The sequence below is a fragment of the Monodelphis domestica genome, chromosome 2 (assembly GCF_027887165.1).
Source record: "Monodelphis domestica isolate mMonDom1 chromosome 2, mMonDom1.pri, whole genome shotgun sequence".
In the NCBI taxonomy this organism is placed as follows: Eukaryota; Metazoa; Chordata; class Mammalia; order Didelphimorphia; family Didelphidae; genus Monodelphis; species Monodelphis domestica.
The window spans coordinates 250,045,744-250,117,832 of record NC_077228.1 but is presented as its reverse complement, the minus strand read 5'-3'; the positions used below and the strand labels follow the sequence as shown (position 1 = coordinate 250,117,832).

The 72,089-nt window shown below is 37.2% G+C and overlaps 2 protein-coding genes and 1 pseudogene across 2 annotated transcripts; all 3 read left to right on the top strand.

Moving 5' to 3' along the window:
* Positions 1 to 507: 507 nt before the first annotated feature.
* Positions 508 to 4,127, top strand: LOC100618974 (survival of motor neuron-related-splicing factor 30-like; annotated as a pseudogene).
* A 17,230-nt stretch (positions 4,128 to 21,357) lies between these two features.
* Positions 21,358 to 23,109, top strand: LOC107651115 (endogenous retrovirus group K member 6 Env polyprotein-like). The gene has a single exon (XM_016429586.1). The coding sequence runs from the start codon at positions 21,358 to 21,360 to the stop codon at positions 23,107 to 23,109; it is 1,752 nt and encodes a 583-aa protein (XP_016285072.1).
* Positions 23,110 to 35,288: 12,179 nt separating this feature from the next.
* On the top strand, positions 35,289 to 71,879 carry LOC100021433 (zinc finger protein with KRAB and SCAN domains 8). The gene is made up of 6 exons (XM_001373560.5): positions 35,289 to 35,482; positions 44,660 to 45,170; positions 49,690 to 49,825; positions 60,427 to 60,500; positions 60,812 to 60,938; positions 63,951 to 71,879. The coding sequence occupies exons 2-6, from the start codon at positions 44,751 to 44,753 to the stop codon at positions 64,904 to 64,906; spliced, it is 1,713 nt and encodes a 570-aa protein (XP_001373597.1). The 5' UTR covers positions 35,289 to 35,482; positions 44,660 to 44,750; the 3' UTR covers positions 64,907 to 71,879.
* The last annotated feature ends 210 nt before the right edge of the window (positions 71,880 to 72,089 follow it).

Here is a 72,089-nt window from a genome sequence, read left to right as displayed (position 1 = left end):
GATCATGAAAACATAATCAATTTAAATGCTTAGGGGAATATGGGAAAAAAAAGAAAACCAAATAGATAAAAAAAACTACCCTTTTCCTTCAGGAAAATGCATTCTAATAGGTGAGAAAACATGTAAACATATATATTTGATATATGTTTTATTTATTTGATATATGTTTTATTTATTTGATATATGTTTTATTTATTTGATATATATATACATATATACACATATATGTATAAGAGAGTAGATGGAATGTCATCTAAGGGAAGGCACTAGCAGCTGGGGTGTGTGTATGTGTACTGGAAAGGCTTCCTGTAGAAAGTGATATTTCAGGAAGGCAGGTTATCCAAGGAATTTCAAGTAGGCTAGTATAGTTGGAACTTAAGTGTGTGTGGACGGGATTAAAGTGTAATAAGTCTGCTCCCTCCCCACTGACCAATAGCCTCCTCCTCTCAGCTCCAGGTTCAGTCTGTACCATCACCTTCACTGAAGAAGAGAGTGTGTAGCTGCTAATGTGTTCATCAGCTGGCCTCTGCCTCACCTTTTGCTGCTGCTGCCGCCACCTCAGCTCCAGCCCTGACCCCTGGCCTGGCCTTATATAAGATATCTGAAGATCTAGCAAAGGAGCTGGCTAACTACAAGGCTCATTTTCAACAAGTTGAGGCAGCACTTTCTGGAAATAGAGAAAATGAAGATTTACTAAAAAGATTTGCAGGGAGTTAGATCTTTCAGTGCAACCTTTGGAAACCCTTGCAAGTTCAGACAGTTTTGCATCTGCTCAGCCGACTCACTCCTGGATAGTAGGAAACAAATGTATGGCAGTCTGAAGTGAAGATGGACAGTGCTAATGAAGCAGAAATTGAAAAGGTAGATGAAGAAAACGGAACTGCTGCCATCACATTTGCTGGTTATGGTAATGCTGAAGTTACACCATTATTCAATTCGAAGCCGAGGGAAGAAGGAAGGAAGGCAAAAGAAGACAGTGGAAAAAGCTCATGTCAAAAAAAGAAATGATTGCCCAGCAATGAGAATATAAAAAGAAGAAAACATTGAAAAAAGCGCAAGAGAATAAAATAACTTTAACAGGAAAGCAAGGATCAGAAGGTGAAATGGCAATAGTTCAACAATAGAGCCTATTCTAAAAACAAAAAAGACCAGGTGAAAAGGAGTATTTTTGCCTCATCTGAGTATAACTCGCAAAGTTGAAGTAGGAACTTGTGGAATTGCTGATAAAACACAGTATCAAGAGACCTGTAAATATAATGTCAGGCAGTTGATGCCTCAGTAATCAGAGAAACTGGTGGATTTCATCTCTGTAGGACTTTACATTTACCTTTTTATCCTTATATTTTTCTAAAAGTAAATTATTTGTTAGGTAGTAAAGAAGAGACTCGTCATCATCTGACTTCAAACAATAAAATGATACTTGAAGAAATTGCATTTGATAACTGCTTTTCAGTTGACTTTCTTCATTACTACAATTTCCCCCATAATTTATCCTGTAATGCAACTTTTGGAGACAGTGTAATATTTAAAATAGTGGAAGATATAAATTATGATAGATATAAGAGTGAGTGAGTAAATTGTGACCACAGAAAATATGTTTTCACTACAGTGTCTTGTTTAAATCAAATATAAGGTGGTCGCCAGGGAAATATTCCCAATTATGAATATACCTAAGTCAAATGGGTTTTATAGAGAATTCAATTAATAATACATTGAAGAATTAAAGAAAGAGAGAAAGAGAGAAAAAGGAAATAATGAGAAAGGGACAAGCCGGCCCTGGCCAACCCAGGCCTAAGCCTTAAGAGAAAAGATCAGTCAGTCCTTAATCACTCACCACAAGATCTGTCCAAGCAAGGAATCTAGTGACAGAGTCTCCCCAGAGGGAGTTCCAGCCAGAGTCAGCCTCCCTTGAAAGAACTCCTTAGAGATTGTCCTCCAGGGCCGGTATATCTCCAGCGAGCTCTCTTCTTAAGAGATCCTTTTTCTTATATAGGGGGTTTTCTCCTATGTCACCTCCCCTAAGTTCTTCCATCTACCAATCACAGTAGACGTTTTCCAAAGGACAGCCCATTCTGAATTCACAGCTGAATCGACTAATCCCTTTAGTGGGTTTGAACCAGAAAAAACTTCTGAATAAGTTTTCACCTCTTTGATCCTTGTAAATTCACAAGTTGCCTGGCCTTTTATAGATACTTAGCACCCTATTGTATTAATTCTAAAAATAGGCATGGCTTAAAGAACTTTTTGCCTCATTATAAGTATGGGTTTAAGTACTTTCATTGTTTAGCAAGGAGTTCTCTCCCCTAAAGCAGTCCTAAGTAAGGGTGGAGTAGAGGTCCTCCCATTTCTGATCCAAGTAGAGTTCTCACATTTTAGATGGGGAATGTTCCCAGTAGGGAATTGTTCCAATGGAGAATTCCCAAATGGGGAAATTTTTTAACATTCACAAGTCTGAGAAATTTCAAGATTCACAACAGACACTGCCTAAATACAGCACTTAGATGAAGTGTTTATCTTCCAGATGTCAGACTTTGCCACTTACCTAAGAATTATGTCCTTTCCAAGTCATAACTTTCAAGATGCTTTGAATTTGCTCCATATTCCAGCAGTCTTTGGAGCTTCATGGTAAATCACCATCCTGCTGAGCAGATTTCCAACTTGTTCCAACTTCAGTTTATACTGAAATTGTTGTCATCAAATAATGCCTAGATACAGGTCTATTTGTGTATGGTAAAGTTTGTTGTGAAGTTTTTCTCCCCAATAACTTCTTTTTTATTGAAAAATGTCATTTAATTATTTAATTCATTCATTCATTCAATTATTTAATTAATTAATTTAGAATACTTTTCCATGGTTACATGATTCATGTTCTTTCCCTCCTCTCCTCCCTCCCCCCAGCCAATGAGCAATTCCACTGGGTTTTACATGTGTCATTGATCAAGACCTATTTCCATATTATTAATATTTGCATTAGGGTGATCATTTAGAGTCTACATCTCCAATCATATCCCCATCGACCCATGTGATCAAGCAGTTGTTTTTCTTCTGTGTTTCTACTTTCACAGTTCTTTCTCTGGATGTGTATAGCATTCTTTCTCATAAATTCCTCAGAATTGTCCTGGATTGTTGCATTGCTGCTAGTAGAGAAGTACATTTGTGCCATAATGTATCAATCTCTGTGTATAATGTTCTCCTGGTTCTGTTCCTTTCACTCTGCATCAATTCCTGGAAGTTGTTCCAGTTCACATGGAATTCCTCCAGTTCATTATTCCTTTCAGCACAATAGTATTCCATCACTAACATATACCACAATTTGTTCAGCCATTCCCCAATTGAAGGGCATCCCCTCATTTTCCAGTTTTTTGCCACCACAAAGAGTGCAGCTATAAATATTTTTGTACAAGTCTTTTTCCTTATTATATCTTTCCCCAATAACTTTTTGAGTCTCTAGCCTTTTTCTGGAATGACTTGAATACTTTTACACTTTTTATTGAGACTTTATTTTATGTGAGAAACCACATTGAAGGCCAGCTACCTTTTATAAGTTTTGTACCTGTTTGTTTTTCTCCTCCATTGACTTTTGTTTCTGGTAGTGGTGCCACCTTTGAATGTGTAATGTTTTTATAAGAAAAAAAAAGCAAATGTATAGATAGCACTGTATATAATGTAGATATTTTTGTAAAGACTAAGGCTAGATTAATGAACAAGAGTACTCTGAATGTTTTCACCATTAAATTCTACCATGTTTCTTGTGCAAAAAATAATAATAATAAAATAAAGTGTAATAAGTCTGAAAACATAGTAATGGACCCGTTCTGAAGAACTTTAAATGCTAGATAGATAAATTTATATTGGATTCTAGAGGAAATAGAGAGTTACTAGAGCTTATTGAACAGATTACTGATGTGGTCAATCCAATTCAATAGACATTTGTTAAGTCCTTACTATGTGCCAGCCACAGTAGTAAGCATAGGGTATATAATAAAAAAAGACATTGCCTGCTTTCAAGGAGCTTACAATTTAATGGGAGAGGGAAGTAGACAAGGAAAGTAGAGGTAGGGTGAGGAAAGACACAAAGAGGTGCCTGTTGCAGGTGCATCTTGTTCCATTTAATTGAAAATAGGAAGAGCAACAGATGCAAAATCATATATATATATATATATATATATATATATATGTGTGTGTGTGTGTGTGTATATATATATATATGTATATATATATATATATATAAATACACACATACATACTATAGGGTAAGATAGGATTCTAAACCTAAATGGGTATGGTTGCTATTCCCTCTCTGAGCCAGTTATGATGAGAGAATTTCTTTGGAGGTCGAGCCTTATTCAACATCAGAGAATCCACAATGTAGAAAAACCCATTTCCAAAAAGAATAATAAGTGAATTATTAATTGTTAATCTGGAGTTATTCATCATCTGAGAAACCACATATGTGAATATTTGTTGTTATTGTTGTGAACACAGTCTGAGGATAATTAATCATTTTGAAATGATTCACTCCAAGAAATAAGATCATAATCTATGAAATCAACAAGTTTTCACAGGGTAAGCATGGGCTTAAAGGAATCATTACAATGTACAGGAGTAAACATTTATTCTTTACCCCAAGAAAATTATATAGAGTAAAAATATAAATTAACCCAAGGAGGACTTAGATGAATATAGTAGGATAATAAAAATCTAGAAATGGGTAGAGGTCTAACCTTGCTTTTCACATGACAGTCTCATGTTAGTGCCAGTCAGAGATAGAACACAAGGCTGAACTTCTCTGTATTAATATCTAGAGTGGTGTACTAATTACTTGGGACCAAAGTAAAATAAATGTATTGGCTTATACAATAAATCTTACAACTTTTGTATTTAAAAATTAATATGCATTGTGTTCTCATTTTGCTCAATCACTTTTTACATAATTTGACATTTGAATTTATAAAATTTAGATACACATTTTTAATTGTTCATCATAAAACTGTACTTTTTATCACACTGGGTTTTTAAGTATACCTTTGATGACCAATGCATTTTTCCAAGTCTAACCTAGGCTTTTTTTCTTTTAAATCTTTACCTTCTAAGTATTGATTCTTAGAAACAATGTTAAGTATGAGTTTCAAAGCAGAAGAGCAATAAGGGCTAGGCAACAGGGCAAAGTGACTTGCCTGAGATAACATAGTTAGGAAGTGTCTGAGGTCAGATTTAAACTCAGGACTTCCCAACTCCAGGCCTGACTCTCAATCCACTGAGCCACCTACTTTTCCCTATCCCATAGATTTTTCAATAGGATTTAAATCAGAAGGGTTCCCAGTCCATTGAAGCATGTTTATTTCCATCTCTTGGATAAATTTCTTAGCCTTTAATTGAGATTGGATGTAATGATATACAAGGTTATGTTGTAGTATGCAATTCAGGAATTCTGCCACTGTTGAGGAATTTTGCTTTACAGTATATCAATATATTTTTTAGAGTTCATTATTCCTTCAATGAAGGCAAGATCCACTTGGAAGTAAAAACATTCCCCATTTTTAGATGTGTATGTATCCAAGATCTTCCAAGATCTGGACATCTTTATCAGCCTATAAAGCATATACTTCTGACAATGGTTTTGGTATAGCCTCAGATAAAAAAGTGGATTTTATCAGTATAAATAATCTTTTTCCAATCTTTGTCATTTCAGTCTTTGTAGTGTCTTATGACATGAAGTATTTCTTCATAGCAATGATTAGCAACTTAAAGAAATTGGTCTCTTTGTTTCAGCAAGCCTGTAGATCAAGGCCTTTCAATCTTTTTTGGGTGTGAAACTTACCAACTCCTCAGAATAATGATTTTTAAAGGCATAAAATAAGGTAGATGAGCTCACAAAGGAAACCAAGTATATTGAAATAGTTAAAAAAATCTTTAAAGCAAAAGTAAATCCTAGAACTTTTTGTTAAAGAAATCACTTAATACTTCTAGTTGTCAGATGCCTCTCAAGTAGTATTAGGAAGATTATCAAGGAGTATATTTAAGGAGGACAGGAGGCTATATTACAGTATTAGTTTGTTGATCTTTTCATTTTCAGTACCACTTTGTGTTTTACTATGACTGATCCTGGTTCATCTTGGGCTTGAATGATTCTTTTAATCACTTCATTTCTACTACAACAACTCCTGCCATATTTTTAATGGTGAAACAAGTTCTTTAAGAGCTACAACTTTTGCATGTTTCCTTGGAGCAATATGCACTCTTAAGTGCATGGAGTTAAAAGACAGAAAGCAAAGAAATGTGTATTACACAAAATCTGACTCATTTAATTGAATTAACAAAAAGTAGAGAAACCAGTTTTGTCTCTTATGATCTAGTCAGATGTTCTTAGCCTACTGTTAGAAGTACACACCATTTTAATTGCTATCACAAAAGAAACCATATCAAAATTTTGTTTGTCCTATATAATTCACACATTATGTTCTTTGCTGTTGTAGCATCCCAAGCATATTCACATCTATGAAATATAAATGACTGTATGGCTACTGTGTCTCCAAGCATAAGGTTATACCAATGAGGCTTGTGAATATAACCTTGAACTGGCCATGCGGCCCTTGGCTAAGACAAACTCATTAACATGCTCGGACTCAGTTCCCCAGAAAAGTGAGGTTTGCAATCTACATGCCCAAAGGTGTTCCCTCTACCTTGCCACCCAATCTTAATTGTCTATACTTTGTGATGTGGCTACTACGTGCTTGGGAGTACCGCCCAAGCAGGACAGGAATAAATTCAGAGGCAAACCCATGAACTTCCTCTTGGCCTTTCTCCCTTCCATGGAGCTCCACTGGGCTCCTCAATGACTATATCTCTCTCTCCTCTTGACCTTCTCCTTCCCCGAGGCTGTAACCATCTTGGCCTGCATTTCCTACCTTAATCTCCTCCTCCACCTCGTGTTCCTTTGTACTCATTACTCTCCTATCAAAGGGAGTATCATAGGGTTTGCCTGCCCTATTCAAACACTGACTTGTCCGTGTCTTTCATTTCCACCCTGGTTCTCGGTTCCTACCTCTCCTCGGGTCCCATCACAAAGGTGAGCCCCTTCCCTTGTGGGACCCTGCTGGTCAGGGAAGTCCATTAAGGAAAACCCCACAGCTGTTTTCACAGTCCTTTACAAATAATATTCTAAAATATCCCTGGGAAGTAAGTGATATTATTATCCTTATATTATAGAAGAGGAAACTGAGGGAGCCAGATGTTGAATGACTTGCCCAGGGTCACACAACTAATAAACATCTGAAGTCAAGTCTTCCTGCTTTTACATCTAGCTCTGTATTCACTGTGCCAAAGTAATTTCTGGTTAGGGGAAAGGGAGAGGCCAGTGGACAGATGTGTGGCAGAGATAATGTTGGGGAAAAAGACCCCTATCCCCTTATACTTGATTGGATTTTAGTGATAGGTTTAAGATAATCAGCATTGTGCTTCTAAAGAGATTAGTATAAATGCCATTATGCTCTTAATACAATCAGTAAAATTTATAATTTTTTCCAAGGATTTTTAACTAAAAGCATAAAAACTGCTTCTAAAGGGATATCTACCCCGCCCCCCTAAGTTTGTACTTCCTTTTATCATAAGATGTGACTATCTGAATCTCATGTCCCAATATGGAACAAACATCACGCACCCTTTCCTGTTTGGAAATAGGCATCTCTTCCCCCAGATCAGATGAGAGAGAGGAACAGTCAATTGACTTGATTAAATCATTAGTCAAAAGACTAATATGGGCTTTCTGAAATGAACTAACCAATCAGCTTTGTAATTGGGTAACTGTTTCTAAATAAGGTCTATATGCTGTTAATGTTTTGTGATCTTGTACAAAAGTATTCATTTTGTTATAAAAACCAGGTTTCAGCTTCTGGGCTTTGTCTCTTGCCAGGGTCCGATAATGTAATACATGCAAGAGAACGCTTTTATTGGAAGACCTGGCCCTCTTCCAATAAAATCTAACTTTCTACCTTGACTTGGAGAAATTTGGCTTTTTGACTTTATTTACCTAAACTATCTATATGGAGTCTGTGGGTTTCTATTTCACAACAAAACAAAACAGGAAGAAGCTCCTAAAAACATAAGTGGGACATGACAGAACAGGAGGAAGTGGATTGTTATAGGACTCAGATAAAAACTAAACCATCAATAAATATAAATAAGTTCGTTATATGTGCCAGGTACTATGCTTGGTGCTCTGAATACAAAGTAAAAGATGAATCCCTGTTCTAGAGGAATTTAACATTCTGCCAAGGGAGACAATGTAGGCAAAAAACTATAATATATACCAGCTGTGTCCAACTGTAGTTTGTACTAGATTTCTGTCAGTAAGCTGCTAATTAGCAAGCCAAAGGCAATAGCCTCGAACAATTTGGCTTTATTTCCATTGAAAATGTAAGAAGAGAAAATTAATAAATACTTGGTTAGAAACCTATAAAAGGTTAAAAAAAAAAAAAGCATGGCCATCAGGCCTGTAGTGATTTGCAAGAACAACTGTGGATTAGCTATAGTGAGAGTAAGGAAAAAAACCATTGCTCATAGTCAATGAGATGATGATAATATATGTCAGTGAGAAGGCTCAAGTGTTTAACCTCTGAAGGAGAATGAATTATCCTTTACAATGTAACTCAATATAAGTGAGATGATAAGACAGTATCTAGCTCCCCTCAGTTACTTTAAGCCACCAGTCTCAGAGTACTCAGTATCTCTTAGTTTACAAAAAGAATTGACAGATGTGATTGCTGAGCTGCTTTTGTGTAAGTTTTAAATGATTCTGGAGAATTGAGAGATATTAAAAAAATTTTTTTAAACTGTAGTTCAGTGAACATGTATTCTTGTTAAAAAAATTTACAACATATTAAAGGAATGTTTAGTAAGCTCCACTTAGGTCCATTAATTAGGTCCACCATTTGGAGGCAGAAATATTGATAAATCTTACTATTTTGAAAGACATTAGGGGCCTGGTAACAGACTGGTTTGAAGATTAGCTAAAGTCGGAGAGGCTTATTGGTTGGTTTCAGGGTGATGAATCTTTTTAATTCTAACTTGACTCTTCCAGAAAAATAGCCCGCAGGAATGATAGGGAGATAGGAAAAAGGATCTTTATTACATGTGGACCCAGGGGGAATCTCTCCTTATACTGGGTGTCAGGCATTGGTGGTATAAGTATTATATAGCATGAGGTACATAACATCACTCATTTTCCTGGTTTGGCATGAACAATAACACACCTGGCTGTCTGGGACAGGGAGCCAGTGGGGAAAGGGGAAGGCTGCCTGAAACTTCTATCTCTGTTCTTGGCTGACTGAAGCCAGGGAGTGAGTAACAGTCAGACCTTGGGCTGCACCTGGAGATCTGGGGTGATGATCAGACCTTGAAGGGAGACAGCTAAATCTCATATCAGTCTGGAATAACAGTCAGACCTTGAGCTGTATCAGGCAGTCTGGGGGTGGCAGTCAAACTTTTGGCAAAGGAAAGAGACTAAATTTCTTCATCATAAACTTTTAAGATTGCAGACTGGGTCACTGGAGGAAGTATCATATTGGTAAAATCACAGATCTTTGAAATTTTGATGGATTGATTGATCTTAAGCACTTAAAAGATAGTAAAGATCACAAGAGCTAGCAAGGATTTATCAAGAATAGGATATTCAAGACTAAACTAATTTACTTTTTTTGGTCAGGATTATGAGATTGGCAAATAAAGGGAATGCTATAGACATAGTATACTTAGAATTCAGGAAAACATTTGTCAATTTTCCATGCTATACTTATGGACAAGAAAATATATGGTCTAAACTAAAGGTACTTTAGTAAGTAGATTTGGGACTGGTTGAATGGCTGGACCTGAAGAATAATCATTAGTAGGGAGATGTCAACATAGAGACAGGTCTATAGTAGACACTTCCCAAGATATGGAAATATTTACCCTAGATAAAATAATATTGAGTTGAGGTATTTTGAAATTTTGAAAGACTGTCATGTAAAAGAAGGATAAGATGTATTTTGTTTGGACTTAGAGGACAAAAATAGGAGCAATGGTTGAAAGTTTCAGGGAGACAAATTTTGGGTTGATAGATGAAAAAACTTCCTAAGAATTAGAATTATTCAAAAGTAAAATGAATTGCCTCAAGAGGTAATGGCTTTTGCCTTACTAGAAGTCTTCAAACAAATGCTTGGGCAAATTGTAGGGGAAATTCTTGGTTAGGTATAGATTGGACTAGATCACTTTTGTGTTTTCTTAAAATCTGTAAATTCTGTAGGAGGCTTGATTTCATACTGATAAGAAAAAAAGATAATTTCAGAGAAGGTATAAGGAGAAGGAACATGATAGGTTTTTGTTGCTGTCCTGTGCAAGTTCTACTTTGAGCCATACTTACCCTTTCTTCTATCTCTTCTCAGTATCTATACTCTTCCTAGGTTAGGTTCACCAATGTACTAATAAATATATGCTCATATCATTCAAAAAGATGAAGCTAACCCTATACCTTTCATTTCTCTAGCCTATTATTTGGCCATATTTGGCCACCTACACTGGAGATCAAATTCAAGGAAGTAGTACTTTCCCTGTTATTTTCTATTTCTCCTATATGTAGCTTGCTTTGTAGATATTTGTTTGCAAGTTGTCTCCTCTATTAGATTATAAGCTCCTTTAGAGCAGAGACAATCTTTTCCCTCTTTTTGTATTCCCAGCACTTAGCATGGTACCTGGCACCTATATCAGGTGCTTAATAAATGTTTATTAACTAATAGAATGATTTAAATAGGAGGAGATAACAGAGACCAATCTCCTCATGCCATTTTCATAATCTGACTTAGTTTGTACTCTTGGGAAATTTCACCTGTCACAAGATATTTGTATTCACTACTTTCATGTAGTGGACACTAAAGGTTTCTTTTCTCTTGGAGGACACTATTTAAAAGAGCCATAAAGAATTTTTGTAGTGTCATTCAGGTAGTACAATGAGTTCCAGGGCTGGAGTTGAGAAGACCTGGGTTCAAATCTGTCCTCATATACTACCTAGCTATGTGTCCCTGTTCAAGTTACATAACCCTGTTTTCCTAGCCCTTGCCATTCTTCTATCTTAGAATTGATACTAAGACAGAAAGTATGGGTTTTCAAAAATGTTTACGTGCGTGGTTAATATAGAAACATGGTTGGTATGATATCACATATACACGTAACTGATTTATTACTTGCTGTTTCAATGGTGAGGAGAGAGAATTCAGAATTGGGAATTTTAAAAAGAAAGCTAATTTTTAAAAAAAGAATTAGGGATCTACATCAAATCTATTTGGAAGTATTCTACTTCATTATAGAAGACCTAGATTATTCCCAATGAAGGAGAAATTACTATGGGGTTGAATTCTTATAGCTTTTATAGCTGCTATTCACTTTACATTTAATCACTTACTGTCTAATGACATTGTATTTAATTCATATAGTGCTGGAAGGGAAGCCTGTTCCCTCACTTTATAGATGAAGAAATTAAGCCTCAAAGAAATTCACAAAAGATGTAAGCAACAAAGTTAGGATTTGAACTCATGTCTCTGACTACAAATCTAGTATTCCTTCCACTACATCATTCCATCTTATATTGTAAATTAGCTGCTTTTTTTCTTATCTTTGATGGAACTGTGATAATTTTGTGAGAACTCTCCACCTCTTTGGTGAAAATCTGAGAGAGCTGATTAAGTTCTAAGCATTCTCTGAGAAACAGAGTGCTTCCCAGATCTTACTTTTTTTCCACTATGAAATACTGCTGCTATCTTTTACTTGCTTAAATTTTCACATATTTACATCATGATTTTCACTCATCTTCAGATGAGTGAGAGCCAACTGTCTTGATTAGGAACTAAGTACAAACTTCTCTACACTACAGTATCTAGCTGTGACCTATACTAGCCATGCTTTACCTTCATATAACATTTAGCTATTCACCCGAGAAATTTGTTATCAGCATTGTAGATGTTGTCAATACAAATATAATCTTCTTCCCCCTTTCTTCTTCTTGCTCTGGGTAATAAAATAAATAAGAAATTTGTTTCTGGAAAAGGTGTCAACTGACCCCTATGAATTAACTTACCATGTCTCTGATACCCCTAATGCTCTTTTGCTGATTTCTCCCCTCTTTGCTTCCCCAATATGTTTTCTGTTCTCTATTAGAATATAAGCTCCTTAAGGGTAGAAATTGTTTTACTTTTTGTATTTATATCTTCAAAGCTTAGTGTGGCATCTAGAACATAGCATTTAAGAAGTTTTTTTCATTCATTTATCAAATGAGAAAATACTTGTAAAGGGCTTAGCATGATACCTGGCATATAATAGGTGCAGTATGAATGCTTGTACCTTTTCCTCTGCTTTTCTTATTTCAATTAGATTATAAATTTATTTTTTATATGTATATATTTATGAATTTTAATATATAATAACAAATTTCCACTCAAATTTCCCTTAGTTATATGACTGAACTCTTCTTCCATCTTTCTTCCCACCACCTCCTCCCCTCTGCCTGGCCCCCTCCCCTCCTGGCATTATATATGTATTATCATGCATAACATATTTCAATATTGTTCATTTTTATAAGTGAATATAGATTGTAATTTTTTTTAAACTCTTACCTTCCGTTTTGGAGTCAATACTGTGTATTGGCCAGATTTGAACCTAGGACCCCCCATCTCTAGGCCTGGCTCTCAATCCACTGAGCTACCCAGCTGCCCCCAGATTGTAAATTTCATAAAGGAGTGACTATTTTGTTTAGTTGCTATATCCATTGTAGGAGTTAAAAAAAGAAGTATGTTGAATCACTGACATTCAAAAGCTACAATTCTTATTTCCTTAATCAGAGACATTATAGTACCATATATGTAACAACTTACAAGTTAGTTTGTAATTAAATGCTAAATTGTGTGGCAGAGATAGCAAATGCTTTAAGAGTTCTGAAAATTTTGTGATCAGTGATAGATCTGTGCATATTTATCAACTGTGTTATTTTCCCATATTATTGTCAGATAAGAACCTGTATGTGTAACTTGTATCTGGGAAACCTATATAACCTGTTCCCTAATGCCTAACCTGTGCAGTATTCCATTAGGGAACTCTCTCCCAGCTGGTAGATTCTTTATTTCTCTCTTTTATTAATAAATCATGGTTCCAATAATCAATATTCTAGGTGTTTGAACTCATTTGTGAAGTATCCCACTTCAGTTGGAGGCCCCAGCAAGATCTTGATCCCTGGGACCAGGAGGTAAGGACTTTGGAGAGGGCTGCTGTAAGAGTGTGTGTGTGTGTGTGCTTGTTTGGGGAAGAGTTCTCTAGGCCTGCAGCTGGGGTTCAGCTTTTGCTACGCCGGGGCCTGTGAAGGAGACTTGAACCCTTATCCCCTTTGGGGGTGTTTCTGAGTGCGGACTTGGAGATTATGCATTTCCCAAATCCCAAGATGGATTGAGTCAGAAATCTGAGGAAGTGAATGGTGTCCTCTTGGAAGCCTGCCCCTGGTTCTGGTATTTGAGATGTTGACCAAAATTTAGGCTGATTTTGGAAAAATCTGTCCTGTTCTGTTCTGTTCTGTTCTGCTCTGGTAAGTTAGCTCTGTTTCTCTAGAATTCTGTTTTGTTTTGCCCCATGGCCTGTTTTACTCTAGGAGTCTGCCTGCTTGAAGGTTTGATCTTCAAGTTCTGTTTGGACCCCTAGCTACTCTAGGAGTCTGCCTGCTTGAAGGTTTGGTCCTGAAGTTCTGTTTGGGCCCTAGAGTCCTGTTGGTCATGGAGTTCTGTTCTGTTCTGTAAATCCGGATTCAGTAGAGGCTGTTGGGTTGCTGGACACAGCTTAGTCCCACAGTCAGGTCACTAAAGAGATGTCTTTCAGTGACTTCAGGGAACCATCAGGTTCAAGGGTGTATGAATGTGTGAGAGTGTGTCCTATAGGTCTCTGTTGAGTCTTTGTTGTTTTTGTGTGGCTAAATGAAACAAAGAAAGAGGTAAAAAGAACTTAAGATGCAGAGGGGAATTTCTATTGTAGTAGCAGTCCCCCTGCTCCCTCCAACTACATCCCAATGGGGCAGACTATGGAGGAGGATGGGCTGTGTCCCACAGAAAGCTCCTAAGCTCAAGAGAGAGTCTGAATAGGAAGGGATTTACAATTCCCTTCCTTGAGAAAATCAGCCAGCCTCAGGGAACAGACCACCAGCAACCCAGTTGGGAGATAGTTTTGTCCAGATGCTACAAGAGCATTTTGTTAGAAATCACAGTCAACTAGGTCACAGAAACATGGCATACAAATGCAGAAAAGCAGAAATAAGAAATGCAACCTTTTCAGATCATAAGGCAATAAAAATATTGATCAGTAAGGGTACATGGAGAGCCAAATCAAAAATTAATTGGAAATTAAATAATATGATACTCCAAAATCGGTTAGTTAGAGAAGAAATCATAGAAACAATTAATAATTTCATTGAAGAAAATGACAATGGTGACACATCCTTTCAAACCTTATGGGATTCAGCCAAAGCAGTACTCAGAGGAAAATTCATATCCTTGAGTGCATATATTAACAAATTAGGGAGGGCAGAGATCAATAAATTGGAAATGCAAATCAAAAAACTTGAAAGCGAACAAATTAAAAACCCCCAGAAGAAAACCAAACTAGAGATCCTAAAAATTAAGGGAGAAATTAATAAAATCGAAAGTGATAGAACTATTAAACTAATAAACAAGACTAGAAGCTGGTACTTTGAAAAAACAGACAAAATAGACAAAGTACTGGTCAATTTAATTTAAAAAAAGGAAAGAAGAAAGGCAAATTAACAGCATCAAAGATGAAAAGGGGGACCTCACCTACAATGAAGAGGAAATTAAGGCAATCATTAAAAACTACTTTGCCCAACTATATGGCAATAAATATACCAACCTAGGTGATATGGATGAATATTTACAAAAATATATATTGCCTAGACTAACAGAAGAAGAAATAGAATTTTAAAATAATCCCATACCAGAAAAAGAAATTGAACAGGCCATCAAAGAACTGCCTAAGAAAAAATCCCCAGGGCCTGATGGATTCACCAGTGAATTCTATCAAACATTCAAAGAACAGCTAATCCCAATACTATACAAACTATGTGACATGATAAGCAAAGAGGAAGTTCTACCAAATTCCTTTTATGACAGAAACATGGTACTGATTCCAAAGCCAGGCAGGCCAAAAACAGAGAAAGAAAATTATAGACCAATCTCCCTAATGAATATAGATGTAAAAATATTAAATAGGATAATACCAAAAAGACTCCAGCAAGTGATCAGAAGAGTCATTAACCATAATCAAGTAGGATTTATACCAGGGATGCAGGGCTGGTTCAATATCAGGAAAAGCATCCACATAATCGACCATATCAACAAGCAAACAAAAAAAATCACATGGTTATTTCAATAGACGCAGAAAAAGTCTTTGATAAAATACAACACCCATTTCTATTAAAAACACTAGAAAGCATAGTAATAGAAGGGTCATTCCTAAAAATAATAAACAGTATATATCTAAAACCATCAGCTAATATCATCTACAATGGGGATAAACTAGATGCATTCCCAATAAGATCAGGAGTGAAACAAGGATGCCCATTATCACCTCTATTATTTGACATTGTAGCAGTCCAGCCCATAGACATTATGGAGAGACAAGGATTGTGAGTGAGCACATGGCCATCCTGTGCATGGCAATAAATTTTATTGCCAGCGTGGCTGAAGTTTAGGCGCGAAACCTTGCTTTCCTTTGTCTCACTCTCCCGGGGATGATAACCCCACCTTCACCTTGTCATAAGTTGCATTATCCAATGGGAATACCCCAGGTAACTCATCCATATGTATTGAGGTATCATATAACTGTTCAATATGTATTGAGCTGCCAAGATTATAAATAAACGAGCCGTAGCCAGCCCGCCCACTTGGAGGACATCCACAGGTTTGATAAGGAACATCTTCTCCCCTGTCTCTCTCCTCTCTATCTTTCTCACTAAGGCCTGGTCTTTAGGCCAGGCCTGCCTTACTTCCTCTCTCTCTCTCCTAATGCTACCTAGCATTATCTACCTCCTTTAGTTTCTGATCTCCTTTCCATCTGAGCTAGCATTATCCTCTGACCAGTGTAGTGTTAAATTGAGACCATTGGGTGGGACAGCCTGGATAATAACACCCAGTGGTCGGAGCAGCTGTGGCTCTTAAAAATAATAATTGTCTACTGACTCAATTATTCACATCTCTAAAGTCGGCTCGTTCACACCCTTCGCGGGATCTAAAACTTCTACTCTATCTCTATCTTCTCTCACCCTTGCAGCCTCTCACAGGCCGGGAGGCTACATACTGACGCGCCAACGTGCCTAGGACACACACCTGGCACTTTCTTGTGGCATTCTATCTTTGTTTCTCACAGCAGTAGGGAGGGCTAGCCCCAGGACGCGAAGGATTTCTCAGGCTAGGCGGAATGGAGCCAGAGGACAATCCCTTCGGGTCTGGCCAATGGAAGGTGAGTTGTTCTCAGAGATGGGTTTGACCATTTCCTCCCATGCATATACGACTCCTCATGTCGTTAATTGAACAGGGAGGTAGGAAGGTCTCTAAAGCGCAGATCAAAGCCTTGCTACAGGTAATTCAAAAGGCTTTCCCAGCCTTTCCATCTATGGGGACGCTAGAAGTTGCTCAATGATGGAGGAAGGGAAGGAGAGTGTTCAGGATGGTCTAGGGATCCTCCAGAGGCCCCAGGCTATAATTCAAAGGGGAGTGAAACAAAAGAGTCATTTACAACTCCAAAGCTGTATCCTTCTTTAAACACTCTGACCCCTCCCCCTTCCACCCCTCCCCCAGACTATGGGTTGGCTTCACGAACCTCTCTTGTGGCCACCCCGCCCCCACCTTGCTCGCCTGAAGTTTCTAAGCCTGATTCACTCAGGAATGAGCTGATCTCGCCTACTCAAAAAGGCAAGGAGGACATTTCTGCTTTCCCAGTCAGGTATATAGAGGACCCTGAGGATGCCAACAGACGCATTGCTCAGCATAAGCTCATAGAATTGTAAGGTCTTGAAAATGCTCAGAAGCAGCGTATTGAAAAACGGGGCAACCGCTCCATTTACATTTGCGCTCCTCAGTAATCTGACTCAACAGACACTTACACCGGCTGATTGGTACCTGGCAGCCGAGTCCGCCCTCAGCGGAGGTGACTATTTGACCTGGAAACTGAAATTCCATGATCTATGTTCCCTGCAGGCCTCAGAGAACAGGCAGGCAGGAATCAATGTGCCCTTTGAACAATTGGTAGGGCAAGGAGAATTTGAACCAATTGCTAGGCAAATTACAGCGACAGAGCAGGTTTTTAGCCAGATAGCCAGTGCTGCCACTAAGGCATGGAGAGCCCTACCCGGGAAGGATTCAGAGAGCCTGTACACAGAGATTATCCAAAAGCAAAACGAATCTTTTGCTGACTTTGTGGATAGGCTCAGTACAGAAGTCCACAGACATATCCCTCATGAAGATGCAGCTAAGGTTCTCATTAGGGACCTTGCTTTTTTAAATGCTAATGAACAGGCCAGAAGAGCCTTAGCTCCCATTAAAGCTACAGGGACTCTGACAGATTTTTTAAGAGCATACCAAGACATGGGCATGGGGGAGACACGAACTATTTTAACAGTACGTGAGCAGCCGAGAATGCCTAAAGGGCAATGCCATGCGTGTGGCAGGAGAGGCCACTATCGTAGAGCATGTCCAAATAAAAGAACAGGGAAGACTCCAGGTATCTGCCCCAAATGCGGAAAGGGCAGGCATTGGGCTTCTGAGTGCAGAGCTGGCAATAGGCAAAGTCTTCCCAACACAGGGTCTAACACCCAGTTAAACTAGACTTCGGGCCAGCCTTGAGCCCAGGAGTAAATCAGGGCAGAACCATGAGGTGTTCATGAGTCAGAGCCTACTTGGATTCCAGCTAGCTTTCGTTTTCCAATACCTCAAGGTGTTAAAGGGTTAATACTAGGCAACCCTGACCTCATTGCAAAAGGTTTAGAAATCTTTCCCACATTGTTTCAGGATAAGGAGACCAAGGGGCTCCACATCCTGGCTGCTGCAAAGCCAGCATTTTGCATTTCAAAGGACACTAATCTAGCTTACCTGACCATATTCCCTGAAGCTGATTTCTCCCTAAAGAGCAAGCTTCAAAAAAGCAGCCTTGACTCCACAGCCCATGGATTGTTTTGGTCTCAAAAAGTGACTCAGGATAGGATGGTAATGTCTTTGTTTGTAGAAGACAGGGTTATCTCAGGCATTTTAGATTCTGGAGCAGACATCTTGGTGATCTCTGCTATGGATTGGCCAGAATCATGGGAAGTCATTGAACCTCACCAGAAGTTAATAGGCATAGGCACTCCTGAGCATATTCTCCAATCAGCAAATACTTTATCGTGGTCTGATAGTGAAGGACATAGAGGTATATTTAAACCTTATGTGCTAGATATTGCCCAATCTCTATGGGGCAGGGAGGTGATGTCCGCAATGAACATAACATTGACCACATCGGACAAAATGCACACAGAATTTGTGGGTGCGGCAAGCGTCGCCCCGCTATTCACTGACCCTATCACGTGGTTAAATTCCAAACCCATTTGGATTAACCAATGGCCTATATCTAAGGAGAAATTAGTACATTTAGAGGCCATAATACAGGAACAATTAAGCTTAGGTCACATACGAGGATCAAACAGTCCCTGGAACACCCCGATTTTTCTGGTGCCAAAGAAGGCAGGGAAATGGAGGCTAGTCCATGATCTTAGAAAGATCAATGAACAGCTAGTGGACATGGGGACGAGGCAACCGGGATTACCTTCCCCGGGTCCGATTCCCATTAACTGGAATCTGATAGTTATAGATTTGAAGGATTGTTTTTTCAATATCCGCCTGTCCCCCCAAGATTGTCACAGATTCGCGTTCTCTGTACCCTCAATAAATTATAGTACTCCTTTCAAAAGGTTCAAATGTCTCTGCCTTCCACAGGGCCTTCGTGTAAGTAGCTGTTTATGCCAGAAATATGTAGCTTATGCCCTAGAAAAGGTTAGATATAAACACGCGAAATATCACATAATCCAATATGTGGATGACATTCTGTTAGCGGCGCCATCTAGTGGCAAGGTGGAGATATTGCTCTCAGACGCCACCAAAGCTTTAACGGCGGCAAATCTGGTCATCTCTAAGGAAAAGATTCAAACCATGCCCCCTTACAAGTACCTAGGAACGCTAGTGTATGATCAAGAGATCCGACCACAGAAAATTGAGATTCGTAGAGATTCCCTGAATATGTTGAACGATTTCCAGAAATTGTTAGGTGATATTAATTGGCTCAGACCTTTTCTAAAAATCTCTACAGGACAGTTAGAAAACCTCTATGCCACTTTAAAGGGAGATGCTGCTTTATCATCCCCTAGAACACTTTCTCCCAAAGCGGAGGAGGAGTTAAAGGCAGTGGAAGAAGCGGTGTCAAAAGCCAGATTGTATAGAATTGATCCATCATTACCCTTAATAGCATCTGTTCTACAGACGAGATATACTCCCACAGGTGCTTTGCTTCAGGGTCAACACATCATAGAATGGATTCACTTAGCCAATCAGCAAACTAAATCCCTCACTAGCTATCTAGAACTTATCATTTTACTGATTACTCAGATCAGAAAAAGGGCAAGACAGTTAACTGGCATAGATCCTAGTACAATTCATGTTCCCATAACAAGAGAGCACGTTCAAAATTTATTTGCACAGTCTTTGCCATGGCAAATTGCTTTTGCAGATTATACAGGACAGATTGATAATCACATTCCTGCTAATAAGATACTGCAGTTTGTAAAATTGACTCCTATTATTTTTCCAAGAATGACATCCATGCATCCTCTTGTAGATGCTGTGAACGTTTTTACAGATGCATCAAAACATGGGAGAGCAGGAGCTGTAGTCCAGGATAGCACAATGTTATTAGACACTACTTATGGCTCTCCACAAAAAGCTGAATTAGCTGCAGTTCGCAGTGTACTAAGGGATGTAGTACAAGCTTGTAATATAATCTGTGATTCATTATATGTGGTTAATTTGGTTAATTCGCTGGAAACAGCAAAGATTAAACCTGTACCTGATGAAGAGTTATATCTCTTGTTCCGTACCACCCAGATGGTGATATGGCAAAGGCAGAACAAGTTTTTTATAACACACATTCATTCACATACTAACCTCCCTGGTCCTCTCTCGGAGGGAAACGCTAAGGTGGATACCTTAGTGGCATCTGCTTTTCAAGATGCAGTTAAATCACATTCTTTATTGCACCAAAATGCAAAATCTCTTAAATGCCAATTTGACATTACTAAAAGACAGGCACAGGAGATAATCCAGCAATGCAGCTCGTGTGCCCAGTTCTCCTCTACACCTCTTCCCCCAGGAGCTAATCCCCGAGGACTCAAAGCTAACCAGCTTTGGCAGATGGATGTGACTCAATATGCTCCTTTTGGAAGGTGGAAGTATGTGCATGTGACGATTGACACATACTCAAGGGTCATATGGGCCATGGCACAAACGGGAGAAAAAGTTTCTCATGTCATTGCACACTTGCTGGAAGCATTTGCGCATTTGGGCATTCCAAATCAGATAAAAACTGACAATGGTACTGCATACACCAGCAAAAGGTTTGCAGAATTTTGCAAATTGTGGAATATAAACCACAAAACTGAAATTCCAGGTAACTCCACTGGTCAAGCAATAGTGGAGAGAGCTAACAGGACTCTCAAGAACCAGATACAAAAACAAAAAGGAGAGTACCTGACAATTTATGAGGGTGATATCTCTAAACCCAAACCTATTATTCCTAACAAAATGTTAAGGATGGTACTTTTAACTCTCAATCATTTCTCCATCCCAGAAGGGCTGAATGCTACACCTATGCAGACGCATTTTGACTGTCATGATACAATGGACACGGTGCAGCAGCCCTGGGTTTTTTGGAGATTGCCAGGAGACAAAGATTACAGAGGTCCGAACAGACTAATAACAATGGGTCGAGGCTATGCTTGTGTTTCCACAGATAATGGAGAAATCTGGACTCCCAGTAAGCACCTCAAACCGTGGAAGGGACCGCTTCCAGATGCAAGGGGAGCAGAGCAGCAGGCTCACCAGTCTAGCACCGCACCGGCTGCCCGAGACCAGGACGAGAAGCAGACGAGCATCGCTGCTGTCTCCAGTCAGCTACCTGATGGTCAAGCGCAGGGCACCGGGATCGAAGGCACTCCTGGTGAATGCACGCACTCTGAACACTGACATTACATTTACTCTGATGACATTCACTATTTTGACTTTGCTGAACATCTGTCATGCCGAAGTCTACTGGTCCATCGTGCCCAAACCTCCTATTTTGAGAATGTTAACTTGGATGGACAAGCCCCCTCTGGTATATGTTAACAACATGGACTGGCTACCACACCCTATTTTAGCCAGACGTGTTCCTCTAGAGTCTGAAGGAGCTCTGTACAACTATTCAGGATCTACTGTGTATCCTCCATTTTGTATATCTTTTAGAAATTCGTTTATTGGTAATTCTTTCTGTGTACCACGCAGACATCAAGCGTGGATTGTCAAAAATGCCACTGACAACAGTTATGTAGGAGTTGGCATGGGTGTGATAGGAATGGGAGATGAGTTAGCACGTAAGACGTTCCAATCTAAACACCCTGCTAACAAGTACCTATGTCCAAATCAGATAGGTACGGTACAAAAGGAGTTGCCATGGACAGATTGTTCTGTCCGAGTTCCCAGAAAGGTTAAGATGCCGGCAACCACAGACTTTAACGTTTACAATTGGGCACCCAGGTTACGCTGTGGTCACTCTGAACAACTGACATGGTTAGACAAATACACTGACTATGAGAAATGGCACATGCCATGTCAGAATTTTCACAAAATTGAGGACTTACTAGAAGTGGACATGGCTGGTTCTAGACTTGCTATTGAAGCAGGTCCTATACAGAACACACAGTGGAAGATAGTGGCTGCCATGCAGCCAATATACAAGTTTAAGGTCAAGGTGAAAAACTCAGGACTTGATTTTGAGTATGACAATCACGTTAATGTCACAGCATGTGTTTTTGCTCCTTATGTAATGCTAGTAGGTAACAGCCTTCGAATTTTTAAAAATGACCACGGTCTATATGAGATCAACTGCACAAAATGTCGACTACATCAATGCCTTAGTCCTAAAAACCAAGATTCGTATGTTGCTATTATGTATCATCCACCTTTAATGTGGGTACCTGTCGACTTGACAGAGACATGGGCATCTACGCCTACTGTACACATTGTTCAAAAGGCATTTAACATGGTTATACACAGGTCCAAGAGAATGGTCTTGGAAGTTATAGGAGCCGTAGTCTCAGTAATCGCCATGATCACATCACTAACCACGGCGACATTGGCATTAACTTCCTCTATCCAGAATCATGAGTTCATACAGGAAGTGGTGTCTAACTCTTCCAAATTATGGCACACTCAGCAGAGTATTGACTTAGCTTTTAGAGATGAGCTGGACAGTTTAAAAGATGCTGTGTTTTGGTTAGGTAAAGAGGTTGAAGCTTTACACACAAGAATTACTTATCCCTGTCATTACAATCAAACGGGTTATTGTATTACTCCGTTGCCATATGATAATGTGTCATATGAATGGCAACTGATCGTTCAGCACATCAAGGGTGCTTGGGGAAGTCATAACAGCACCTTGGACATTATTAAATTGCAACAGCAGATCAACAGATTAGACCAAATTGTATATGAGAATGAAGCTGCAAACATAGCTGCAAATTGGGAAGCAACTTTATCTTCCCTGGATCCCCAAAATTGGTTTGGTATAGCTAACTTAACCAGCATTGGTACTATCATTTTATTCATATTATTGGCTATTGGTTTGATTATACTTTGCAGCAGAAGTTGCAAAAACAGAGCCTACATTCAAGGCATACTGCCAGAATTGGCACGGTCTTATCACACTCGGCAATTGGTGCCTGAAAATGTTGAATTGAACACGACCGTTCCATGACAGACCAGAGTATCATGATATTTTGCATTCCAATCTTTGATATATACTGAGAATGTGAAGGCATGTTTGCTATGTCACATGTCTCTCCCTCCTGAATTGTTCAGAGAGGATGTTTTTCTTTAAAGGGATCTCTCCCACCACACAATCAAAAAGAAAAGGGAGAGGAATCTTATAGAGATCAGTATTTCTAAGAAATCTTACAGAGATCAGTATTTTGCTCTAAGATCAGTATTTACATTTTTAGAGGACACTTTTTAAAGTCACTTTTGATTGATCAACCTTGATTTTTTCTTTTACACTATTAAGGCCAGAACTTTGAGTACAAAGAAGGTACTGTTAATGCTCTGATCCAGAATTATGAAGGTGCAAAGATTTCTAGAATTACAGTCACCTTATGGTCAGTAAACATGAGAACATGACAGCAATTGTTAATTTTCAGTTGACCATTCTGGAGAGTGATGTCTGATTGCATGCAACGGGAATCATAATGAATCTTTCATTATGGACCAGACAGCCTAAGCCACGGTGATGCATTTTCCAAGTGAAATGGATGTTTGAGGTTGGGGAATGCAGAGACATAGTGCACTGATGCCCTCAGTCACTGGATGTTTTGGCAACGTCCTACCAACCAGTTTCTTAGGTGGCGGGCATCTGGCAGTGAGCACGAACAGATCCCAAAGATGCAGAATCAGTTCAAGAGAAGGAAAGCATTTATCCTTCGGGTCCAGAGGAGGTCAGTTTTGCTAATCATGATGAGATCTGACAGCTTCTCATGGTTCTGACTGGTGAAGAGTGACGTGGTTAACTGAAGCACCTATCTTGTCAGACAGAGAACTTCTACCTCATGAAACCAGGATCAGTGTTATGGAAATTATTTTTCTTTTTGACATTTTTATATCTTATATAATTATTTTGTTAAGCACATAGATAGAAAGAAAGTTCACACTTGATTTTTATATTTGAGTTTTATAATCTGGTTTGATTTTCTCACTTTGAATTGTTATGATTGTGCACCAGTGTGTTTATATTTAGCGTGTGTTGAGTTACATTTTGATATTACACTATTCATTTGTGTGTCAAACAAAAAGGGGGAGATGTAGCAGTCCAGCCCATAGACATTATGGAGAGACAAGGATTGTGAGTGAGCACATGGCCATCCTGTGCATGGCAATAAATTTTATTGCCAGCGTGGCTGAAGTTTAGGCGCGAAACCTTGCTTTCCTTTGTCTCACTCTCCCGGGGATGATAACCCCACCTTCACCTTGTCATAAGTTGCATTATCCAATGGGAATACCCCAGGTAACTCATCCATATGTATTGAGGTATCATATAACTGTTCAATATGTATTGAGCTGCCAAGATTATAAATAAACGAGCCGCAGACATCCCGCCCACTTGGAGGACATCCACAGGTTTGATAAGGAACATCTTCTCCCCTGTCTCTCTCCTCTCTATCTTTCTCACTAAGGCCTGGTCTTTAGGCCAGGCCTGCCATACTTCCTCTCTCTCTCTCCTAATGCTACCTAGCATTATCTACCTCCTTTAGTTTCTGATCTCCTTTCCATCTGAGCTAGCATTATCCTCTGACCAGTGTAGTGTTAAATTGAGACCATTGGGTGGGACAGCCTGGATAATAACACCCAGTGGTCGGAGCAGCTGTGGCTCTTAAAAATAATAATTGTCTACTGACTCAATTATTCACATCTCTAAAGTCAGCTCGTTCACGCCCTTTGCGGGATCTAAAACTTCTACTCTATCTCTATCTTCTCTCACCCTTGCAGCCTCTCACAGGCCGGGAGGCTACAGACATTGTACTAGAAACACTAGCAATAGCAATTAGAGAGGAAAAAGAAATTGAAGGCATTAAAATAGGCAAGGAGGAGACCAACTTATCGCTCTTTGTGGATGACATGATGGTCTACTTGAAGAATCCTAGAGATTCAACCAAAAAGCTAATTGAAATAATCAACAACTTTAGCAAAGTTGCAGGATACAAAATAAACCTGCATAAGGCATCAGCATTTCTATATATTTCCAACACAGCTCAGCAGCAAGAACTAGAAAGAGAAATCCCATTCAAAATTACCTTAGACAAAATGAAATACTTAGGAATCTATCTCCTGAGACAAACACAGGAACTATATGAACAAAACTACAAAACACTCTCCACACAACTAAAACTAGACTTGAACAGTTGGAAAAACATTAATTGCTCATGGGTAGGACAAGCCAATATAATAAAAATGACCATCCTACCCAAACTCATTTATCTATATAGGGCCATACCCATTGAACTTCCAAAAAAATGTTTTTACTGATTTAGAAAAAAACCACAACAAAGTTCATTTGGAAGAACAAAGGATCAAGGATATCCAGAGAAATAATGAAAAAAAATACAAAGGAAGGGGGCCTTGCAGACCCAGATCTCAAACTATATTACAAAGCAGCAGTCATCAAAACAATTTGGTACTGGCTAAGAGACAGAAAGGAGGATCAGTGGAATAGACTGGGGGCAAGTGACCTCAGCAAGACAATATATGACAAACCCAAAGATCCCAGCTTTTGGGACAAAAATCCCCTATTTGATAAAAACTGCTGGTAAAATTGGAAGACAGTGTGGGAGAGATTAGGTTTAGATCAACACCTCACACCCTACACCAAGATAAATTCAAAATGGGTGAATGACTTGAACATAAAGAAGGAAACTCTAAGTAAATTAGGCAAACACAGAATAGTATACATGTCAGACCTTTGGGAAGGGAAAGATTTTAAAACCAAACAAGACTTAGAGTCACAAAATTCAAAATAAATAATTTTGATTATATCAAATTAAAAAGGTTTTGTACAAACCAAACCAATGTAACCAAAATCAGAAGGGAAGCAACAAATTGGGAAACAATCTTCATAGAAACCTCAGACAAAGGTTTAATTACTCAAATTTATAAAGAGCTAAATCAATTGTACAAAAAATCAAGCCATTCCCCAATTGATAAATGGGCAAGGGACATGAATAAGCAGGGGGGGAAAGGAAGGAAAAGAAAATAATCTTTGTTTCCAGTGAATAATGTATGAAAACGACCAAATAAAATAATGTTTAAAAATTAAAAAAAAAAGTTATTTCCAAGTGTGGAGTTCAAACTGAAATCCACTGAGAGTAAATTATTATGAAAGGGGTTTGATACATTCAAACTTTTAAATTATAGTAAACTCACTGGTTAAGGAAGGATGGGACAAGGTTGCTAAGTAATAAAATCTAAATCCAGCCAAGCATCCTTAGGATAAATTGTTCAGAAGCTATTAACCCCTTCCTTGCACACAGGAAGGAGAAAGAAGTACTTATAATTTTTCCACACTGATAGTTAGGGACTGAAATAGGGATCTAAAAAGGTTGACAATCACTGTGTGATAGAACTTAAAGATGAGTATATTTTAATTGCATATTTTGGAGGTTTTTAAGGTGCTCCAACAAGTAAATATTGCCAGCCTTGTCTGACCAAGAAGCTTGTTTGAAGCTGTGGAATCTTAATGTAAACATTCCATGTCCTGAGTGATAAAATGAGTTGAGTGATAAGTTACCTCACTCGAGTTCTGGGGATTTGTTGGTTGATATTTTGATTACATTTTGATTATAAGGATATATGTTGCAAACAGTAGCCAAAGAGTGGGTAGGGTGCTAAAAATGGCATATATGTGAAATATACTTGCTCAGAATTTTATGTGAGGTGCTGCTAAAACATGTGTTTAAGTATTGTTTGGATGTGAACAAAAGCTCATTGTAAACCTGTGCCATAGATTTTGTTCAATACTCAGTGGTTACCTCAGTTTACCAATTTGTACTATGAACTGAAATTTATAATGGATGAGCATTATGCTAAAGATAGTGTTTCAATGATGTAATCCTTTAAATCAGAATTCATTTGGGTTACCGATTAGCAATTGAAGTGATACCAAGAGTATGTTTGTTTGAGTTGAGTTAGAGAAGGTGGGATGGTGTGTTGGATTTGAATTTGGAATAAAGGGACTTTGATCTAAAGTCCATAAAGCTTTAGTATGTAGGTTTGTAAAGGAAGAATGGAAGTTGTGTTCTGCTTTTTAAGCAGAGGGGTTTTGTAGGAAGAAAGAGAGAGAAAGAGAGGGAGAGAGAAGGAGAAAGAAAACAGAGAGATGTTCTGCTCTTATTATTGGATTATTAATGTATGTGTTGTGGGAAAATCACACATGATTCTTTAATTTCTCTGGACAGTTACCCTTAAGTGATTCCTGTTGAAAAAAATAGTCTCGAACTCTGGACTTCAATCCCCACAAGCCTTTGCTCCACTTCCCCAGAATGCTTTGTAATCTCATGGAATTCTGAGGTGGGCGAGATCGAGAAGGGATTTTAGCTGATTGCAAAGGCTTTTGTGGTGTCTTTTGGACTTCCGTTTTGGGGCAGATGTGGCTCTTTCCATAATGTAGGTGAGGTCTTGTCTTGGCCTCTGGCCTAGGCACGTGTTTTTTCTTACTTATATATTCTTAAATTCTCAACCTTTAATAAACCTCATAAAATATAATACTCCTTGCAGAGAGAAACTAATTTCTACCTGCCTCAGTCTCCCCTAAATTTTAATTTTTACAGTTGGCGACCACGAAGGGAGAAAAAACTCTCAATCTTCTGATTTCTTTTCTGATCTTTAGTTCAGCTTTTAATATCTAGTGCCTAGAAAAAAATTTTTGAGCCACATTTTTCTGGCCGAGGAATTTTTTTTACCCTCTCAAAACTGCAGTCCCCGATCCAGACCTGTTGCGTTTGCCTCCCACCCCACCCTGCTCAGCCCGTTGCTTCCTGCATGCAGCCCCGATCGTCCTCACCAGGTACTCTGGTTCCTGGTCCTGCCCACCCTGGCAGCCCCCTCGGGCTCTGGCTCCTGCTCCTGGCCTCTCACCTGGTGCCCGATCTCCCAGCCCTGCCTGCTTGTCTGCGCTCCAGTTCTGGCCCCAGCCCTGCCCACCCCAGTGGTCCTTCTCTCACTCACCTGGCCCACCTGATTCAACCAAGATTGCAATCACCTGGTGACCTGCATACCCAACAAACCCAGATCCTTGGCTGGTAACAAAACGGGGGGGGGGGGGGATTGGCTCCATGTGGGCGGCCTGGGCTCTACGTGGACTGGGGCAGGAGGAGGGATCATAGCAGGGGAGAGAGAAAAGGGAAAGGAGAAAAACAGACTTTTCAAACAGAAATTTAAAAGCAATGGGCTGTTTAAAAGGATACCTTTTGACTGTTCTGGTAATAGCATTGATTTCACCTGTGTGCAACTTTAACTTTGAAGGGGCAAATGGGTGGCCCAGCAAACTGGGAGCCAGGCCCAGAGAAGGGAGGTCTCTAGTTAAAATCTGGCCTGAGACACTTCATGGCCTTGTGGCCCGGAGCAGATCACTCAGACCCCATTGCTTAGCCCTTACCACTCTGCCTTCAGACAATAGACATTTAAATGGATAATCAAAAACAAACCAAAAAAAAAACCCTAAGGAACCTTAAAGACTGGAGGTTATGATTTTAAGGCATTTCAGACTCCAATGGTTTATAAAAAAATCTCTGTATTCTATTGCATTTTTCCTGGTTGTTTTGTTAAGATATAACTTCGTGATTTTAAGTTCATATATTACTGGATTCAATATTATTCTGCTATACTGTTCATCTAATGTACTGAGTTTTAAAATTCTGTTGTTTTTCCCCTAAAACTATGCTGAACAAATATTATTGAATAAGCCCATATATGAAAAAACAGCTTTTTTCTATTTTGCTGAGGATAGATGGACTTCAGAACTCGTTACAATTGTAGAACAACCTTTGGAAAATTTAATATGCTAAATATCTCAACTGATTTTAAGGGTTTTTTAAATATGATTTTTGTAATTTTTTTAACTATCTCTGGTTATTTTGCCGGCCCCTACAATGAGGTAAGGACAATTCTAGCTGAAGTGAAATACATTTTATAACCCCCAACCTTCCCGCATTTCTAAATATGTGAATGGAAGTTGGGCAGTTAATCTCAGGGCATTTGTATCCCTAAAAAGCCTCCAAAAAAATAAAAAAGGAGCACCCCTTTATTTATACTCTTCAGCTCACTATTTTACTTCTACCAGAATGATATATAGATTTCTTGATTATGTTCTTAACCCAAGATGAGTTTTACCTTGTTTAAATATATATATATATATATATATATGTTTATTACCAAGGTTGAAAGATTTGCTATGATTGTAAAAACTTGTGACAAATATCCATCGATTCATAGGTTTTTAAAAAATGCCATACAGCAACTTATGTGAAATATGATAGTGTGTTTGTTTGCTATTGTAATTAATTGGGCTATTGAGAATTTGGGGGATATTGATACTACATATTTGTACTACTATTCTTTAAAAATGAAAATTATACTACTGTTCAATTCATTTGTCATACTCACAGTGATCATGGCCAGATATTAAGAGGAAATGGATCTCATTTTTGGTGAGAAAATCTTGTAATCTTTATTTTCTTAGCTGACACAGTGTGTCAATGATTATAAGCTATATTTTTTAATTTTTAAGCTCTTTTATTATTACATTTTCTTGCATGTGTAATATACTATTTGTTTTTTTCCTCTCCTTTTTATATTTTAAGCACATGTCACCAGTATTGAGATTTTCTTTAACCTTTTGATTTTTCAGTACTACAAGTTTAAGATATATTTGCTAATGCATGCCCTAAAAAGTTTGTGACTATAAAAACGATGCCACTAATTATTTAAATAAATTATGGAACTTTGCTTAATGTCTTTGCTTAATTGTCTGATTCCAGGACAAGATATACACGAGAGCCATTGCACAGGGCCAAAGAAAAGCCAATCCAGGATGTATTGATGCACTTCTAGGCCAATACAAAGGTCTTGAACCTAGTGTGAAGACTCGAGGTTACTGTGTTTAACATTGTTAGACATAGGCTTTCCTTGTGTCCACACTCACTCTGAAAATACTCACAGACGAGTATCCTGGAAACCTTGGCTCATAATCTAGTCACTTTTCTGCCTTTCATAGTGTGGTACCTTTCTGTAGTCCTGGCTATTGACTGGGTAAATGCATCATTGCTTAGATCATTTTGATTGGGCCCTGAATCAAGGACCTCAGACCAGCCAGCTGCACAAAAATTGAACTTTGGGTGTAGTTGATTGAACATTTATTTGTATGTATACTTTTATGCCAAAGGGGACTGCCCCCTAACTGGCTTTTTGTCAATGCATTTCAGCAATTATTGGTTTTATTCTTTTTTTTTTCTCTTATCCTCAAATTATTGTAATCTTTAAATTGATTATGTTTTCATGATCCTTTGGAAAAAATTTAACTTTTTTCAAATGCTCAAATGGAAAAATGTAAAAAATAGACTCGAACTCTGGACTTCAATCCCCACAAGCCTTTGCTCCACTTCCCCAGAATGCTTTGTAATCTCATGGAATTCTGAGGTGGGCGAGATTGAGAAGGGATTTAAGCTGATTGCAAAGGCTTTTGTGGTGTCTTTTGGACTTCCTTTTTGGGGCAGACGTGGCTCTTTCCATAATGTAGGTGAGGTCTTGTCTAGGCCTCTGGCCTAGGCAGGTGTTTTTTTCTTATTCTGTATTTTCTTTAATCTTTAACCTTTAATAAACCTCATAAAATATAATACTCCTTGCATAGAGAAACTAATTTCTACCTGCCTCAGATGCCTCAGTCTCCCCTAAATTTTAATCTTTACACTGTATGGCCTTGTCTTAGTCTTTTAGAGGGCCTAGGTCCAAGAGATGATACAGCCCTGATTTATATTACTATGGAGCTACTTAATTCAGCACTCATGTTTTTTATTTCAGGTTTTGTGACTAAAGTGTGATATGTAAATTATTGCCAAAATATGTAAGAATAACTGCTATGATGTAGACTCATAGGCTTTAAGGAATCCTTAGAGAGGGTAAATGATCAGAAGAGGCTTGTTTGAGGGTATGGAAATTTGTTTCTGGACTGCTGATAAACTGAATTTCTCTCAGCTGAAATGGGTGAGATTTGTCTTTTAAGGAAGAAGAAGGTTTCTGGGATTTAATGGTGACAAAGCACACCAAGGACAAAGTCCTGGGATGGTTACAGAGGCATGTTCTGGTCTCACCTGGAAATAGACCTTTTCTGACCATCCAGGCTATTAATTATAATGATGGCATGAGCTGGTGATAGCTTTGACCTGCATGTGAAGCCACTCACTGTGTCCTTTGTGGCATGAGGAGATATTTTCCCTTTTGGGCCTTCTTCCTTCATGATAATTCCCATAATCAGCACATACTGCAAATTGTGATATCAAAGTTTCCATTTCCTCAAACAACCCTAATAATTGGGAATTCTCAAATTGTTACGAACATACTTTGAGAAGTAGGTGAAGTTTATTCATAGATGACTTGTATTTGCAGCCTTAATTTACCACAGTTGAAGTTTGGATCTTGAGCTTGGAAATATAGCTCAAAGCTTTCTTGAATTTCCTCCAGAATCTGGGGTAAAGGAATATATCTGTAAAATATTGTTACTCAAGTGTTTATAGATGTTAATAGTTAATGTGTACTTTGCAAAAGGATATTCTTTAACAGAGACATCACATACCAACTCTGCAAACAACTCAGGAATCCAATTTCCTAAAGGGATCTGTTCCTGTCAGAAGATGATTTCTGAAGATGGAGTCTATTGGCTAAGATACCCAAATGCAAATGTGTAATATTAATTGCTATTGTACTAATGTTCTGTTTCTATCTGGTGTTCTAGTGTTTGCCCCAGTCCTGGTTTCTACACTTCTATCTTAGGGGCTGACCTTGTGACCTGTCTGCCAATGGGGGAAGCAGTGGCTGGCCATCCTTCACATCTCCAAGCAGGTCTCTACCCACCTGGGACCCTGGCATTCACTGAGGACACACCCCTAAAGATTAGTTGTCTGCAGCCTTTCCCTCCCTGTTCAAGTTTTGGCTATAGATATGTGGGATATGTATTTGTATGCATTTGTAAACTCAGCAACCATTCCAGACTGAAAGCCCTGGACTTTGCCTATAGCCAATACCTCTCTCTTGACCATAGGCAGGGACATCTCTGCACCCATTCTCAGCTATGAAGAAGCTACAGAAGACATGGGCCTTTGCCCTTTTCCCTTAGATATTTGGAGAGGGGAGGGGATGGGACGGCAGGGGGCACTGACCCAGGAGGGGTTCCTCACTGCTGGTGCAAAGATATCCAGAAAGAGCCTGAGATTCTGGACCTCCTGGAGGCTGTGTGGTTCCCCTATGGATGGCTGGGCCTGCCAGATGTCAGGACTCACTTAGAATACAGGACACCACACATAGGAGAGGCACAAAACTGAGTGATATGCTGGACAGAGACTTTTCTTTCATAATATGCACCAAATCTGCAAAGACATCACTTAAAGATGTGAAACATGTGCATGGGTTAATCAAAAGGGAGGACCAAAGGAACCAGGGGGCACCAGGTTAAGAGGGCTGGAGCCAGGAGAACAGAGGGAGGTAGACTTTACAGAAATCAAGCCAGGGACATATGGGTACAGGTGCCTTTTAGTCCTGGTAGACACCTTTTCAGGTTGGGTAGAAGCATATCCAACAAAGCATGAAACTGACTCAGTGGCAGTTAAGAAATTAATATCAGAGATCATTCCTGGGTTTGGACTCCCACTGGGAATGGGGTCAGATAATGGGCCTGCTTTGGTAGCCAGGGAGACTCAGCAATTGGAAGGAGACCCTGACAAAATTGGTCCTAGAGTCTGGCGAGAACTGGGTAAGCCTCCTCCCCTTTGCCCTCTTGAGGGCCGGGTGCAACAAGGGATGGGAAGGAATTAGTGACAGACCAACCCAGGAGGAAAAAACCCCCAAAATCCTTTTTGATTTGTGTGATTTATTTGGGAGTGAATGGATAGATCACTCACAGACCCTTTCATACGCAACCCCATTGGGGACTCTGTCTATCAGAAGCCCCTGTCTATGCTTGCCCACCTACAGCGCCACCATCATGCAAATCAGGGAGAGAATTCTATTGTGCAGCCTGGGAATGTGAAACTGTTGCCCCGTGGCAGCAGGGGGACCCCGATAGATATCATACTACAAAGGAAGTGAGGCAGAGCCTGGGACATCCCCCTCGATTTCAGAAATCCCCTTTCCCTGACTATTAAAAAAACCCCAGAGGATAAAGGATGGTTACTAGGCTGGACATAGGGACTTAGGCTGGATGTGGGAGGCCATGACCCAGGAACAGAATTTATAGAACAACAAATAGTTACCCTCACAAAGAGCAATCCCTCCTCACTATGCTCACAACTGTCTTGTTAGACCTTAGTGAATTAGAAATGTCTGTTAATTTCCTGGAAAAATCACTGTCCTCACTGGCAGAAATGGTTCTCCAAAAGAGATGGGGACTCAACCTTCTTTTAGCATTAGATTTAGCAGGGGAGACTCTGCGTGGTATTGGGAGAATCCTGTTGTTTTTAAGCTTTTGGCCTTAAGATTACATTATTCTCCTCTGTCTGATGAGTCAAGGATTTGACTCCCTCTCCCAACAGAAATAGGAGGGAATGAAGTAGCCCTCAAAAGACCAAAGATGGAAATATTACCCCCATCCCATTTTTAGGGGATAGACCTGGCTTCTCTTCGGCCAGGAGATCATACTGTTTATGTAGATAACAATATGACCGGATTCAAGGAGGAATTTCAGGAATATCAGAGAGTCAGGGAACTGCACAACTCCCAGGATGGACTTCTTGTCTCCAAAATAAAATTCCTTCATTAAGGTCTGTTTATTGTCAGATAAGAACCTGTATGTGTAACTTGTATCTGGGAAACCTATATAACCTGTTCCCTAATGCTGAACTTGTGCAGTCTTCCATTAGGGAATTCTGTCCCAGCCGGTAGATTCTTTATTTCTCTCTTTTATTAATAAATCATGATTCCAATAATCAATATTCTAGGTGTTTGAACTCATTTGTGAAGTGTCCCACTTCATATTGATATAGCTGTCTTATTTGTACATAGCTATTTAAAGGTCAGCTCCCTCATTGGATATGAACTTCCTGGAATCAGGAACTGTTTTTTGCCTTTCTTTTTAACCCCACACTTAGTAGAATACCTGGCATGTGTTCCTAATAAATTTTTGTTTAACATTGACTGACTTTTCTTAAAATAGTGTTATGAGGATCAAAAGTAAGATAGTGGATTCCTTCAAATGATAAAGCTCTCTCTATGTTAGCTATATCTGTTGTTTTCTTTTACCCCTTATTCCTAGAAGAACAACATAGAACTTATCTTCCCTATGAATAGCCCTTCTCCAGGCTAAACCTATTATTATATCATATCACACTCTTTTGAACTTTCAGAATGCCATTTCTCAGGCCTGCTCTCCTCCAGTATTTAAAAATTCACTTTTGTACTATAGGTACATATTCTTGAATGATGGAAGAATGGAAAAATATCTAATTGGCCATTTAGCTTTGGAGACCAGAAGACAATAGTAAACAGTTATGGAGGAAGGAAAGTTAGTAGTTTGGGGGTTAGGGATGCAAAAATAATGGCAATCCAACCTTGATGTGATATTAATGATGCCTAAACTAAAAAAAATGCAATTCATAGATGATGTGCATACATGGTGTGCATTCCCCTATCAGTGATTGTTACATATTTATTTTGTTTTTTATCAGCAAACCACTTCTAAAAATGTGATTTTATTACATAACCACTAAGTCCCACTAATAATTAATATATTGTGGGGAAGTGGAGAGACCCAGAGAGGCAAAAACACAGAGGTATGAATTAAGAAGGCAGTCAACAAACACTTACTAAGCACTTTGTGTTAAGCACTGTACCAAGTGTTAGGAAAACAAAATGAGGCCAAAAAAAAAAAACCGTCCTTGCACTCAGGCAGCTCACAGACAAATGGAGACAAGGAAATATGTACAAAGCAATACATAATGGGAAATTATTAAAAGCGAACTTGAGAAGGTGGGTGAGACAGAGAAATAGAGAACTTGATAGCGGGTCTGTGTGTCCGGTAATTTGATAAGCAAATGAGGGGGGAAAATGGGGTCGGGAGCTGGATGCGCTTCCTCTCTCCCCAGTCAGCTAAAACGGAAATCATAGAGATGCCTAAGCCTCCCAAGGTTCCTAGAGAAAGTCTCCGGAAGTGCTCTCTAGGGGTCGGCTGCTTGTGATCCACTCCCGGGTGCGGCCATAGGTGTATTGAGGCCTTTTTTCTGAATTTTGTTTCTTTTGGGAACGGTTCCCGATCAGTCATCTTCCCTTGAACCGCTCTCCCCCTTATCGTCTTCACACAATTACGTCTGGGCCTGGAGTTCGCGGTGAGTCGGGTCTGGGATCCGGGTAGAGGATCGGGCTTTTTAGCCAAGCAGGCCAGTCCTGGGCGTGTTGCAGAGAAGCTTTCTCTCTCCATCGCCAACCTTGGTTGCAGAAGTGCTGTCTCCTCAGAAAGAGGCCTCCGGAAAAGACTATGCTGCGGCGGACGCATTCGTTTCTTTCTTTCTTTCTTTCTTTTTTTTTTTTTTGGTGGAAAAGGCCCATCCTGGGATCGGCCCCACTTTCCCGGGTTGGCGCCTTCGGACACTGAGGAAACATGCATTTAGGACATCAGTTTTCAGAGCATTTATGATTATGATTTCAATCTTAATAACAAAGTAGGCAAGGCAAGTTATTAACTACTTTTTATAGGTGGTAAACGGAGGCAGAGATATCGTTTGAGAGTATTGTAAAAGGGACTAGTTAAAGTGGCTCATATTTTCTGACTGGTGGTGTTTAGTATTTAACAGCTGTTTCCTCCGGGAAATATGGATCGTCACAGGTGTTGCATAAATTAGTGTTATGCTAATAAGCTGCTTTTTTTTGTGTTCACCTGTTTAAAATAGGCCAAACTTCATGTCTCAGAAAAGTTTTAGAGTAATTTTAGCTTTACAGTGAGTTGGTATACTACTATCCTGACACATATTCTAGGCAATGCTTTTTTTTTTTAATGACATTTAAGAACTTTCAATATCAACAAATTCGATTAAACAGACTTTACACCAATTTATATTTTGGTTAAGAAAATATCCATAATATGATACCAGTCCCTTTAATTTTTTTGGTTATTAAACATTTGTCAAATGCCTACTATTTGTCATATATACCTAAATACCATTTTGCTACATTTTGTATAAGTTTTAATTTTTATGTAGATATAGTCTACAATAAAAAAATGATACAAATATTCAAGAGTCTCTGAAGTTGAAGTGTATGAATTTCAAATTGTAGATTTTTACAAAATAATATTCAAGTTCACTAATAAAAAATGTAAAAACAATTTTATGGTACTAACCTCAGCCACAGGCATACATTTTTAAGTGTATCAGAGTTATACTAAATGGTTTTACAGAGCAAATTATTTCATTATATCCACATCCTGTAAGGTAGATTCTACATACTGTTATCACTATTTTAGAGGTAGAGAAACTGAGACTAGTGTCAGGAGAGCATTTGACCTCGTCTTTCTTTATTCCAAGTCTGCATTTTTTCTCTTATGCTTCAGTGCATCTTATAGTAGCATTTTTTGTAATTGCAGAAAAAAGAATTTTTGAATTTGCATATAGGTATATGTAATATATAAAAAACGCAAATGTGTAGCAGTTAGGGAATAAGGAAATAAATTAGATTATATCAGTGGAAGAGAGGCAGTTTCTGCTGACCTTATAACCAGAAGATATGGTTTCAGGTCTCAGTTCTTGACACACACTGGTTTTGTGAACCAAGTTACTTAACCTCTCATTGCTCTAGAGAACTCCCTAAAACTAGGTTGCTAAAAAGGTGCTGAACTTCATTGGTAGAGTAAGTTTCTTCATTTAGAAATTTCCTATAGCAGAGAAATTGAATACTATTAGGTGATTAAGACAAGCATGAAAATTATGTGATGATCTCTATAAAATAATGCAAAATGAAGAAAGGAGGACCAGAAATACAGAGTAAGTGCCCACTAGAAGCTTTGCTGTCATTGGGAGTTCCTTATGCAAATGAAATCATAGGCTTGATACAGCGTCACTTCTCCCACTTCAAATGGACCAAAGCTAACATTAAAAATTAAATCACCTCTAATTTAATAGGTAATCATGAGTGTTTGGGCACTGTTTTTCTCCTTGCCGTAATAGGGACGGCCCATCTTTAGCAAGAACCTGCAGACTTTTAAATTATTTCCCTGATTCATTAAAAAAATTTTTTTTCAGTATTATGTATGATTATCTTAAGAAATCAAGGATATATATTTTAATTTTTTATCACCTTTTTAAATAAATTTGAGGGAATTGTTACAATTTTTTTAAAACCCCAATGTTAAGATAAGAAATCTTATTGCAATTTGATCTTTACTTTGTTTTTTCATAATCTAAAAAAGAAAGGTAATTTACATTTTTTCCACTGCCAAATGTTTTCTCATCTTATAATTAGTTCAAAGTAGCTACCATTTCTGTATCTGTAGAAAAGGTAATTTTTTAAAAGCTGGGATATATGTGACTTCCATAGTTAATTAGTCACATAATTTGTTTAAATCTAGCTTGGTGTGTATGTGTATGTATATGCATGCATATACATGTCAACATGCATGTGAATTTAAAGACCTATCTACTATATCAGACTTGTTTCATTTACATAAAACAATTTTATTATTATAATATGTCCTGGTACAGAACAGCTTAGAGGGAGTTAGAATGATGTGGATGATGAATCAGCAAATGAGACTGACAGATAGGAGGAGGATCAGAAGAAAGGAGTGCACTCAAAACTCAGAGGACAGAAATTTTGTTCTTGTGGATGGACCCCTTTGGCAATCTAGTGAAGCCTATGGACCCTTTCTCACAATAATTAATTTTAAAAAATCATAATTGAAAGATATACTCAGTTCTAATCACAGATTACTGAAAATAAAGATGTGATTTTTTTTTCCTATCCAAGTTCATGGATGAGAAGGATGGCAACTGAGAAAAGGCCAGTTGTTAGCTTCACTGAAAACGATTTCAGTTGAATGCTGAGGTTGGAAGCCACATTACAAGGGGTTGTGGAGTGAATGAGAAAAGAAGAAATGAAAGTTCAGTCAGTCAGTAAACATTTATTAAATATATACATTGTTCTAATAATTGGTACTAAGTGTTGGGGAACCAAAAAAGAGGCAGATGGCAGTTGTGACTTCAAGAAGCTCACAGTCCATTGGGAGAGACAACAAACAAACAAATAGATATGAATAAGATATACAGGAAAAGTAAGAAATTACTATGAGAGGAAAAGAACCAAAATTAAGAGGGTTTTGCCAGGGGGCAGTTGGGTGGCTCAGTGGATTGAGAGCCAGGCCTAGAGATGGGAGGTCCTATGTTCAAATCTGGCCTCAGACACTTCCTAGCTGTGTGACCCTGGGCAAGTCACTTAACCCCCATTGCCTAGCCCTTATGACTCCCAAGACGGAAGGGAAGGAGTTTTTAAAAAAAAAGAAGAAGGATTGGCCAAAGTTTTCTGTAAAAGATTGGATTTTAGTTGGAATTTGAAGGAAGAGAGAAGAACCAATAAATGGGGATGGGGAAGGAGAATTTTCTGGCATGGAGATAGAACTAGAGAAAATGCCTAAGAGCTGGAATTTTTTGTTTGAGGCAGATCAGGGTCATTAGATTAAAGAGTATATGATAGGGAATAAGATAGAAGAATACTGTGAAAAGGTAATAAATGCATACAGCTTTTTCTAAGAAGTTTATCTGAGAAAGAGGAGAGAAGATGATAGCTCAGAAAATGGTAGGTTCTAGTGAAAATTTTGTAGGATGTGTTTGAAGATAGTAATGAAAGAACTGAGAGGATGATTGAAGTTACAGTCTGTTTAAGAAGACTGGAAGAGGTGGAGTTAAGGGCATAAAATGAGGAATTGGTTTGGGCAAGGAACTGTAAGAAGTAGCAGAGAATGGGTTTGCAGAAATAGAATAAACATTTATATGTCGTGTACCAGGCATTTCACAAATAATATCTCATTTGGTCTTCACAACACTTCTGCAAGGTGGGAATATTATCCCCATTTTATATTTGGGAAATCTGAAGCAAGCAGAAATTAAGTGACTTACACAGGGTAGCTAGTGTCTGAGGTCACATTTGAACTCAGGTCTTCTTGACTCTAGATCCAGCACTTTATCCACTGTGTTACCAACTGCCTCTTAGAAAAAGCTTGAGAAGAAGTTTGGAACAACTTCTGTGGGGAGTGAGACAGGAGAGGGATAAAAGGATTTCTTTGCCACAGTGTTGGATAATAGGAATTCATAATGTACTGAGTAAGAACAGTTGTGTGACTTCTAGCTTCATTCAACAGTACATAAGTAGGACCAGAGGAGGCCAGATGGTGGGGTAATTAAGGACTGAGGTTTTGAAAGAGATGAACAATGATAGGAGAAAATGGTAAGAGAATTAGGAGTAGAGCACAGTGTAGAATTGAATTAGTTAACTGTAGATTAAGATTGGAAGAGATGGAAACTAGTCAAAGCAAGGGTAGATGGCCTAATAAAATACTGTGGATTGGTGAAATTGGAGATCATGTTGAGAGAACAATAGATTTAATTGGGTGAGAAATAGAATAATAGGAAGTTATGTTGAGATAGAGGAATGTTTTTGATTAGGGATATAGAACATATGGTGAAATGGTAGTTGTGAATTAGTAGATCATGAGATATTTTGTGAAGGACAGAGACTTGAGTAAGGAGATATCCACCTTAGAATTTAGAAGGGGCTTCAAGGACAGTTAAAATAGCATAAAAAGTAGTATAGTTTAGAATGACCTATGTGTGTGTAAGTCAGGGGGGATGGCAGCATAATTAAAGCAGATTTGTATTTGGAAGTAATGGAACACTGTTGGATGGGTAAGACATAGCTAATTTAGGGTTAAGTATAGCCAGTTGAGGCTTTTGAGCCTGATCTAGTATGGAATAGAGCACCATTGGAAGTTTTTGAAGTTGAATTGTAACATGATGAAAATGGCCTTTCAAGAAGATTAATCTCCTGGAGGTTGAAAGTCTGAAGGGAAGGAAGCTTAGGTAGTAATTCAGGTTACTGGTGATGAGGGCCTAAACTGGTGGCAGCATCTGGTAATTAGAATCTCCTCCGATTTCATTAGAATGGCTTCATATGACTTGTCTAAGCCCTTTAAAATAGCATCATCCGGGCAGCTGGGTAGCTCAATGTGAGAGCCAGGCCTAGAGATGGGAGATCCTAGGTTCAAATTTGGCCTCAGACACTTCCCAGCTGTGTGACCCTAGGCAAGTCACTTGACCCCATTGCCTAACCCTTACCACTCTTCTGCCTTGTATTGGCTCCAGGAAGGAAGGTAAGGGCCTAAAAATAAATAAATAAATAAAAATTAAAAAAATAAAATAAAATAGCATCATCAGAGACTTTTATTTAGCCTTAGTTCTGACATATTTTGAAGTTATTTTGTAGTAGGTGTTATGGAGAAACTAGTAATAATTGGTTTTATAGAAGTTAAATATTGATCCTCATACTAGTGTGACTTTTGAAAATATTAGGAAGAAATTAATGAAAAATAAGATATGTGCTATATATTTATGAAACTTCTCAAAAGTTTATATATACCTAATATGCTTTGCAGTTACTAGTTTTCTTTATTCCATCATGATCTTTGAATTTTAGCTTGTTTAAATTCAGTTGCATCATCTTGACATTTTGTTGACAATTTTATGTTAAAAATTAATATTAACTTTAAATTTTTAAAAATAATGACTTTCTTGCCCCTACTTCAAATTTAGCCTTCTACAAACATTTTCCCTCTTCTCCAATTTTATTTAAACACACATCACACTAATTTTTCTTTTGCAACCACCAGAAATCATCACTGCTTTTTACTCAACTTTACTCTTCCCAGACACAGTTTAGCATCCCTATTTCCAATAAAATTGATCCCCTGTGTCATGTCCTTTTTTGTACAAATACTCCTTTCCATTCTCTCAGGTGCCAAATGTTGAAAAGAAACAGACCTATAGTCCACAAAGAAATTGAATTTCTTAACTATTGATCACTTTATCTAGCTTTTATTTATTCATTCTACTATATAAAGCATAGAAAAAATTTATATAAAACAAAATTAATTTGTTACTGCATAAATATAATTTATGTGTAAGCAGTTTTTAAGCATTTAAATGCCTCTGCAAGAGCATCTGAAGAGAAATTTTAAAAATCCTTTTCTAAAGGGTTTATATAAAGGAGTTATATATACAAATAACTAATTTAAAAAGTAGATCATGATTAGTACCATAAAATGAACATTTTTATCTGTAGAAATTGAGATGTATGTTGTAAAAATTCAGGGAAGGTGGGGGGAGGGCAGCTGGGTGGCTCAGTGGATTGAGAGCCAGGCCTAGAGATGGGAGGTCTTAGGTTCAAATCTGGCCTCAGGCACATCCCAGCTATGTGACCCTGGGCAAGTCACTTGACCCCCATTGCCTAGTCCTTACCATTTTTCTGCCTTGGAACCAATACATAGTATTGATTCCAAGATGGAAGGTAAGGGTTTAAAAAAAAAATTCAAGGAAGATGAAAATCCTCCAGTGATCAGGGCCATCATGGAGGGTGTAGCATCTGAGCTAGACCTTGAAGGATTAATAAGATTCTGACTAATGGAGATCAGGGGAGAAGACACCTATGGAAGAGGAAATGGCATCCAAGGGGCCAAGGAAAGACAATACAAGTTATTTTTGAGCACCAACAAGTCTACTTTGTCTGGAATGCATGGTATTTGAAAGGGTATTTGCTTAGTAGAAGTTAGGAGAACAACAACAAAAATGTAGTTATTGAATGAGTGTGTTGTCTAGTGGTCCCAAGTGCCATAGAAAAGTCAAAAGGGAAGTAGTTGATTTTAGTAATTAGGAGATTACTAATAACTTTAAAAAGAGAGCAGTTAAACTCCATAGCATTATAGGGAGCAGAAATCAGATTGCAAAGGAGTTAATGAATGAGTGCGTAGTGAGATAGTTTGTGTAGATTTTTTTTTGAGAAGTTAGTGGTAAAAGAAGGGAAATCATTTTGAAAGGCACAAAGTCAAGGAAAGGATTCTTTTAAGAATAGAAAGACTTAAGCTTGCTTGAAATAACATGAAGAGTAAAAATAATTAATGCTTTGTTACTTTGAAGTGCTAAATAATATAATTTATTTGCAGGTAGAGGGAAAAGAGCCAAGGGAGAGGAAGTTTAAAAACATGAGGAAAAGGAAATATTAGATAGCACAAGTCTTCAGAGTATTCAATTTAATTCAACATTTATTAAAATTTTTTAAAAAATTTAGATATTTCCTTTTACCAATTACATGTAATAACAATTTTCCACATAAGTTTTTTGAAGTTGTATCATCTAAATTATATCCCTTCCTCCCCCTTCCCAGAGATGGTAAGCAATTTGATCTGGATTATGCATGTATTATCATGTAAAACATTTCCATATTGTTCATTTTTGTAAGAGAATAATCATATAAAACCAAAACCCCCAAATAAAAATTAATTAACTACAGTGTATGCTTTGGTCTGCATTCCAACTCCAACAGTTCTTTCTCTGGAGATGATTAGTATTTTTTATCATAAGTCCTTCAGAATTGTCCTGAATCACTGTATTGCTGAGAGAAGCTAAGCCTTTCACAGTTGATCATTCCACAATATTGCTGTTTCTGTGTACAGTGTTCTCCTGGTTCTGCTTATTTCACTTAGCATCAGTTTATGTAGGTCTTTCTGAAATAATTTTGTTCATCATTTTGTGGCTTACAGCACAATAATATTCTATCACCATCACATACCACAGTTTGTTCAGACATTCCCCAATTGATGTACATGCCTTCAATTTCCAATTTCTTGACACCATCAAAAGGGCTGGTATAAATAGTTTGTACAAGTAGTCCCTTCTTTCCCCCACCTTCCCTTTTTTTGTCTTTTTGGGATACAGACCTGGTAATGGTATTACTAGATCTGTTTTATAGCCCTTTGGATGTAGTTCCAAATCAGTTCACGACTCCACCAACAATGCATTAGTGCCCTCATTTTGCCACATCCCCTCCAACATTTATCACTTTCTTTTACTGTAATATTGGTTATCCTGATAGGTATGAGGGTTGAGTTGTTTTAATGTGCATTTCTTTAATCTAGAGTGATCTGGGACATTTTTTCATATGATTATTGATAGCTTTGATTTCCTCATCCAAAAACTGCTTTCAATAAACATTTATTAAGTGCTGATGGCATTTATGCTGGAAGCTGGGGATACAAAGACAAAATCCAAACAGCCTCTTTTGGCAAAGGACAAATGTGTTTTAAATTTTGATTTGTACTTTCTCAAATATATAGGAGGATTATTAAACTGTATACCAGAGCTAAGCAAAGAACCTACTCTGGTTCTAGCTCATCTAAGGACAGAGAACTTAAATATAAATACAACTCTCTAGCTTAAGAAGTCATCTGAATTCACTGATTGAAATACAAGTTACCAAGATTAATCATAAAATGTTAGACCTTAGTAGTGTATTGTTAAGTTATAATTTTGTCAGCAAACTTTAAATACTGTTTAATCAAATAAAACGCTGCTACATTATTGCTAAAATCAATGTACTATCAATAATTGCCTTTATAGATTGCATTATAGATTATTATTTGTGGCAACTTCCTTCCTAAAACTGTTCTACCATCTGTTTCTTAAGTTCCATTAAATTTAAATGTGCCTTTCTAAAGGTAGGTCATCATAAGTTTTGAGGACTCTGTGAATACTTCACCATCCTATTCTTCACTGTGGCAAACCTACCACAGTTTTGACTTCTTTGTCCTCAGCTTCCTAAAAACAACCACTCTCCCTCCAGCTAAATCAACACCCTTTAGTCTTCCGTTTTTCTTCTTTTTTTCAATGGGACTCTACCCTTAGACCTTCCTCTATAAATCTCAGACTTAGAGATAACTATCCAGAAGGGTTAAAGAAGTGGAGGGGAAAGGACACATTCTTTTCTCTAAGACAGAAAAGAAAGAACAAGTTGAAGAAGCTCATATTAGCTTCTATTTAGAAGATGAGATCATTTGCCATTGGAGGGAGTGCCAAGAGGCTAGAGGCTTGAGTACAAAAAAGTTAGGATCAGCTTTTGTAGGGAACATGAAAGGTATCCAAGGCATATAAATTAAAAATTTTGTTGAGAAGCCATAATGCCTCATTTTAGATTATACCAAAGAAGTTTGTTGTGGATCAAATTAGTACTTTATTAAATTTCCTGTCAAGGTATGCTAATCTGGTAACCTGAGAAAGCAGATACTAAGAAATTACGAAAGGTTAGAAAGTGATATAATGAGAGTTCAAAGAAGTGAGCAGTTCTGTGATAACAAGGATAACCTTGAAATGTCTGACCATAAGATCTAGATTGGATAATGAGCTTTGTTAAATTGGTATTGTCATGTTTTCTGACTAACCTAAATAGCAACATGTCATTTTCTTATACTTCAGAAACAACACCCAGAGAAAAGTTTGAAGAGGACCTTTCTTTTGAAAAGACCCCAATTAAAGTAAACTTTCTCCCAAGCTCTTCCAGCTCCAAATGGCTGTAGAATCAAGGGAGACAGTAGCCTTAGCTCCTCTGGTGCAGGCTCCAGAGGAAGGTCTTGTGATAGTAAAAGTGGAGGAGGAAGACCACAACTGGGAACAGGAATCCAGCTTCCATGAGGCTAATCCTCATGGCCAGGAGGTTTTCCGCCAGCGCTTCAGACAGTTCTGCTACAGGGAAACACTAGGGCCTCGTGAAGCTTTGATCCAGCTTCGAGCCCTTTGTCATCAGTGGCTAAGACCAGATTTGCACACAAAGGAGCAGATCTTGGAACTGTTGGTGCTAGAGCAGTTTCTGTCCATCCTTCCTGGGGAACTTCAGACCTTGGTGCAGGAACATCATCTAGAAAGTGGAGAGGAGGTGGTAACTGTGTTGGAGGATTTGGAGAGACATATTAATATACTAGGACAAGAGGTAAGTAGAAAGAATTGTGTTTATTGTACTTACGGTGGAACTTGAACTGAGTTGAACAAATTGAGAGGAATTGCTAAATTTTAGTGTCCTAGGTGCTGGGTTCTAGATAGTTAATAATAATATAGTATCATATATACCCACAGTACAACACACACATTTATCAGTTGAGGAAATTGAGACAAACAGGGTCAAGTGACTTGCTCAAGTAAGTGAGGTACTTCAGGCCTAAGGCTTTCTATTAATATCAGTTGCCTTTTACAGATGTGTGAGTGAATATATGTCTACATATAAATGTATATATGTACAATGCTTTAAAATTTATCAGTACTTTCACATATGTTCCACTTTGTAGCAACCTTATAAAGCTGTTTCCTCACTGACTTATTAACATGAGCAAAGACACCAAGAGGATGATTAATTTTCTTAGGATCCCATTTCTAATTAATGCTAAATCTAAGAGTAAAAGCCATATTTTTTAAAAATTTAAACCCTTACCTTCCATCTTAGACTCAATACTGTGTATTGATTCTATGTATTGATTCTAAAGCAGAAGAGTGGTAAGGGCTAGACAATGAGGGCCAAGTGACTTGCCCAGGTTCACATAGCTAGGAAGTGTCTGAGGTCAGGTTTGAACCCAGGACCTCCCATCTCTGGGCCTGGCTCTTAATCCACTGAGCCACCCAGCTTCCCCCTAAAAGCCATATCTTGACCACCAATCAAGAACTCTTTTCATTAAACTATACTACCTTTAGTTTTTCTATGTAGAACTCTGCTATTGTATTCCCCAAAGGAGAAAAACAAATTGCATATTTAGGCAAGTATGAGAGGTACCAGCAAAGCAGTGGGAGTTCATCTTTACTGGGCTGGGCTGAAGTATTTAGTTTTTGTCTCTTAAATTCCTCATTGCTCTGGGATACTTTGTGAAGTATAGATTGTAACCTATCCGTACCTTTTCATTCTTTGTAATCCTTCATATTCTACAAATCCTTCACAAAAAATATACCTAATCTTCTAAGTGTCTTTGAAGTCTCTTGACTTTACATGAGTATCACAACCAATAAGAAGTGGAATCTTGTAAACAATGCACTTTTCATTCGATTGTTTTGTAAAGATATGGGATGAGCTTTTGCAACAGGCTTAAAGCCAGCCAGCACTCTGAAGAGTATGGATCACAAGCCTGTGCAAGCTTACCTAAAAGTAAGATCATAGCCTGGCCGAACAGAAATAGGTGACAGAACTAGGTCACTGTACTAAGACACACTATAGGAAGCAAGGCCAACACTACTTGAATACTGTTGCATGGGGGATGTGCAGAAAACTTGAAGACAGATATGATCCTAAACTCCCTTTTGGGATCTTATAAGATCTTAGAAGACAAAAACTGGTCAAATCCAAGACCTGCATTGAACCTGAGGTTAGTGGCCTAATACTAGGTACCCCACCCAGATTGGTAGCATGGAGCAAAAAGAATTCAACAACATGAAATAGTGGAATAAGGTCAGAAAATACGAAAAAAGGAAGAAAATGTAAGATATCAAAAAACAATTCCATTATTACATAAATTGCAAAAATGAGAAAAGAGCCAAAAAACTACTACTTGGGAGAGTTGTATTTCTGATACCTAAATCAGAGAGAAAGAAAGAAAAATATATCGATGCAGTACCTCTAATGTTGGGGAAAAAATAACAGCTTATCAGAAACATTTCTATTATCAGATTAGATTTATACCAAGAATGCAGTTGATTCAGTATTGGAAAACTTTTAACATATTAGTAAATAATAGGGATAAGGAGTTCCCAGATGATAAAATTTCTTTTTCTTTTAGACGTCAATATCTTCTTTGCAACTTATAGTCCTAAAGAGTTGCCAAGACCTAGAGAGTCACAAAACCACTGTGATAGAGGTGGGACTTAAAAAGATCTTCCTCATTTGAGGCTAATTCTCTACAGTACTATGCATCTCAGTAATAACAAAAACAATTTTAAAATCACATAACTGTATCAATAGGTGCAGAAAAAGATTTTCAACAAAGTAGATATTCAAATCATGAAAAAGGCATGGGAATAAACAGATTAAATTAATTTGATGAATAGTATTTATCCAAAATGAAAAGCTATCATATTTGTAATGGAGAAAAAAGTTATAGCCTTTACCATTAGGATCAGTAAGGTATTTTATAGAACTATATGAAATAAAAAAATTCATATGGAAGAACCAAAAGGTCAAGAATCCTAGTCATTCAAAACACATTTAAGTGCCATATGCCAGTTAACACTGAAAAAAAAAATTGGAAGGTATGAGGCCTAGTAAAATCAAATCTCTAATAGTAACAGTAATTCTTAAAACTTTGTCACAAGTTAAAAAATAAAAAATTGATCAGTGGAACAAATTAGCTACAGAAGACCCAGAAGTAATTGAAACTAATAACATATGCAATGGGTGTAAAACCTAGATATTTTTTTTTAAATGACAAAAAAATTAGAAGAAGCATTGCGGGAGATGCACCTACATAATCAAACAAGATCAAGTGGATGATTTTCATCACATATAATTGAAAAGTTTTTGTAGAAACCAAATTAATACAATTAGAATTAATAAAGACATTTAACTTTGGGGGAAAACTTTGTGGCAAATTTTTCTGATAAATCTCTTTAAGATTTAAGGAATCATTGGAAATGTATATATAAACAATTGTCATTTTCCAAAAGAACATGAACAGTCCTCAAAGTAATACACATATAAGTTATCAACAGTATGAATATGCTCCAAATCACTATTAATAATAAATGCAGATTAAGTCATTGAAGTTCCATCTCACCCATAAAATTGGCAAAGATGATGAAAGAGAAAATTACAATTTTTGGACAGAGGAAGGAACTTACTTTTGGTGGAGCTTTGAAATTGTATAAATCTGTAAAGTAAATTGAACTCCAAATTTTTGTACCAAAAATATTGGACATTTACGTTTTTTGGCTGCCCAATTTGTTTCTCTTTTATCTATTATCTTTAGTCTTTGCACAAGTCAACATTCCTCAGTATTTAATTCTATTACTTTGTATTTTTTTCTGCCTCCAAGGTGACAAGTGATACAGTCAGGTACCAGGTACTTTTGTTTGCTCTGGTCCTTCAAAGTTTTTACTTATTTCTGGAAGCCCAAGTGATTGTCCATTACAAGAAACAGGTTAACCCTTTAGTAAAAGCTGCTGTGCAAAAGCAGTCCCTATGTACAAGATTTTTTTTTTAATTTGTTTGATCTGGAAGCAAGTTTGCCTGAGGAAACAGCTGGAAGTTTTGATATCTATAAATGAAGTTATAAAATAAAGATTCCTAATGTCCTAGAAAGCTGATTGGTTCTTATAGCCCAACAGATGCTTCTAGAAGTCAGTGGTACTTTCTTTGATGGTAATGCCAACAGGAAATTTTTGGACTAAACTTCAGATGATATGGGATCCATTCCACTTGCCATAAAAATATCTGATATTTGAAGAAATAATCATCAATGTTCTTCTTTGATTCTCTGATATCCTATGCCTGTGACCTAAATTTCAACATTTAGGAGAGCAATTAATGGCTTAAAATGGTTAAATTAAAGAGTGAAACTTCACTTCATTCTGAAGTGGCTAACTTCATTCACCTCTATATTATAGGGGCAAGGGGAGTATGTATCAGTTGCAATTTTCACTAAGACTTCTGTGATCTGCTTTAGATGGGGGTAAATTGTGTGAGGTGCTGCCTTTTTGAAACTGCTTTAATTGTATTTTTCTTGTTTATATTTTTCTTTCTGTATATAGTATTAATTATTGTCAATGTTTTCACTGTGAAACTTTGCCAATTTGAAAATGGCTTAAAAGTTAGTCTGTTAAGACATATTCAACATCATGTTTTGTTTCATTGTGAACTTAAGCAACAAATAGAATGAGCATTTCCATACATAGTAGAAAGGGAATGAAACTTCAATCTCTATTAAATACAGCTTGATTTTTATTTTAAAATGTATTTCATTCCTATATTGCCAGTGTCCAAAAATATGATTATTATCCTGCATATTTTAGGTTTCTCATCATAAACCCTTTAGAATCTTGGTTGATCAATCGCTGCATTGATCAGAGGTCTGAAGTGTTTCAAAATTGTTTGTTTTTACAATGTTATTTCATAGGTTGTTTTCTTGTGCTGCCTACTTTACTTTGCGTCCAGTCATCTGTTTTCCCAGTCTTCTCTGAAACTGTCCTTTATCATTTCTTATAGAATAATTATATGCAATTAAATTCATAAACCATAATATTTTCATTCATTCTCCAATTAGGCCATCCTATTAGTTTTTTTGCACTAACAGTCTTCAGGAACCCAGAGCCTTCTCCATATTATATTGAGAGGACTTATGGAGTGTATTAAATTTTCAGTTGTTTTTTTATCTACATGGTATTCTTGAGGGTCATTCCTACAATTTTTACTGAAGTTTTATGCCTTAACTCTCAAAGCGATTAACTCTCATGAGTCCATCTGAACCTAATATCTCCAGGTCCCAGCTCATGCCAGTGGAATGCCCTGGGAAGATAGAACAACTCTGGGAGCAGCACAAGAGCCACCAAATATTCAACCACAGCCTATGGGGCTCAAATGTGACTCTTCAGATCCCCAGATTCTGCAAGAAAGAGGTAAAGAATAGAATTTTATTTGGGAAGGAAATCAATGGCAATTAAATATTTACAGAGGCGTTTCTTCTTATTTATTAGTCTCTCCATATTTGAAGAAGTGAGACATAAAATCATTATTTATGAACCAGTCCCAGGAACTGTGTTTTATAGCTTTTGCTAATCTAAAGAACTACATACTTACAAACTGGACTGAAATTTCATGTTAAATTTGATTAGTTTTAGAGGTCAATTCAAGAGAACTTAGAGATTTGTATATACCTTTACAGCCACACCTTACCAAAGTATAGTTCATTTTTCAGAATAGGTCAAATTATATCTTGTCCCTGAAACTTTCTCCTTTAAACTTTTTCTTATTTGAGTGATGTAAGTATTAGATAGGAGGCAAAGTGCTAAATGAGAGAGAGAACTTATTTAATGCCTATTGGCTAGGCTATAACCAAGGGCATAGCATTAGGCTGTTATATTTTTCACTAAGATTTTTTTACACGAAGAAATTATTGTGTGTTCAGGGTTATTTAACTGAGAAAAGCTATTCTTCAAGTAGATCTGCCTAGTTTCAGTTTTGTTTGTATGTGTTGTGTGTGTGTGTGTGTATATGTGTACATGTGTGTATTTTAAGAGAGGCAGCATGACATAGAAGAAAGAATGCCAGTCTTAGAATCAGAGCCTTGAGTTTAAGTCCTGCTTCTGACAATTTAGTAGTTTTGTGACCATGAGCAAGCGAGTTAACCAAAATGAGGATTCAGGTGAGTTAAATTCAATAAGCATTTATTAAACACCTTACTATGTACAGGCTGCAGGAAACACAGACAAAAATTAAACTGGCTTTACCCTCAAAGGTCTTACATTCTTATACACATACCCTCTAAGAAAGAACTGATGGAGTCTGAATGCACCCTGAAACATAATATATTTCGTTTTTTTTCCCTTTTTTTCGATTTGAGATCCCTTCTATAAAATGACTGATATGGACAAATATTTTGCATTATTACACTTATAAAATCTATATTAGATTGTTTATTGTCTTGGGGAGGGAGGAGAGAAGGGAGGGAGAAATGGTCAGAAGGGAGAGAATTTTGAACTCAGAACTTCAAAAAAGTGAATGTTAAAAAATTGTTTTTACCTGTAATGGGGTGGGGGGATAAAATATTACTAAGAAAAAGAAAAAAGTACAGACAAGGGAACCATCAAAGATTTTTAAGCAAAGAGGTAACAGAAGCCACTCAATTATTTTGAGAGTTTTGTGGAAGTTGAATTGTAGAGGGAATTATGTTGTACATATAGGACCATTTATGAGGCTCTTACAGGGTTTCTAGGCAAGAAGTGATAAAGTCCAAATCAAAGTAATGGCAGTCTGAGTGAAGAAAAGCTCAAAAACTGCTAAACATTGTAAGAATGCAAAATATACCCAATTAGGCAGCTACTTAGGTATTAGGATGAAAAGAGTTAAGTCAGTAAACATTTATTTTGTATTCTAGATTCTATATATTCTAGATTATGTGCTAAACTCTGGAAAGATATATGGATGACTAGATTATGAAATTAGGTGACTGAGATAATAGTACCACCTTCAACAGAAATAGGGGTATTTGAAGGAGTAGGTTTAGAGAGAAATGAGTTCATTTATTTCTGTTTTGAAATGTAAAAGGAACAGCCTGTTAATAGATGTCTAGTAGAGAGTTGATGGTTTGCAACTAGAGAGCAAGAGACAAATTAGGGTATGATATATGGATTTGAGTTTCATCTCTATAGAATAAAGAATTTAGCTCCCAGGAGTTGATGAGATCATAGGAAAAGAGAAGAGGACCTAGAAGAGAGCCTTTGGGAACACTCATACTTAGCACGTGGTAGATGAAATTTTATCTAATAAAGGATACTAAGAAGGAGTAGTCAGAGAAGTAGGACTAAAAGAGAAAGGGAGTAATTGTAATTATAACCTAGGAACAGAGTGTTTATCAAAAAGGGAAAGTAGCTGAAAGCTACATTTCCTGAATTTAAAACATAGTATCATTGCTTCAAGGACTTTCAGAATAAAATAAAAATATTGTCACATGTAAGAACAAACAGTAGTCATTTCATGAGAATATTAATGAGAATAAAACAGTTTTTCTCTTATGTGTCTAAAATGTTATATTGTCTCCTGATAATTTATTACGAATGCTAGAATTTCCATGTAGGTTTATTTTTTTAAATGAACATCTTTTGTTGTTTGTTCAGTATTGTCCTTGTAACCCCCATGGATCATAGGACACCAATACTGTTCATGGAGTTTTCTTGGCAAAGATATTAGAGGGGTTTGCCATTTCCTTAAGTGACTTGCCCAGGGTTACATTGCTAGTAAGTCTGAGACTAGATTTGAAGTCAGGTCTTCCTGACTCCAAACCTAATGCTCTATCCCCTGAGCCCTCTAGCTGCCTCCAATGTAAATTGTAAATTTAGCTTACAGATGTAGAGGCCTAGTAAGCTTGATGCATTATTTAATTTTATTTATTTATAAATTTGAGGTGCCAATATTTTGTCTCTGCATCAACTCAGGGCTCTTTTTCCTGACTGTTGCCTCTTCTAAACGCTCTAGTTTACCAGTAACCTTTAACCATGACACCTAGGAATGAACATAGTATTACTGATAAAGTCTGATAAGGGTATTACAGTGTTTTAGAAACCAATGGAGTTAAGAATCCATTAGGAACGAGTGATCAGCATAACAAAAATTGTGGAATTATATATCAGACTGAGAACAGAGAAAAGACCATTAGAAGAAGGCAGCCCATTCTGTGTAGAAACTAGATTACAAAGGAATGAGAAAGGAGAGGTAAATGTGATGAAAGTTAACAGATTTTTTTTTCTTTCTGGGACTTATGCTAAGAAAGAAAGGTGTGTTATTATCAGATGGTAATTTGAAGAAATGAAAGTACCAATTGAATGTTTTTATGCTTGACAAAGTTCCGAACATGCTTTTAGGCAGTGGAGGAGTCAGAAATTTGAAGATGTGGGGAAGGGGAAGTGATTCGTAGGAAAGAGGATTAGAGAGGTTAAAGGGCAAAAAAATAGAGGGTTTGTCCTTAACAAGGGGAAAGTCCATCTCTTCTTCAAAAATTGAAGCAAACAGAGAAAAATTGGGATGAGATAGAATTTTGAGATACAAAGTTAAGAGGAGTCAAGGTAGATTGCAAGCAGTCCAGGTAAGAGTTGATAAGGTTCTTAACCAGGTTGCTGGTTATGTGAATAGAGAGAAGGGAAGAAATTTGAGAGATTTTGTGGACATAAAATTGATAGAACTTATTAACCAATTAGAGAAGGGGACGATCAGTCAAACTGCAAAGATTTGTTAAATGCTTACTATTTATTAGGTTCTGTGGAGACCCTTGGGGCTACAGGTGCAAAGAAGGGAATCCCAATTTAACAAGGATTTTATGTTCTAATAGGGTAGACATATAAATACATGTATAAATTTATATAGCATAATATGGCAAATAAATAGAAATTAAAGCAAAGTAGTCATTTAGGTGAGCAGTTGGGGGCATCAGAAAGTACTTTATGAAGAAAATGATGTTTGAGGTGTATCTTAAAGGAAGAAATGAGGTAGTTGTAAGGAGGGAGGTATATTCCAGGTAAAGGCAGAGAGGTGAAAGATGGAATGTGTATATAAGGAACAAAGGGACGGTCACTGGTGGAATTGCAGAGTATGGGAGAGAGAGCAAAGTCCAGAGAAGCTAGAAATATTGGTGCAGGTCATGTTATCTTAAAAGCTGAACAGTTCATTCTAGAGCCAAGAGGATGTCTTTGGAGTTAATTAAGAGGAATCACAAAGCTAGATCTCTACTTAAGGAAAATTATTTTGGTGGCAGTATGTGGGATAAAATAATGATGAGAGACTTGAGAAAAGGATAACAATTGGGAGACTGTTGCAATAATCTAGGTGAGAGGTGATGGTGACCTGAACCAAGGTAATAAGCTATAAAAAATGGAGAGAAGGGTTCAGTTGAAAGAGATATGGAAACAGAAACAGCAAAATTTAGCAACTAATGTAGAGTAAAAGATAGAATCAGGGTTACAATCCTGTGAGATTGGAAGAATGGTGGTGTCTTCTATAGAAAGTGTTGTTAGGAAGAGGGAGAGGTTTGAAGGAAAGGATAATAGCTTCATTATCCTTTGACGTGTTGAGTTCAAGTCCATAAAAAAGACTGAGGGAGGCAAATGAGGCCCAGAATACTGATGATTGATGAACTGGAGAAACAAATATGTAGGAACTGGAATTTACAATGAGAAAGGAAAAAAAATTTAGGAGTAATGAGACAGAGTGAAAGATTATGATCAGAGAGGGAAATTTTATAGTTCAGGATAATGAATGAAGGGCAATTAAGAGGTGATAGTGAAATCTAAGGAATATTCATTCCCTTGGGTGGCTCAGGTTATGGAATGAAGATAATCATTGGAGTTGAAGAAGTTGAGGTATTTGATAGAGAACATCATATTTAGATTTATTTATTTATTTAGATTTTGACAAAAAATCCGCATACATGATTGTATCCATATTTGTAGAAAAAAGATATAAATCTTTATTGTATACAGCATGGATTTTTTTAAGGGACAGGTTTCCCAAAATTATTCTGTGCCTGTTTTTTAACTTCTTCAGCTCTTTTCTCTGTATTTTACAAATACTTCATTGATTGCCTTTCTTTTTTACATCACTATCATAACTCCTACTCTCCCACCATAAGAGAATTTTGAAGTACTTGGGATGAAAGCAAGGTTTGGAGTGGAGAAGGAAATCTGTGAATTAGATCCTGAACCTCTTGAGAAGGGAGAGGCCAGAAGATAGCCCCAGGATGGGATCTGAAAAGTCTGATATAGATGAATTGAATGAACCTCAAAAGAGGAGTACTTGATGAATGATGATGACATAAAGATTTGGAAGAGTCAGTAAAGACTAAGGCCATTTTTTTTTTCAGTAGAATGGGAGAAGTACCCAAAAGAAGATTGCTATTGTAAGCATTCTAACTCTCCCCTCTGATGACTCCAGTGTCCCCAAAAAGGAACCAGGATGTTCCTTTCTATTTTGTATAGTTTACATAACTTCGTAAGCTGTGGGGAAAACAAATATTATAGCTTATGCTGAATCCCAATTCCTGAAAATTCAAAAAATTTATTTTGTTACTTTCTTCCTCCCTTATGTTGTTCACACATCACTCCTCACCAAGTGTTATTGAAACCTCTCTCCCAAATCATCTCTGTTGTTGTTTATCATTTGTGTGGCTTCTATGTGATTCTTCTTCCATGTGAGAGTCTTTCAGATTACCATTTGCTCTTGTGTTCTAGATGTGTTCCTCACCTCTGTGGGTACTTTGTGGCTGAAGAGAATTGAGGCATTGTTGATTTGCCAAGCAGTAGAGATAAGTACAGGGCAGAGTAAATCCAGTCAATCAATTGGTCAGTAAACATCTATTAAGTCTATTAAGAACCTACAATGTACTGGGAACTTACTAAACATTGGGGATACAAAAAGAGGCAAAAGGCATTCCGTTTCCTCAAGAAACTAAAAATAAAGGGGGAAACAATATGTGAACAAATATATACAAAACAAACTATATACAGGATAAATAGAAAAAATGAACAGAAGGAAGACATTAGAATAAGAGGGTTTGGGGAAGGTTTCCTTTAGAAGATTAGAAGAATTTTGGTTGGGACTTAAAGGAACCCAGGGAAATCTTTAGTTAGCAGAGTGGGGAAAGTTTGCCAGGCCTGGAGGATAGCCAGAAAAAAATGCCTGGAACCAAAAGATGGAGTGTCTTGTTTGCAGAACAACTAGGACCTGTGTTCCGGCATTGATGTAATATGGCAAGGAGTAAGGCATAAGAAGATTTTAAAGGAAAAAGGGGGCCGGATTTTGAAGGACTTTGTCAAACAGAGCATTTTTGTATTTGCTCTTAGAGGCAATAGGAAGCTACTAGAGTGTCCTGAGAAGGGGGTTGCCATGGTCAGACCTGTGCTAAAGCATGGGAAACTCACTATAGTGGCTGAATGGATGATGGATTGGAGTGGGGAGAGACTTCAGACAGGCAGACTCACCAGCAAGCTATTGAAATAATCTAGGAGTGAGATGATGAGAGTATGCACTAGAATAGTTGGAAGTATCAAGAGAAAAGGTGGAATCAAGAGTTGTAAAAGTGACAGGCTTTGGCACCAGCTTAGATTTGGGGATGGGGGAAGCACAAGTAAAACTGAACAGAGAGGAATGCCAGCTGGCCAACCCCCTCCCCCCCACCTACTGTGCAAGGTTCTGAGCATAGGCCAGTTTTAGGATCCTGGAATATTGGAGTGGGGGTGGGGGCAGCGAGGGAAAGTAAGGAATTCAGCTTATGTTATGAGCCTGAAGGACTAAGAGAATGGCATTGCTTTCTACTGTAATTAGGAAGTTTTGGGGTAAAGATTACATTTTAACAGCCAGTTGGAAGTGTCAGTTGGAGCTGCATGCAAGCTTGGAGGTCAACAGAGAAACTGAGTCAGGATAGATAGATTTGGGAATTCTCATAGAGATGGTAATTAAATCCATGCGAGCTGAGATCACCAAGTGAAATAGTATGGAGAGAGAAAAGATGACTCAGGACAGAACTCTGAGGATCACATGTTTAGGGGATGTAATCTGGAGGTGGATCCAGCAAAGAAAGTGTCAAGAGGAGTGATCAACCGTATCAAAGGCTACTAAGAGTTCAAGGAGACTGAGGATTGAGAAAAATTTTTAAGATTTGTCTACCAAGAGATCTTTAGTAACATTGAAAAGAGCAATTTCAATAGAAAGATAAAAGTCAGAAGCTGAATAATACGGATTAAAAAGAGAGTGAGAAGAGAGAAAGTTGAGGCACCTATTTTAGATATTCTTTTGGAGTTTAGCCAAAAAGATCAGAATAGGTATAGCCTAGTAACCTGTGTTAGTAGGTTGGTATGGAGGAATAATAAAGTTTTTTTTTACTAGGTTTTCACAAAATTTCTTATATTTTCCTTATGAGTTAGGATGCAAGTGTGGATTCATAGGAAAGGTTGAATAATATTGGATCTACTTCATAACCCAACTCTCAAAATGAGAAATAATTCATATAAGACACTGTACATGGTGCATTGATCAGCTTTTAATATACCCAAATTTTACATTGGTCTACAATCTTTGAAATACTGCTTAGCAGAGAACAGCTATATGGGATAAGATATGATAAAAGTAGAAAATTCTCAAACAACTGTTGTATAAGTGAAGTGAAGTATTATGAGTTAAATGAAATAATTTTATTTAGTGGAAAGTTAGAGAATTTAGACTTTGAAAGTAATTACAGATTCCTGACTATGAGTGTTGATAACCTGAAAATAATATCCAAATAAGATTGTTCTAGCTACTAGGTAAATATGGATTGAAATATGGAGAGATTAGAAGTAAGACATCTTCTTGAGGCAGTGATCATATATAGACTATAGTTGTGGAAATGAAAATGAAAAAGTCAATTCTTGTGGTCATCTTAAAGGAAAAATCTTTGAAATTAGATGTTATGGGGTGGAGATAAAGAGAATTAAATGCTACTAATGATGTTACAAAACTGGGGTCAGTATAATTGCAAAATCCTTTGGATGTGTGACAGCTTTTGAATTCAATCTAACATATCATTGAAAAGTTAATTGACTAGCCAGTCAGCATTCTACTGTATGGTTTCACCTCAAAAAACTAAACTCTTTAAAATTCACATTGAGGACAGTGAAATGCATGTCTGTCCTTTCAGAATAGAAGCAGAAACTTGTTTATACTATCAGATTGGTTGCTGTCAGTTGATTTTGTTTAACTTTTTTTTCTTTTTATAACAGAGTACTCAATGTATCTTGTTTGGGACAAGGAGGTTTATGCAGAAATGACTTGATGCTGAAAAAAAGCTATATAAAAAATAAACAAAATGAAAATAAATATTGGAAAGTAATTTAATTTTCAAAAGATTATGAAAGAAATGTTTCTAACTAGTAGTAAAGAGACTCAAAATAGGAAATAAAAGAGAAATTAATTATGGAGTTGAGAATATATTAAAATTGCTGCTGGAAAGAACAGGAATGTTAGCTCAGACTAAGCCAGTAGTAGAAACTGAAAATAATACAAGTCATTCCCCAATTGATAATTGATCAAAGGATATGAACAGGCAGTTCTCAGACAAAGTAATTAAAGCTATCTATAGTCATGCAAAAGTACGCTCCAAATCACTATTAAATATTAGAGAAATACAAACAACTCCAAGGTACCACCTTACACCTATTAGACTGACTATTATGACAGAAAAGGAAAATGACAAAACTTGGAGGAGAGGAGGGGAAAAATGATGCACTATTGGGGAAGTTATGAACTGATTCAACCTTTCTGGAGAGCAATTTGGATCTGTGCCCAAAAGGATATAAAACGATATGTACCCCAGCAATACCATTGCTAGATTTGTATCCCAAAGAGATAAACAAAAAGGAGAAGGACCTATACATATAAAAATATTTCAAGTAGTGCTTTTTGTGGGAGCAAAGAATTGGAAAGCAAGGAGATATGCATCAATTGGGGAATGGCTGAGTAAGTTATAGTATGTGAGTGTAATGCACTACTATTGTGCTATAAGAAATGACAAGCAGGATGTAAGAATTGAATTAATATTTCTACCCAGGTATATATTTTATAAAGTTTATTAGAAAGGGAGGGTAGACAATCATAGTTTTAAATCTCATTCCTCTAAGTAACCTGACCACAAGGTACCTAGCCTGTAAGTCTTTTCCTCTTTCCCCTTACTTGCCTCCTCTCTCCCCACATTCCTTCCAAAAGCAAGAACCCCTTCAGGACCTCCCCCCTCACTCTTATTGACGTACAGCATGTACACAGATGCAAAGTCTGGCGCAACTGTGTTATATCAGGAATGTTGATGGTCAAGCTACTCAGGAGGTACTAACTTCCTTGACACAAGGAGGAGCTCAGGAAAACCTGGAAAGACTTAACATGGACTGAAGCAGTGAGCAGAATCAGGAGAGCATTGTACACAATGACAGGAGTACTGTGCAATGAAAAACTATGACTAATTTAGATGTTCTCAGCAATACAACACAATCCCAGAAGACTCATGATAAAAAATGCCATCTGCTTCCAGAGGAAAAAACTGATAGATTCAGAATCCAGACCAAAGCAAACTTTTTTCACTTTCTTAAATTTTTTTGTTCAAGTTTCCTTCCACAAGAGTGATACTATGGAAAAATGTTTTACATACATGATTGCACATGTAAAATCTAGATGGTAAGGAGTAGGGGAAACTTAATTTGAGACTCAAAATTATTTTTTAAATGCTGGAAACTGTTTTTACATGTAATTGGGGGAAAAATAAATGAAAGAATAACAAATCTTTCTAAATTATATCTACAAAATTCTTCTCATACTAATTTTAGAATTCCTTTAAGAAAAAAGGAAACAAGATTAGTTTATATTGTTTTGCAATTGATAAAACCATATATCTTTATGATTATCATTTCCTTTCCTAGATGATCTTAAACCATTTAGCTTACTAAGAACAGAAGAAACAGTATGACTTTTAGTTGAATAATTTGTGGGGAAAAGAGGTAGAATGGAAGAGTTCTAACTGTGATAGACACAATAATAAACTGGAATAGTTGAGAAGATAATAGGCTGCCTCAATCACTCTAAAGATCCAGGTACCTTTCTTTTTTACTTCTGCATAGACTGTACCAAAGAGGATAATTATATCATATTTCTATCTAGCCTGCTGTTGGGTCTATTTTTTGAGTATTTATATCTAGTAGGCAAGGTTGATAACCTATTGAGTTCTAAGACATAATAAGAAAACCACAAAGATCTCACCTCATCTGTTTATATTTCTCTTAAGTTTACAACAGAGCATTTTTACATTTATTCATTACCTCTATTAGATCTTTTTTTTTTAAACCCTTACCTTCCTTCTTGGAGTCAATACTGTGTATTGGCTCCAAGGCAGAAGAGTGGTAAGGGCTAGGCAATGGGGGTCAAGTGACTTGCGGACACACCTGGGAAGTGTCTGAGGCCAGATAGATCTTTTTACCATAGAACCATGTAATTTTACTTGGTTATACTCCTACTCAAACTACCAAATCTGAACTTCCTTAGGCAAAAGCTTTGAAACCTGAAATTTTAAACTGGGTTGATTTTGGTATTAAGTTCTATGATAAAAAGTAGGCACTGGAGGCCAGAAAGTGTTAGTTAAATCAGTTCTAGTGAATTAGACAGATAATCAAAGATCAGCATCCAAGAGATACTAAGCAGAAACCAACACAGTAGGGCCTGTTTGTCATTCTTGTTAGTAATAGTAATGGAGAAATTGAAAAGCGATTCTTGTTTAGAGGATAAAGTAAGTTCTGTGGAGCATTCAAGTATAGCATAAAAGAAGCTTGAGATATAAGACTAAATTTAAAATATCTAGTGTACATTTTAGAAATATAAGAAGCAGGTTTGAAATTAATGGAAGTTAATTCAGGATCCCACAAGCTCTTGGTGAGGACATGACATTTATGACATGTACTGCTTCCTTCTTTTCTTTTTGTTCTGCCTTTTCCACAAGGTCCTGCTTTGTCCCAGAAAGGAAGCCCACGAGACCAGGAGATGGCAGCTGCACTTCTCACAGCTGGGTTCCAGGTGAGCTGTGGTTTGTTTCACCCCTCAGTAAGACCCCATAACTGCTACCTCATTCTTTGCAATTGTCCTGAAGCTTTTAGTAGATTCCACCCAAGGTATTCACTCTAAATACCTTTTTCTGAAAAGTTCCATTTTGGTTTTCTAGTGGTCGTCTTTTCTATTTTTCTCCCCATTTTGACCTAATGCTCTATTGCCTTCGTAACTTTTCCCTTACTCTGATTCTGCTGGTTCATTTCCTTACTTTGGATTAGAATAATGGGATTATACCTTTTGGGACAACAGGCCTGAGTGGAAGTTTTGTATTGTTCCAGACTTTGGTGAAGATTGAGGACATGGCAGTATCTCTTATCCAGGAGGAGTGGGGACTTCTTGATCCAGCACAGAAAGACCTTTGTAATGATGGCAGGCCAGAGAATTATGGCCACGTGTACTCCCTGGGTAAGGACCAATAGAGGATTAGCATATATTTATGATTTAGCATATTTATTGATTATGATAATTATGATAGCAATTTATTGATTTATTCATGAGCTAGGAGTCCTGAAATATATGGAGGACTCAAATATAGGTTCAGTTAACTAAAATATTAATATCCTTTTAAGGCCCTGAAATATTATTATCTCATTCTTCACAACAGCCCGAAGAAGTAGGTGATATTATTTCCATTTTACAGATGAGGAAACAAGTTAACAAAGATTACATAACTTGCTGTGAGTCACACTGCTTGTAGAGTGTTTGAGGCAGGATTTGAATTCAGATTTTCCTGAATCCCAAATCTTGAGATTTGCCTCCAACATGTTCTTGTTCTCTTGTTTCAAATGGCATTTTGTTACTTTTGATTAGAATCTGTAGATTTGAAAACATATTTCTGTTTCCTCTCATCTTCCCAGTTCCCTGACATATGATAAACAGATTTTAAATTTCATTTACTGTTATTTGTCCTTTTTTCCCCTTTTTTAAAACTTTCTCGGCAATTTACCATTTTTATTTGCTAGATTTCCTTACTATAAATAACTTTAGAATTTAACTTAGCAATTGTCCTTTCCTTTCTTTATTTTCTTCTTGATATTCTTGCCCACCTTATCCTTTTCTTCACTTGAGCCCTTTACCAGTTTTAAGATCATGTAGTCAGACCTGGAATGGACCTGAAGTAATCTAATTCTGTAATTTTATAGATGGAGAAACTGAGGCCAAGAGTCATTTAACGACTTCCTAAATGCCACACAGATACAGATATAAGCTAGAATTTGAATTCAGTTTCTGACTACAAAACTAGTTTTCTTTGGGATCATTGTTAAGGAAGGATGGGAAATAGGGAAGCCAAAGTAACCCATAAGCATATGGAATTAAAAAAAATGTTCTTAAAAGATGATAGAGTAGAAAAGATGACCTGGATCTGCTACTTAACTACCTGTATGACGTTGAAGGAAGGAAGAAAATAAGTATTTATGAAGTGCCCACTATCTGCAAGACCCTATATCACGTACTTTATGAGTATTACCTCATTTGGTTCTCACAACAAGCCTATTAGGTAGATAGATTATTCCCATTTTACAGATAAAGAAGCTGAAACAGGTTAATTGACTTGACCAAGGTCACAATAAGAGTAGGAAACTTTAGATAACATGTTTATTAGAAGTCCAGGACTTTACAGAGTTCAAGTAGAATTATAGTGAATGCAATTAACCGACAAGGAGAACAAAGCTCCTAGCCAGTGTTACTCAGAGAAAGTGATGAGAAGAAATTCTGTGTACATATCCATTTTTAAGACTTCCTCTAGTGGCAGCTAGGTGGTACAGTGGTTAGAGTACTGGACTTGGAGTCAGGAAGATTCATCTTCATGAGTTGAAATCTAGCCTCATACACTTACTAGCTATGTGATCTTGAGCAAGGCACTTATCCAGTTTGTCTTAGGTTTTTTTTTTTTATTGATAAAATGAGCTGGAGAAGGAAATGGCAAACTGTTCTAATATCTTTGCCAAGAAAACCCCAAATAGGGTCATGAAGAATCAGATATGACAGAAAAGCAATTGAACTGTAGGCTTTTTCTAGATACTATCTTTATTATCTCAAGATGAAAGGAATAGATAGGAAGAGTTTAGAAGAATGAAAAATGTTCTATTAATATGCATGTTTAAAAATGTTTTTTAAACTATAAAATGGGATCTAATAAATCATTTTCTTGAAAAGCACAGTGGATAGGCAGTAGCAAAAGGTATATTCAGCATGCCCAGAGCAGTTTACCAGGTTGGGGTTTCAAGTATCTGTTGGTATCAGGTGTTCACTGATTCTTGGAGGAATCTACCATCTGACCCTTGCCATTGAATGAGTAGCTGGGACCTGGCCACCAAAAAGATAGCAGAGGTCATCAGTTTAAGGGGGAAGCTAAAAAATTGGAAGACCAGAAGGGACAAAGAGGCTTTCCTTCATGACTGACTTCTGAAAGCAGAACTGGTGCCAATGGAGTGCAGAAGACAAACATAACCACAGAGGACAGAATCGGTTACTACAATGTAACCTTGTAACTTTAATGTGAAAGAAGTCTGTGCCCATGAAAATGAGCTGTGGGGTTTCTTCAGACAAGGGTTGTCTGTCTTAAGCCCTAGGCTTCTACTTCCAAACTTTCCTGTTGAAAGAAGCAGATTGAAAAGGCTGACCTACAAACCAGCCCTACAAGATCAAATCACACAAACAAAGAGAACTAGAATTAGCTTTTCATTAAGAACAAATCCTGATGAAATGATTCCATAAGGAAAAGGAAACTAAAAGAAGGAAAAAAAGAAGATCCTATTTCTTATAGCTGGCACATAGAGCCAGGATTCATTTGTTCTTAGGAGCTCTATGACTTTGTAAGTTTCTTCTTTTAAGTTATTATTCTATGTTTCCTTTAGTGTATAGTCTAAACTCTTTTAAAGTAATTACTAAAGAAATCCTGGGTGCTATTTTCCTGAAACAACACAAGGGAAAAATGGCAGTTACAGACAAGATGCCTGGATTTGAATCACTTGAATTGTGACTTTGGGTAATTCACTTCGTCTGTTTGGACCTCAGTTTCCTTACCTATAAAATGCGGGAATATGCTAGGTAATCTCAGACATCCTCTTCAGCCCCTAGATCCTATGATTCTCAACTTAAGTTAATGAATAACCAGAAAAATAAAAGTACTCAGGGTACCAGTGAGTCAAATAATGGTGCTTGCCTATAAATAAAGAGATTGATAAGACTTTAAAGGTTAATTAGAGTCATCTATTCCAACCCCCTAGTTTTATAGATAAGAAAGGTAAAGCATTGAGAAAATTACTTAATATAAGACTAAGGAGTGCAGTGCATGGAGCACTGGGCCTGGAATCAGAAATATTTGAGTACAGCCTCAGACACTTATTAGCTAACAGTTTCCTCTTTTCCTATCTCAGGTAATGGATCCTCTTTGGTTGCTTTGATTTGTTTCAGGTGGTGAGACTAGGAGTGAGAACAGGGATTTAACTCAGAACCAGTTACCATCTGCTGAAATGGAACCACATGGAGAGAGAACTGCCAAACATAATGGGAATGTTCCTGAGAGTGTTGACCATGGACAAGCTGGTGAATGTACAGGCAGAGTAGACAGAAGGCGAGGAAACCCTACTGGAGAGAGACGTCATAAATGTGAGGAATGTGGGAAGAGCTTTGCCCAAAGCTCAGGCCTTGTACGACATTGGAGAATCCACACTGGGGAAAAGCCTTATCAATGTAATGTGTGTGGGAAAGCCTTCAGTTACAGGTCAGCCCTTCTTTCACATCAGGATATCCACAACAAAGTAAAACGCTATCATTGTAAGGAGTGTGGGAAAGCCTTTAGTCAGAACACAGGACTTATTCTACATCAGAGAATCCATACTGGAGAAAAGCCCTATGAATGTAATCAGTGTGGAAAGGCTTTTAGTCAGAGTGCAGGCCTAATTTTGCATCAGAGAATCCACAGTGGGGAGAAACCCTATGAATGTAATGAGTGTGGGAAAGCTTTTAGTCATAGTTCTCACCTTATTGGACATCAGAGAATCCATACTGGGGAGAAACCCTATGAATGTGATGAGTGTGGAAAAACTTTCAGGAGGAGCTCACACCTCATTGGCCATCAGAGAAGCCACACTGGGGAAAAACCTTACAAATGTGGTGAATGTGGGAGAGCTTTCAGTCAGAAGTCAGGCCTCATTGAACATCAAAGAATCCACACAGGAGAGAGGCCCTATAAATGTAAAGAATGTGGGAAAGCTTTCAATGGGAATACAGGCCTTATTCAACATCTGAGAATCCACACAGGTGAGAAACCTTATCAGTGTAGTGCATGTGGGAAGGCCTTTATTCAGAGATCAAGTCTTATTCGACATCAAAGAATACACAGTGGAGAAAAATCTGAAGCCACATAATATATGAAAGCTTTCAATCCCAATTCAGGCATTATTCAACATTAGAGGAATTAGATACCCTCTCTCAGAGCCTAGAAATGTGCTTTGCAACTAGTAGGTGCTTAATAAATGTTTGTTGAATTTGAATTGAAAATTACACTGGAGACAGTCCCCATCATTGTAGAAAATGAGTGAAGTTAGTCACCATAATAACCTTATCTAGTATCATAGAATCCACATGGTATAGCCATATTATACTAGCTCTTCAGAGCAAATTGGGCAAAATTTACTGATATTTTGGCCCATTACCTAATGGAATAGAATTTTTAAATTGCCTATTTAACCTCTGAAATTGAAAAATGTATTTGAATAAGCTGCTTATTTACCACCCAAGGAATTTAACTGTGGTTCTAGTTAAATGGCTATGGATTTGAGAGCTGCTACTACTCCTTTCACCACTGCATTTTGTATTTCTCATTGTTTTCCTTCAGTTATTCTTCCTTGAAATTACTGTCATGTCCCTAATTAGATGTATAGTACTACCTTAGGATATCATGAGGCCTCATAAAAAACTTTAAGCTTTATAAAGACATAGGAAAACTTTGAAAAATATTTAACCTTATCATGTTAATATAACCACATTTTATTGTAAATGCCTCTGTGATTGTGAATTCTTTATTGCTATTTGAATTCAGAATGCTATATTTTAAAAACCTCACTGAAAGTGTCTTTCTTTTTGTCATGTCATTTTATTAACTTCTGTGGATACACAGACAGTCTTTACTTTTGATGAAATTGTCAAAGGAATAAAAGTTAAGTGATGATAAAATAGAGAAAATGAGCAGAAACTTTTGCCTAGCTTTTCTGTCAAAGTTCAGATGACTGCATTTTATAGCTCCTCTTACTTTGTTCACTACCTAATCAATACTGTGTATTAATTCTAAGGCAGAAGAACAGTAAGGGCTAGGCAATGGGGGTTAAACTGACTTGCCAAGGTCACACAGGTAGGAAGTGTCTGAGGCCAGATTTAAACCTAGGACTTCCTATCTCTAAGCCTGGCTTTCAATCCACTGAGCCACCTATCTGCCCCTTCCCCTCTTCTCCCTCCCCCCCAATAAGCTCAGTTATAAAGATTCTTTCTCTCTTGGACTATATTGACCACCATCTCAACTCTATGTCAGAAAGACCAGCCACTAAGGACATGCTATGGACTTCATGATCATAAATTACTACTCTATCTCTTAAGTTTTCAGGATATAAGATGTGAATATAAAGTAATGAGGTTGATATTATAAATTACCATTACCAGAACTCAGGAAGCCATATGCTTTTTCCAGTGATAATGTCATTCCTTGAGATTTCCTTGAAACTTCTCATTTGTAGTTAGTTTTAGAGCCAGTTTAAAAGTCATGAAAGAAATGTATGCCTATTACTTAATATTTGTACCTTAAATTTTTTCTAAAATTATATTTTCCAATTTGATAATTTTATTACCAGTAGCTTGGACACAGACTGCTTTTTGTTGTTTAAAAAAAAAAACCAACAGATACCATCAATCCTTTAAAAGATCAAAGATTTTCTGCCTGTGAGAATACTTTAAAAAATATGATATAGAATCTGACTGTAACTTCAGTTGAATCTCAGAAATATTTTGAACACTTACTTGGTTGGAATGATTATATTCTCCTCATGGTACTACTTTGAAAGGAGAACAGCCTCTTGGAAGTATGGATTCCTACAGGTTTTTGAGAGGCAGTGTAGAATAGCATATAGAATGTTAGATGTGGAACCAGGAAAACTTAGCTTCAGATCTTGCCTCTGACATTAACTTTGTGACGCTGAGGAAGTCACAAGCAATTATATGTGATTCAGTCAATTCCCTAGGACTTAGCTACTATATCATAAATGGGTTGTAATATGTGGTAATGGAAGAGTTTCCAAACATATAATTCCCTACCTATGTTGACAAAATCAGATTCTCATGTATATTTGCTTTTTTGAATCTCATTATATGTTATAATGGATCAACCCTCCATCCTTTTGCCTTCCCTCCACATACCCCCAATACCAAAATTTCCTTCCCTATGACATCTTCCTGGCACCCTTCCTTAATTAAATTTCCTCTCACCAAACTTTGAATAGTATATTCAGTTGCTCAGCTCATGATTCTTATCTTTGTTACCCTGGCCCCTATCCAGTAGTCATCCAGAACCTCATTGTGAAATACTCCAGCACTGCCCCTTTCTCTTAGTCTGTTGTCATACTAATGCTAGTCCCACATTGAGCTTATCTACAGTCATAAATAATCCCTTTGCCCACTTCTAATACTCCTTTAAACATACCTGTTATCTAATTGTTTAAAAAAATCCCAGAACCAAACCACCTTAACCTACAACAGATACTTATTCTTCTGCCTTAGTTTTTTAAGATACAGCTTTTGTTTAGGACATGTTTTGTGCAGATATATGTATGAGCACATACACAAACACACACATTTTCCTTAAGGGTGAGATTTCTGATGGACAGTAAAAACATCTGTGATGTCCATTATCCCTCCCCTTTTCATTTATTCAACAGATATTAACAATGTGCCTTCTGTAAAGAGAGCTCTGTACTAGGTTCTAGGGGGAGATAAAAAAAACAAAGTTTAGAAAACAGTACTTGCCTTCATGGAGCTTACATTCTAAAATGTTACAGTTAATAATTACGGAATTTTAGATTTGGAAAAGACCTAGGGGCATCTTCTTTGATCTATACTCAACCAAGAATGCTTTCTAAAATATCCCCAACAAGTGATTATCCAATTATCTACTTGATATCTACTAGTCAGAGGGTAATATACCTCTTCAGACAGGCACTCCACTTTTAGATAGTTTTAATTGGTAGGAAGCTTTTTCTTGTTGCAATCATAAATCTACAGATTCTAACCATTGCCATAGTTATCCCACTGAGATCAAGCAGAAAATGTCTAATGAATTTCATGTAGCAGGCCTTCAAATACTTGAAGATAATTATCATGGTCTTTGAAAGATTACTAACATGACTTTTCAATCATATCTGGCAGTTTTTTCCAGTTATTTGAAATAGATGACTTGACGTCAGAGCAGCCAGAAGCTCTCTCATTGTATTTTTACCTTGGATGCCAAATCTTTATTAGGCATTCTGTCTTTATTCTCTTCAACAGAGAAAATAGCAGGAAAATCAGAATTAAATAAATTTATCCTTTCCATTCTTTTTCATCATCTAGTCCATTCTAAGACTAGGCCTCTCCCCCCTTGATTCCACAACAAAACTCAAAAGTATTTTATTTCCTAACTAGCTACAGTTCATTCTGAGCTTTAGTCCTCCATACATTATGTTTATAGTGTCATGGCGTTTTTTAATTCATCTTGTTTTCCATCAGAGCTAGTCTACATTTGCCTCTTTAGGCTTCTATTACTCCTTGATGTTATTTTTGTGTGTGTGTGTCTTTAGAATTTCCCATCCCTTTTAGGTGTATCCTGTCAAATCTGGACCATGGGATCTTTTCTCTTTGAACTTTTCAAAATCTAGAGGTCATTTTAAACTTCTCACCTAACGTCTTTGTTATCATGAATTCTAAAATGCTTCTCAGTGTTTTGGTTTTGGTCAGAATCAGGTCCAAAAGAGCAGTCCCAGCCTCTGTGTCTCTTTCTCTTCCCCACTCCCACTGCCACTTCTAGAAGGATGAATGCCAAAGCAAAAATTTATTTGGGCAATGAGAAAACTCCAACAGATAGTCCTGAACCCCACTATATTATGTGCCTGTATTCTCTTTCCTGAACTCCTTATCTATTTTCTCAATCTGTCCAGGTGGTCTGTAATATACTTCCATCACAGGATTGCTGCTGTTTCTCTCTCTGCTGACCTTCACCCAGATGCTCTCAAGCTATCCCATTCTGATTTCTGGAGTTCAATATCAATATGGAAAAGATATACTTGTATGAGACAAGTATATCTTTTTCATATTTGTATTTTTCTAATCTCCTTTTAATCTTTTTTTTTCCTTTTAAGTAAGGCATTCTAGAACCATAGTTCAGCCACTGGCCTCAGGCCATACAAATTTTTCATTAGGCTCTCTAAGTGATCTTGTTTATTATCCCTAGCTTGAGACCATACATTTTGCTTTCTGTGAATTATTCTTCCTGTGTTGTAGTTGCTGCCCCTTTTGGTTCCTTGTTTTAGAGTTTAAACCGTTTTCTCCCTCCCTTTTTAAAAGTCAAATCTCTTACTCAACCACCAACAGTCATGAAGAGTTTTTCCAAAACCTCAAAAGAGGTTTTCCAAAACCATGTTATTTTGTTAAACAATATAAAGAAATCATAATATTTTAGAGCTGGAAGGGATAGATTATCTATTCCAAATCCGTCATTTTACAAGTGAGGAATCTGAGATCTACAAAGGTTAAGTGCCTTGCCACCTAACAAAATACATTTTCCTGCTTCATTTTTAGGATAAGTCTTGGGTCTTTGTGGAGATGGGGTGAAAAAAAAGAAGGCTTTGTCATTTTGTGTTTCTCCATTAAGGGAATGGGATTTAGGAGAGTAACTTCATAAATAAATCAGTTACCTTAAAGCAATCTGATGTTTCTTTCAGTTAAAGGGAAGTGAAATGTGTTGAGCAAAGAATGAATATGGAAATTTTATGTCTCAACATAAGAGATAAAAAAAATAATAGAAAAAATAGACAAAAGGTCCAGAAATACACCTATCCACTGGGTAAAATATGATGACACATCTCTTCATCTGGATGCTTCTTCCAACTACAATCTTATTTCCTTTCTATCCTTCCTGGAATGAAGTAAACAAGCATTTATTAAATGACTTTGCTACATGTTTTACAAATAGATATTTGATCCTCAAAACAACTCTGAGAAGTAGGTGCTATTATTATCCCCTATTTACAGTTGAAGAAACTTAATTGAACACATGTTAAGTGACTTGCTCAGTATCATAGAACCAGTAAGTATCTGAGGTGAAATTTCAGCAAGTCTTCCTGAATGCCCAACATTCTTTCTATTGTTTCACTTAGTTGCCTCCTCAAATTGGTGATAACCCCATTTCTTTGCCACCCTTTCTGCCTTCTCAAATGAGTTATCTATTTCTCTTTCCATTTTTTAACTAGATTCTAAAACTGTAGCTTCTGTTCTTGTTATATAGGTAAAGTCCTTTTTATGATCACCATGTCCTGACCAAACCAAAATATCTCCTTCTAGTTTTCATATTTCTTTGAATATGACCACCTGGTCTTTAAAATTTTTTCTGTGACTATATTTCCATTTTTCTTCTAATGTATTCCTGTCTTTTACATGAGTCTTTCTCACAAACTTCTCTTTTTTCCAAACTTTTGAACTCTGGGTATCAGGGCTTAATTTTTGAGCTGCCATTCTTTTCTCTCTACACCTATTTCTTCAGGGACATCTCTCTCCAGTATTACTTTTCTAGTTGCCTAATACACAGTCACAAGGGGATATACTTAACATAGGCACTTGAAATTTGATATATTAAAATGAAAACTGAATTGATCTCTGTCCCTCTCACTTCTCTTTTTTCCCCAATTAGTCATTGCCTCAATTTCTCCATACCCTGAGCAGATTCATTACCCTCTAAATCAACTAATATCTCAATGTTATAATTCTTTTGAACTCTTTTCTTTTCTCTAATGCCTGGTACTTAAAATTATTATTTAACAATATTTCTTAGACTTTAGTCTACATTTTCACAGCTCTCCCCACATCAAACTGGCCCATTATCATGAATTATTTAAAGTCTCTTAGATGCTTTCCTTGTTTATTGTTTTCCTCCATCAATCAGTCTATTAAATATTATTTTCATGACTTCTTTTTCCTCGGGAACCTATAGATTTAATCTAAACTTAGCCTGCCCCTCCAGGCCCTCCATCAGTTTGCAGTTCAGATGTAGCTAAACTCATTTTTCTTTACTCTTTGCTTCCAGGTAGTTCAGACTTTTAAACTATCTTCTATATGGTCATTTGTCTTTTTTTTTATTAAAACTTTGTTCATCTTGTTTTTCTTGCTTTGGGATTGCTCTAGCCTACAATCTTTCCATTTCCATTACTTATTTTAAGATGGAGCTCAAATTATCTATTCCGTTGGCTTTCCATAATTAATTTCACATTGCTTACCTTGATCACTCATAGTTTATATTTTGTTATCTTTTACTTCCCAAATGATAAAAGTTAGCTGGTACTATAGATTTACTTTGTATGTGTAGTCTTACAGCTAGATTGTAAGCTCCTTGCGGGCAGGGGATAGTGTCTTTTACTTTTGTATCCTATAGTGCCTCGTACAGTGCTGAGCACATGGTAGGAATTTAATAAATGTTTGTTAAATGAAAGTATTTATTATTTGCTATATAGATTATCTGCAGTGAATTTTTAAGTGGACTTCTGTTCCCTTGCTACCCCCATTAAAATTACTTCTTGAATAGCTTTACCTGCCTCTTAGTATGTGCTCATAGAGTACATAGAAGCTAATCTTTTAAGGCATGACTGAATAAGTTAATATATCTACCATTATTAATAAGACCAAATAATTAGTCAGTTGTTACTCTAGGGAAGGAATACAATAATATAGGATAAAGGAATACAAAATCACAAGCTTCCTTCCTGTGAGTAATTTATCTACTCACTGGAATTATTTTGGGGTTAAGAAAGGAAAAAGAAATATCTAATCCCACAGTAATTGCTTATCCACTTTTGCTTAAATTAGGAATGCTAAGGAACTTGGGAATGTAGAGTTGTTAGACCTTAGGCTAGAGGTATACAAAAAAAGTAAAAGTAATTGCTTTTAGAAAAAATATATATATATTCTTGGTTTTAATGGTGTATTGTATATGCATGTGGTCTGTAAGATTTTATAAGTAAACGGCCCTTTGTTTGGATTCACTCATTAGTGTGTATGTCAAGGTAACAATGGAACTAGATATAATAAACTTGATTTTTCTTTAATCCTGAAGTACCTTTCAGCCCTAAGTCTGTCTAACGTCACCAACATCCCAGGTGTACCTCATTGGATAAATGAGGTAAGCTTCTGGTTTAAGTATCAAAATCAATGTTTATCTTGATGACTTTCATCCTAATTTTCTATTACGGGTAGATCAATGGTACAGGGCAATCTTCCTCCTCCTCACTATAATTACCAACATAAAGGCCCAGATTCTCCTCA

Excerpts from the sequence above, each read along its gene's own strand:
- LOC107651115 (XM_016429586.1), top strand. The coding sequence starts at position 21,358 with ATGACATTCACTATTTTGACTTTGCTGAACATCTGTCATGCCGAAGTC.
- LOC100021433 (XM_001373560.5), top strand. The coding sequence starts at position 44,751 with ATGGCTGTAGAATCAAGGGAGACAGTAGCCTTAGCTCCTCTGGTGCAG. Across the intron at positions 45,171-49,689 it reads TTAATATACTAGGACAAGAG|GTCCCAGCTCATGCCAGTGG; the intron begins GTAAGTAGAAAG and ends TAATATCTCCAG. Across the intron at positions 60,501-60,811 it reads TTCTCACAGCTGGGTTCCAG|ACTTTGGTGAAGATTGAGGA; the intron begins GTGAGCTGTGGT and ends GTATTGTTCCAG.